Source organism: Trachemys scripta, chromosome 8, assembly GCF_013100865.1.
Source record: "Trachemys scripta elegans isolate TJP31775 chromosome 8, CAS_Tse_1.0, whole genome shotgun sequence".
Taxonomy (NCBI): Eukaryota; Metazoa; Chordata; order Testudines; family Emydidae; genus Trachemys; species Trachemys scripta.
Genome location: NC_048305.1, coordinates 1,682,876 through 1,744,350, shown reverse-complemented (window position 1 = coordinate 1,744,350; position 61,475 = coordinate 1,682,876). Strand labels below are relative to the sequence as shown.

General features: G+C 47.3%; 1 protein-coding gene across 1 annotated transcript; it reads right to left on the bottom strand.

The window, feature by feature from the left end:
- Positions 1 to 5,923: 5,923 nt before the first annotated feature.
- LOC117881504 (serine protease inhibitor Kazal-type 5-like) lies at positions 5,924 to 27,352 on the bottom strand. Its single transcript, XM_034778852.1, has 14 exons — positions 27,274 to 27,352; positions 25,971 to 25,996; positions 24,618 to 24,754; positions 23,951 to 24,017; positions 21,730 to 21,860; positions 20,239 to 20,326; positions 18,066 to 18,157; positions 16,285 to 16,384; positions 12,712 to 12,839; positions 12,299 to 12,362; positions 11,290 to 11,411; positions 9,112 to 9,160; positions 7,323 to 7,374; positions 5,924 to 6,595 (listed from the first exon to the last, which is right to left on the bottom strand). Exons 1-13 carry the CDS (start codon positions 27,329 to 27,331, stop codon positions 7,369 to 7,371), a joined length of 1,068 nt encoding a protein of 355 aa, XP_034634743.1. The 5' UTR covers positions 27,332 to 27,352; the 3' UTR covers positions 5,924 to 6,595; positions 7,323 to 7,368.
- Between the last annotated feature and the right edge of the window lie 34,123 nt (positions 27,353 to 61,475).

The following is a 61,475-nucleotide window of genomic DNA, read 5'->3' as shown; positions in this document are numbered from 1 at the left end:
CTACTGATTTCGGAAGAAAACGGAATCCCTGCCCAAAGGAACTTGCAGCCTAGAGCAAGGGAGAAGGTTTGCCAGAGATACTGCGACTGGTGTTAATCATTCAGTATTTCTTGGTTTGTTATCGCTGCTGTGTGGGTGTTTTGTTTGCTCAAGTATCTTCTATGGAAAACAGATGGTACAATAAGTTACAAAAATAATGCAACTCATTCACCTTGCATAGACTAAGGTCATTTCACCTTTCAAGCGGCTGCATATGTTCTTTGCATGTCTCTCTACCTGCAATCCCCCAGGAACCACATGGAAATAAGACACGGAATCCCTTGAATTTATTTCATCGAGCAGAATTATAATAACTACAACCACCCCATGCAAGGCACTGGTATTACATGCTGTGTTCTCTGGAACCAAGGTGCCATCATTCTTCTCAATGAACTGCAAAGAGCCCTATGAGCCCCCGGAGATTGTTCTCTCTTCCTTGGAGCTACAATCCAAGACAAGGAATTCTGCTGAATTTACTGTATTGTCAAAGCAAAGAGTCACCAAAGCAATGAAGGGCCTTTGGAGCACAAGAAAAGAGGAGAATGTGTACCTACGTGAGGATCTACACGGGAACTTCTAACAGGAAATTGCTAGTGGAAAATGAGCGCAAAGACTGGTTTTCCACACTCACTATGATAACGAGCAATTTCCTCTTGTATTGGCTTAAATACATAAATGAATCTGCTCCAGCCATACCTGCCTCCTTTTGTGTATGCATCCCAGGTGAAAGCACGAAGTAGGATAGACGCAGAGTCCTTCTGCTGGCCCTCTGAGCTTGGTGGCTTTCACCCTGCATGACCATTGGGGACAATCAAGATAGTGAATTTTTAAGTCAGAAGTGGGAGTCTTTGCTCCCTTCACAAATAGCAGGATGCAGTGCTAGCAATTACAGTGCCAGGGACCGTGGGGATAGTACAGAATTACAGTGCAGTAAATGACACGCACTTGGCCCCTACCCAGTCTCCACTCCAACCCAATGGCCCAACCCAGACTCCACTGGCATTTAGTGCAGATGTGCTAGAAGAAAGGGGCTCCTGAAACTTGATTGCTAAGGTCTGTAAAAGGCAATGGAGCAACCTAGAGGAATTGGGGTCAGACAAAATTGCGAAATTCAGTCAAGGTCTACAGCAACATCACGTGAACCTTATCAGAGGGGAGAGGTTATTTACCAAGGCACGGTTAAACTGCATCAAATGGTGTTCTGCCAGGTGTTCTGGAGATGAATTGCAATGAAGTTCTATAAACAAAGGGGGATATTAGCTTTAGGACACTGCTACCAGGGAAAGCACAGTAGGTGCGCGCCCCCTACAAACTGTCCAGGGGGCACACCGGGTGGAGATCCCAAGGTGACTGCCAGCGGGCCTGGGGCCTTTAAGACACACCAACTGAAACGAGCAGAGGCGACTGAGTCACTCTCTGACACACGGTCATATCCTAACATGATCAGGAAGGGCTATTCTGCAGTGCCAGCTGCCCCCTCCTAGAGACCCAGGATCCTAGAATCATAGTCTGTTTCCTGCCATATTCCTACCTAGGTAATTCTAAGGCAGAACATCGACTGAGGGCAGACCCTGGCCTCTAGTGTGCAAACTTCCTGGATGCAAGCCCAGGCCCCATGTAAGGTATGTACTGTAAAATGTTACATTTTCAAACAAGTTCCTCAGTGCTGTCTCCCTCTCCGGCTTGGGAGGAGCTCCCGGTAACTATCTGCCAAGCAACCTCACTATCCACCTTCAAATCCCTTGTGCAAATCTTGGCATCGGGTAGGCTGCTAGTACACAAAGACCATCGCCAATGACGCTAACCAGAACTGATTCATTGTTTCCTTGTGCTTCCCCATCAGTCAGTCTCTAGCCCCCTGGTGTTCCAGACATTCCAGGGACTGACGTTTTGTTCTCGATTTGTACAGCGCCATGCCCAACAGGGTCCTGCTCCACGAATGGGGCTCACGGTTGCAACTGCAATACAACTAATTCTAATAATACGGCTCTGTTTTCAAAGAATTCATTTGGAGACCAGGGTCTAATCCTACATCCTCAGTGACGTCTCTGCAACCTCGCTGAAGGCTGATATTTCTAAGGGCAGCCAGTCTCTAGTGTGCGTGGATAAAACAGACTGTGTTTCCCTCTGACAGCATCACTTGCACCGTGGCTTAGCTAAGGTTATATCAATTCACTACATGATTTTACAAAAATCAGACAGGAGAAAAACACCTACGGTGTCAGACCTCATTTCCCATCCCCGACCAATGCAGGATTTATCCCTATGGTGCATGAGCCTGTACTTTGTCCAGTTCAAGCTTCATTGACTCAAGCAATGGGTCTGTGACCGCCTCCCATTATTCCATGCACCCAGACTTGGCCCAACAGACAGCCTGAGTGTCCACTGGCCAGAAGTTGGAGAGCTTCTATTAATTTGCATTAAACAGATGGAATGAACTGTAGCCACCTCATCTTTAAATATGGAGGATGCAGCCTACTGAGACTACCTGTCCCCGCATGAAGAGATCCAGCCGGAGTTGAGTGGCTTGACGGCTTGTATCAAGCTATAATATTGCATGCGGGGACTTATAGTCTCTATGGGCTGCGTCTCCGTGTTAAAGGTGAGCAACCAGAGGATGAACCACTGAATTCTATAAGCAGCACTTATTTTTCAGAGGTTATTCCCCCAGCCACAGAACTACGTCCTGGGCTGAAACTTGGGTATGTGCCGTGCACTACTTTCCATCCCTACTCACGCTGTGTACGCTATCGGTGTTTGCAGCGTTGGTCTAACCATGCTGGTCCCAGGATATGAGAGGGACAAGGTCGGGTATAAAAGAAATGACCTCCCCTACCGTATCTCTTACACTATGGAGGTCATTGCTTTGACTGTTGAACATGTCTAGGGAACCCCTGTGGGCATGTTGGGGCTACAGGAGGACTCCCTATGGCTGGCTTATGTTAGACCCCTGCATACCATTGAAATGGGAGCTTGGCGCGTAGCTCCTTTGCGAGTCACAGCCCATAGACGCGAGCCACAGAGGGAGCCCCCGGAATGCCCCACCGCACTGAACTGGGACGTTTGCTTTCACAATGACAAGAGCTTGTGCGGCAGGAGATGCACAAAGGCCCGTCTCTCGAATGAGGAGAGTGCAGACTCACGCCCTGGCATTGTGCTGTGACCCCTTCTCTTGGACTTTGCTGTGACAGCCGGGTTGCACCATTTGGGGCTCCAGGCCCCAGGAACAATTTTGCGTCAAGTTTTAATAGCACTGAGGGCCTGATCCTGCTAGGGACTGAGCATTCCCTGTGCAGTACAAAGCACCCTTCGGCTTGGCAAGGAATCATGATTATTTGTTGTACCATAGCTCCTAGCAGCCCATGACATATGCCAGGACCCCATTGTGCTAGGCACATTACACCCTACACAGCTGACACCCCTGGAAAACCATCCCTTTAAAGGCACCCCTGCTCTTTTCTCCTGTTTTTCTCTCACACACCCACTTTATACTCAGAGCCATATGCATGAAAGCAGGACCAGCATGAACATGTCCCGTCACTCTACAACCCAACAGCCCACGGAAAATCACAGTAAGAAACAGCTTTCCCGATACTCGCTGGCATGGTCTGTGCACTCCCACGGGAGCACCAGCGCAGCCAGCGCTTCCACATGTCCTACTGCTGGCCTCCTGCCCCATGTGCTGAACAGCAAGGTGCAAGCTACAGCATGCGACAGGGACAAACTATGGCCCGGTCAGGTGGGGGAGGAAAGGGAAAGAAAGTGAAAGAGAACTGAGAGAAGAAGGAACAGGATGGAGAAAGGAAAGCAGGGGAGGGTGAAATGATAGAGAACCTCCCTTCTGAAGGAGAGGAATTGTGTGCATTTATCTGTGTTGCCAAAGATAAGGGAGCAAGGGCTGAGCTCTACTCGAGTTGATTGAGAAACGCCAGTTCTTTACAAAAACATATTTCCTGCACATTTTTCTCAGTTTTCAATGTAAAACCAAAGCTGAAACCCACTTCTGGGCAAATATTTTAGTTTTTAGTAAAAATGTTCAGTTCCAGATTTTTGATCTGTGCTGAAAAACTAGGAAGTTACAATGAAACTGATGTCTTTGGAAATGTTTCATTTTGCTCAAAAAGCCATTTTTCACTGAACCAAAAAAAAAAAAAAAATCCAGCCGGCTTTAATCCCTATTTTCTGGTCCCTTCCCTGGTCTTTATTCTGCAAGTTTTGCCTTCCTCTCAGCTTTGCTTTCTGTCTTTTTCTGCTTTGAGGAGCTAGAGGAGCTGGGACCCTTCACTCCCAAACCGACGCATGTTGGACTTTTCCAGCAGCCCTCTCATTGCAAAGAAAGTGGGGGGAATTATGCAGTGGAAAAATGTCTTTCAATAATCTGAGCAGTTCAGGACATTCCTACCTGACCTAGAATTAACCTTCATTCAGATAACGAAACTCTCCAGTAGTTTCTTCTCTTAGGACTAGGAACTGGGTGCCTTGGTCTTGTACAGCTCTTGCAAATGGAGCACTAAGGGAGTCAATTCCCAGCCTGGCAGCTGGAGACTTCAATGTGAATCCTGATTTCGGGCCAATGTGACAGGATCTTGGTCTCAGTGTGGTCCCTGCGGAGACATGGCCCCATCTGAAGGCCTGCGGGAATGCAATGCAATGTCAGCGTTGTGTTCAGCCAGGGCTGAGGCTAGAGTATCTGGGAGCCCCTCAGGACAGCCTTGAGGTACATGGACAGAGTGTAGAGGGAGGAGGAATGGGTTCCCTAGGGAGATGGTGGAATCTCCTTCCTTAGAGGTTTTTAGGGTCAGGTTTGACAAAGCCCTGGCTGGGATGATTTAGTTGGGAATTGGTGCTGCTTTGAGCAGGGGATTGGACTAGATACCTCCTGAGGTCCCTTCCAACCCTGATATTCTATGATTCTATGAGGGCCTCGGACTGGGGAGTCATTTACATATATTATTCCCTGTCCTGGCTGCTCCAACAAGGTTGGAGCCAGTTAAAAATGTCTCACTTTCTATCTAAAAACTGGCCAGCGGCTGGACTCCACCAACCCCACAGACCTCATCTCTTCCTGTTGTCCCATCTCCTCCCTTCATTCTAGCACCAGGCCTCTCACTGTCCTGTCACCTTGCATCCATCTTACCACTGCTGATACAGGAGCTCTCTTCCCCAACAGCTTCTGCCCTATGGAGAAGCCTGCTTGTCTCTATCCAGGTCTCTTCCAATGTCATTTCAAGGCTCCCTTTCCCTTGCCTGTACCTCTTCATTTCTCTAGTATTGGTCTTAGGACGTAGTGCTTGAAGTCCTTCCCCATGTGCGTTCGCATCACTTCTGCCCTTTACTCCTTGCACCGTCTGCTGTCCAGTAGTATCTGCCATTGTGAGTACTGCTGGGGGAGCGTTTGCCAGGAGGATGCAAAAAGGAAGCTGTATTTTCATATTCCAATCAGCTCTTAGATGATGACTCCCTAGTGAGATGGGCTCTGATTCAGCACGCATTGACCGCAGCCAGAAACGTCCGATGGTTGCAATGACCCTACCTCGTGCAACACATTTCAACCTGGCTGCCCCAGAAGAGGAGATCCAAAGGCACCCCTGGGCCACCCTGCAGCGAAGCCAGCAGCTGTCCGCTTGCTAGTGCTCTTCAGGCTTCTGAATTCCATCCAGAATCAGGGCCTCTCAACCCCATGTCTGGACGAGAATAGAAGCTCCCACAATGGCCAGAGGACAGACTGCAGGGAGGAGTGGGGGAGCCGTCTGGTTGCTACGGCAACAATAAAAGAATCATTCTCATCCTAAGATTAACACACGCTGCGTTTTATAGTGGCCAGTCCCCGGCAGACCTCAAAGTGCTTTACAGACACAAGCCAGGGAAGCCTCACAACAGCCCTGTGAGGTAGGGAAGTATTTTATTAATCTCCTTTTTGCAGACGTGGGAAACAGAGTCACAGAGGGGCGAAGTCACTTACCAAAGGCCGCGCAACGCGTTAGTGCAGAGCCCCGAGCCCCTGACTCCCAGGCCCATGCGGTAACCACTAGACCATGCTTCCTCCCTTTTGGCGTGGCATCATCACAGGTTACTTACAGTAACTGGGAGTCCCATGTGTGTATTTATTCTCCCCCGGACTCTTCATGTGACCCACCAGAGTAATATCTAGGGGCAAAGCTCGATCCAGCTACCCATCCAGAGAGAGGGCTATCCACTAACCTAATCTGCTACTTCTGTGGAGGGTACAGATCAAGTGCTGATTAAACCCGTCCCTCAAAGGAGGCCTAGTGGAGAAAAGTAACAGGTTTCTGCTGAGTTTACTTTATTGAAGCAGCACAGTGAGATATAGTGGTGTGAGGAGAGCGGAGAATGGGACTCCCCGGAGGGACCACAGAATCAGAGGAGCTAGAGCTGGGAAAAGACTGACTGGGCCATCTAATGCCATCTCCCTACACCTGAGCCAGTGCCGGACTGTCCCCTAGAGAGTGTAGGAGGAGGACGAAGGCAGGTTTTGCAGCACTGAGGATTAGAGCAACTTCCTTGATGCTTAACATCAATTCTTCCATGACTTGCCCTGGAGAGAGAGGGAGACAGAGCGCTTAGTGTCATCGTCCTGGAGGGCAAAACCTCTCTAAAGAGCGCTCGAAAAACCAAACAGTGCCCAGCTCGCTGCCCTCCTGGGGGAATCTAGCCCCACAGGCATGGCCGTGCATTACGAGGGGCCAGGGAGCAACACATGCTCTGCAAAGCAGGCAGCCTGTGCCTCCCTTCCCCAGGGGAGCTCGGCCTGAGAAGGCTTGCACTCCGGCTGCAGGCGCTGGGATGGTTCGCTCGGGGGGTTCTCCCCAGTACCCATGCACACCTGGGCGCTCTCACAGGCCCAGCCACAAGCTGCCCTGGTTACCTGTACTGGGGAGGGATTCCCTCTGTCCCCATTTAAATCCCATCACCGCCCCCAAAGAAACGACATCGCAGGGCCCCTCTCTTTGGGTGCAGAGGGGTGGGTAAGGCTCCTTGCAGAGCCTACCAGCCAAGCGCCAGAGACCGTGCAGGATTTGGGCTGCAAACCCTTGTTCTGGGGCTGTGCTCTGACCATAATGAACAAAGCAAAGATCCGGGCTTTCTGCAGAATCCCTGGGTGAAATTCAGTGTGGTTTGTGTTCTGCAGGAGGCCAGCCTAGATCATTGCCAAGGTCCCTTCTGGCTTAGAAATGTACGAGTCTATGAATCTGGACATATCTATCTAGGTGCTTGTATGGCCCCTCGTCACAGCAGCAGGAGCTGAGCATCTTTGTCTGTACCTTTGTCACGCTTCTGCTTTGATACTTGCTGGTGGTCTGAACTCCTTTACTTCTGGGAAGAGAGAGACAGAGCAAGAGGTGACCCTATCTGACTGCGTGAGCCTTGTTATGTTAAATAGGCATGTGGTCTTATGATTTATGCATTCATTTGTTGTGTGTTAACAATGTGCACTCGGTGTTGTACATTGAAACAACATTGTGGGTCACAAAAACAGGGTCAAGAAAACTGGGAACCTGCCAGCTAGAGGAAGTACCCACAACTTCAGCCTGAAGCTAACAACAATCGTTACTCACTTACGACTGGAGCACCTATTTTTTTCACTTTTTCTGTCTTCTCTTTTTTCCTACATTATCGGTCTGTCTTTGGTTGGGAAAATTGACTTGACAAAGCTAACAGCTTTGTAAGAGAGCTGAGAATGTCTGGGTGCAGCCCTGTAAACATTTCCATCATGTAAAAAAAGGGTTAAGAAAGAAAAACTGGATTTTGCAAGTTTTTTTTCTGATGGGTTGTATAAAATAGAGAATGTGAAGCACCATGAGTGTGGTTTTTAAATAGCGAACGCCTTATGACAAGAGAAAGAATCCTGGAGTTTTCAGTACTAGGAAAGAGATGCGCTGTAACAATTTATTAATCCACGTGGGATTACAGCACCATTGACTCAAAAAGCAAACTACTCATTGGTTGGCATCAGGCCCAAACCAAGAACCCAGAGAGGCGCTCATCTGGGACAAGGCAGAGCACAAAACCCAGTGTGAAGCATGTGAGAGCTAGGCACAAAGCATTCTCCATTTGGGGTATCTGACTGTGCAACAATCTTCAGAAGAGATCAGGTGAATCCAGGGTCTGGCCATTTAGAAATGTTGCAAAGCCTTACTCTCTCAGAAAGCCTTTCCACCAGAAGTGACGCTCGCAATCTGAACCCCCTTTTATTCCCAAATCCCTGCTGACCCCCTTCTCCTCAAAACACCCTACTCCAAGCAGAGTTTTGACATCGAAAAGGGAGATATTCCAGGGACTCCTTGAAGTCCACTAGGGTCTTCTACATCACTATTGATTTTACGTGGAAAGCACCCAGATACTATGGTGATGAGTGGTAGTATAAAACCCTAAAACAGTCTGAACCCCAGCCTAAATGTAATCCAGATCTAAACCCCGTTTCCTTGCTCTGTCTCTAATTCTTTCCTGTCTCTCTCCCCGTAGTTTTAGGGCCATAGCAGCAGATAGACACCACAGTTGCCAACTTTCACGTGGTAAATTAGCTCCCCGACTTTCATAATAAGCCAAAAATCAAGCTAATCCCATTTCAAAACAAGGGCAAAACAAGCCAATCCCTAAGAATCCCAACACTCTATGTGACTAGTTCCCCCAGCGTGCAGTCTGGGACTGTGGTGGGCCTGCTGTGCACCCCTGACTCTCCCCCCCCTTACCCCTGTTGCCCCTTGCCCCTGCTTGCCGGGAGCCAATAAAAAAAAAACAAGCAACAAGCTACAAGCCAAAAACTAGCTAACAAGCAACTCACAAGCCAATTAAGCCAAAACAAGCCCAATTTCTGTGTTTTTTTCGCAGGTTTGGCATGTCTGGTAGACACGTGTCTTATCATTGTTATGTTACCAATGTGAATTATTTGCACAGCGGTAGTGCCTACGGGCCCTAGTCATGCACTGGGTCGGTATCGTGCCAGGCGCTGTACAAACACAGAACAAAACGATGGCACTTGACACAGAGAACCTGCACTGGGTTCTTGCATCTGGCCTCACTTGAATTAATAAGTAAAAGAGCTGGACAAACCTGAGCGCACGCTCCTATATGCTTTATACCAATCTCAGATCTCGTTTTCCTGGGGAAATAAAAGTCAGAGGAAGAGATTAGACAAGATGAATGCTCACTTTCCTCTAGGGAGTCACAGCTCTCCAGAAGTCACCACACATTAGCTAATTTCAGACTCCAAGAGATGGGATTTATTACAATTTCCTTGGGACAATGTCTGAGTTCTCCCCAACTTGAGGAGGATTCATTCTCTCTATCTGTACGTCTCTGTATTTCCATTGGGCCCATCACCATGGCTTCTGACACCCTTTCTGATACTGGAAGGTACCATTAGCAACTTTCCCCTACATTTTCATAGCAAATGTTAAATCCCTATTTTCGCTTCCGAAGAAGGAAGGGTTCCTTACGCTGCAAGCTATGATCAATTGCAGTTGCTGTCATGCACCACTGAGACCCTGACCCAAATGGCTCCCAATTAGGAAATAAGAGAGGCCATAAGAGGGTTTCCAGGAAGTTGAGGTTATATAAAAGCGCTAGTCATGTGCCACAAAGCACAGCAAGCAGCACCAAGGTGAGCAACCAAGCACTCACTGTGCCAACTTTCCTGTGCTTGCAAGAGCTAATGTACTTTTCCCGTGGGTTCATTTGAACTCTCCTAGGTAAGTTTGTAACAAGACAAGGTCATAGGAGGCTGATCTGATTTTCAATACATGGGAGATTCCTCTATTTGGGGACATCTGTTTGCTGTGACAAGTCAGTTCAAATAAACCAAGCCAGCCACAATGCACTAGGATTCACTTAAGGGCTCTGCTCTCTTCCCTTCAGCTGCTCCTGGTCAATCTAATCTCACTTCTGGCCTCTCCTGCCCTGGAGACTCTACGCATACAACTGAGAGGAGATTTTAAGATGTCCCCCTTTTCCGTATACAGGTGTTGCGCCCTCGGCATCACATGCTCCTGGCTCTGCTGCTGAGGAAAGCTCGTCGGAACGTTCCACTTTCAAGGAATTAAAAAGAAAGGGAAGCCAGTCGTGTGATTAAAACACAAGACTGGTGCCTGGATCCTCAAAGGCATTTACGTGCCTAACTCCCATTAACATGTGGACGTGGGAGTCTGTTCCCTGCTCAGCTGCAGGCCCCTGGAATGACTGTGGCCACATTGCTGCTCTCTCTATGCAAACAGAGGAATAATTGTGCTCCCGTATTTCACAGGGCGTGTTGTGCAGTGTAACTCATTCACGTTTGGGGATCCTGTCACTGGAGGGGTGAGGGCAAAGGAGAGCCAGGGTATTTGTATTTTTAGTAAATCTGGCACAGTTGTCTAGGAGAGACGCTCTTAGACTGAGCGGCCGGGACAGTGCCTAGGTAGGGCCTGCAGCGTGACCCACCCAAGCATTCAGAGAGTGCCGTTCCCATTGGAAACGTCCCAGAATTTCTCATTCGGGGAACTGTTTCAATAGCTGCTCCGAGTCAGAGCAGAAACTAACACATCAGCATGTCCCATGGGATGAAAAACCCACTTTCCATAGGGTTCAAGACCCTACAAGTGCTAAGGTCACCAGTGGGGAAAGCGCTCAAGCCAACCAACATCCACTCTGGGCAGCTGCCACTAGATAGCATCAATCCCACACGCTTAGCTGGGGCATTACCGAATTCAGAAATAACGACTTTGGCAGAGAAGGAAAACTGAGATCACCTGCACTGAATCGATCTATGAAACAAGTCAGGAAAATTAACTCTTCTCCTGCCACCATGCAGCTTGGGGATTACCTGACTCATTAGAGCTCCCTTTCTAGAGTAGCTCTGAAGAACATTTGATGAGTCACTTATTCAACAATTTTCACACGAATTACCCAAGGAATCGTTTTTTCATTATTTACCCAGCTGGCTTCCTCTCAACTCAAATGACTTTACTAAAGTCACAAGGGAGGTACAGGTCATCCAGCTGTCCAGGAGTCAGGGGAGCAGAATTCTATTCCTGGCTCTGCCACTGATCTCCTGCGTAACCTTGAGGAAGTCATTTAGCCTCACTGTTCCTCATTTTCCCAATCTGTGAAATGGGGAGAATATCACTTTGAGATCCACCTACAAGAAGAGCTCTATATAAGAGCTAGCTAGCTAGCTATATTATAATAAAAAGGCAGGGAGAGCAGCCTTGCCCAGAGGAGTATATGCTTCAAAGAGGGTATTAGTGTACTCACAGGATTCGGTCGCACAGCATACACTCGCTGCTGTGGGTCACACCATCTGTGCCACACACCATCTGGGAGCTCCGGGTGCACAGTACTCTCCCTTTGGTTTGGGGGTACTGACTGCAGTTGGCCTGTTGATATGACACAACAGAAGACTGGGGTGAGCGGTCACCCTGGGAGAACGCCCCTGCCCTGCTCTCTTTGTGGGTTTGAGAATGGAAGGAAAGTCAGCGGGTGCCAGGTTTGGGAGATGTCCATGTAAATATTCAGCTTGAAGAAGAATATGTCTGGTTTTCTCTCTTGGGGTGGAAGATTGGGCTTGTCTACACTTACCGGGGGATCGACGCATCGGCGGAGACCCGCTAAATTGACCGCAGATCACTCTCCCATCGACTCCTGTACCCCACTGGATTGAGAAGAGTAAGGGGAGTCGACGGGAGAGCGACACCGCATAGCGTGAACCCCATGGTAAGTAGCTCTAAGCTACGTTGACTTGAGTTACGCTATTCACTTAACTCAAATTGCATAGCTTAGATCACATTTCCCCTGTAGTGTAGACCAGGCCTTAGAAAGTATAGGAAGGAGGGGTCTGCAGTCCAGTTCTAAACGTGAGTCACAACTGGGCCCTTTGTGGAGAAAACGGCCTGACGGGAATCCAGCTAGTCAAAGCCACTCTGGGCCTGTTGGACGAAGAGTCAGCAGCCACAGGACAAGTTCTGAGCTACCCAGGATGGGGCAGAGATGGAGATTATGTTTGCGGTCTCAGGTCTGCAGGGATGGCTAGGCGGGCAGCAGTGACTACCCGTTACCGTCCACATGCTGTTGTTTTATGCTACCACTCCTTTCAGGGGCAGGGACTACCCTTCGTCTTCATGTCTGTACAGCACCTCGTACAGCGGGGCCCTGATCCCTGCTGGGGCCGTGAGGCCCCACCGCAACCCGAATAATACTATCTTCTATCCGTGACAACGAGACGCATTGAGCAGTCCCTGGCGTTGTGTATGAAATGCAGCCTCACCTTTGCTGGAGCAGCGTTGGCACATTCCCCCTCAGACATTACTGTAATGCCGTTTCCAGTTCTCCTGCAGAAGGGCGAAAGGGTAGGGAATGACATGCAGTTACAGTGCCACCGCCCTCTCCCGGGAGCAGAGCCAGGGTGAGTCCTTGGCACCTTCACCGCACTGGGCTGGGGCTTCCAAGTCTACGAGGACTTTTAAAATCACATTTTGCTGGGGCAGGAGGGGCCATGGACGCTTGTTGCTTCTTAATTGACTGTCATCATTTTAATCTTCCGCTCTTGCCTCTTCTGCTCTGTTTGTTTCATGGCAAGGCACCAAGGACCACGCACTGCTAGCCATGAGAGAAAGGACTACTCCATTACACTTATAAAAGGAGAAAGGCAAGGTATTGGAAGCCGTTGCTCATACTCACCTCATCTCCGAACACAAGACGCATCTGTTGCTGTATGTTTTTCCGTCAGTGCCACAAATGGGTTCCCAGGAATTTCTGCAGAGAATTGCTTCACCCTTTATTCCATGCAGAATTCGCCTGCAGTCCACCTAAAAAGAGGGTGAAATAATATCTGATGTTTCTTTGCATCCTTATCCAGTTAGACGTTTTTTGCGATTTAACAGAACTTGAGACCTATCCTCCCAGAAGGATTAAAATCATAGCATCTTCATTTACAACTACACTCCTCAGTAGCAGAGAACCACTAGGATACAACAAACACACACACCACAGCGCCTCTGATCTTTATTGAGACCACGTTTCAGTGTGTTAGGTCTCTCTCAGGGTCCGATTCACATAAGAAGATAACAGCCTACTTCTGCTATCTGCTAACAGAGTTATTCCTTTATTAGAGTAGCAAAAGCCTGTACAATTAGTGCTGAATGTATCAGGTTTCATCTTTGCTGACATCCCATGTCAGGGGATTATTGCATATACATTTACTGTAGAAGAAACGGCTGGGTGTTTTCTATACTGACCTCTTATGATGTTTGGTGGCTGCCTACCTACAAGGGCTCGGGACTTTGATATCTGTCTCATCTGACAGACAGCACCCACCAGATGGCAAAAAGGAAAACTGATGAGAGCTTGTCAAATAACACTAAAAACGATCAAAAAATAGGTATCGTGAGTTCACATTGTTGTTACTTGTGGGGCCATATTGGCCATTGTGTGTGAGTATTCAAACCAATGCTGGTTAATTTGTAAAAACATCCAGGAATCCTGAAAGTTTCAGGGATTGTAGCCTGAATATTGACTGGTCAGGAATTCAGACCAGGAGGCTGAGAGTCATTCTTATTTAAAAAATTTCAGACATCCATTCAGAGAGCAGGAACAAGATCATGTGACCAGGCAACCAAACAAAATAAAGAATGTCAAGTGGACCAACTTGGCTTGCAAACAAGGCTGAAATTTGTTCATATCAGCTGCTTGCACCTCAAATATACGTTGGTTCAGGTTCATTTTGTGAATGATTTATGAGCATTAAGATGGACCAAGCTCATCACATAGTTTATTGAAAGAGCTCTAAAACTGGCACGACGTAAGCGGATTCCAAGCCCCAAGCGGCAATGTTGCAGGCACACGCCCACACGGTCTTTGACCCTTACCAAGCTGAGGTATGTGAACATGCACTAATAATTGTGAGCGATTAACAGGAGCAGTGACATGTGTCCCTCTTCTTTCCTTGCATCCATAAAGACAGAAGCATTTAGATAAAGTCAACCCTGCCATCAGGTTACCATGTACATGCATCATGGTGAGGAGAAACACTCATGGCAAAAAAAAAAAAAAAAAAGCCATTTCTCTAAACTCTTTCATCTCAAAGGATCCCAAAAGGTTTCAGATTCTTAGGCCCCAATCCTGCAAACACTTGCACACCTGCAAACCCTTAAGTAGACATGGCGCATTTCAGCCAGGAGAGGGCACTGGTGCTCATTGTCTCCCTCATACATACTTTATTCTGAACTAAAAAAAAGAAGAACAGGAGTACTTGTGGCACCTTAGAGACTAACAAATTTATTAGAGCATAAGCTTTCGTGGACTGCCACAAGTACTCCTGTTCTTCTTTTTGCGGATACAGACTAACACGGCTGCTACTCTGAAACCTGTTATTCTGAACTAGTTCAGGTATCCAAATAAACCAGTGGGAGAAAGCATGGAGTCTCTTCCCCTCTCCCGAGAGCTCACTTCAAAGCCAGTGCTGTGTGAAGAGGCAATCTGGCCAGGTTTGCAATGACGAGGAGAGTTACATCCGGAAGAGAGGGGATTTTTAGCCTCTAAGCCAGGGGTAGGCAACTATGGTGCGTGTACCAAAGGCGGCAGGCGAGCTGATTTTCAGTGGCACTCGCACTGCCTGGGTCCTGGCCACCGGTCCGGGGGGCTCTGCATTTTAATTTAATTTTAAATGAAGCTTCTTAAACATTTTAAAAACCTTATTTACTTTACATACAACAATAGTTTAGTTCTATATTATAGACTTCTAGAAAGAGACCTTCTAAAAACGTTAAAATGTATTCCTGGCACGTGAAACCTTAAATTAGAGTGATAAATGAAGACTTAGCACACCACTTCTGAAAGGTTGCCGACCCCTGCACTAAGCTATAATCACTGTGCATAGCTCCAAATATTTTAAATCCTCTCCAAATTGCCAGTATTAATACGGTTGCGGGGAAAGGGATTCTCATTTTCTGATTTTATCATTGACTGCTCTGGAGAACACAAAGAACGAGGGATGCTGTTCTGAAGAATGTTATTACAAGACTTCCCTGTTCAGCATCATCTGCTAATTCCATTAATGTGCCGTTTGCTCCCGCTTCCATGCAATTAATGAAGTTAAACCAGACAACTGTGACCTTTGCAGGTCCCCGCTAGCCTCCTTCCTGTACTCAACACATTGCGTAGATCATCTGCCTTATGTGACGGTGTTCATATCCAAGGCAATTTGAAATCCTATCAAAGAGGATTCTTTGGAGTTGCATATCTCCCTCTAGTGGCTGGACCTCATAAGTGCGAATTAGCCTACTACCGCTGCCCCCTAATGGAATTTGCTCCTTTTGCATGAGGCAGGGCCCATGCTTTTGGATCCGGAGTTCCTGGGTTCTAACCCTGCTGATGACCCACGAAAAACTAGGTGGTTGCTTTTACTCTCCAAACCAATTCCAGTTATTCAATAAAGTCCTGTTTTATCACAAGCCGCTCCATGTCCTTCACACTTCCATCTGGAATTCTGTTAGAAAATATAACCAAGCTGTCGCTAACATGGTTTGTTCATTATAACCCAGAGCTTCTCATAGAACATAGGAGCATAGGAACTGCCAGATTTTAACAGACGCCAGGTCCATATACTCCAGGATTCTGTCTCTGACAGTGCCTAGTACCAGATGCTTCAGAGGAAGATCTATGAATCCAACAGCAGGCAGATAGGGGCAGTCTGTCCCCCGCATTAGCCCTCATCCTAGTCCCTCGTAGCTAAAGATTAGGGTAACCATGAAGTTTTACATCTCTTCCAAAATTTTTGTTAGCATTAGTGATAGCGCTGGATATTCTTGTAATCCACATAAAGGTCCAATCTCTTTGAATCTTGCTAGATGCTTGGCCTCAATGACTTCCTGTGGCACAGTGGCAATGAATTCCACTGTCTAATTATGCATTGTGTGAAAAAGTGTTTCCTTTTTGAATTTGCCACCTTTTCATTTCAGTGAATGTGTCTTTGTTCTTGTGTGGAGGACAGGGAAAACAGAAGCTCTAATCTACCTTCTCTAAATCATTCATTAGTTTAGAGATTTTTCTCATGTCCCCTGTTCTCCATCTCCTTTTTAAGGTAACAATCCCCATCTTTTCAATCTTTCTTCATGAGTGTTTAGCCAGGCTCCTCGTCAGCCTGACAGCCCTGCTGTGATCCAGGGCTGAAGGCTCGCGACTCCAGTGCCAACTAGACACTTAGAGATTGCTCCTTTGTTCCTGGATTTTGCTAGAGAGTGAAGTTAGATTTACCGGAATGATAATGCCGTTGCCAACACCTTGGTTCGCTCTTCCGTTGCTGCCAGACTGTGTTCCACAGTCTCCACCGTACGGAGCTGTGCCTTGCTGCACGCTGGAAGGAAGGGAGAGGTAGAGCATGAGCTTCTTGTAGTGTAGCCCTGGCAGTAAAGCCTCTAACAAGGGTGACCGCACAGACATCAGCTTCCTGCCTGTTCTTATTAGATGAGATTTCCCTAATACACCTTCAGGATCCAATTTCCAGGTCACCTACCTGCTTGGGGCTAAAACGAAGCTTTCTATGGAGCTGTTCCCCTCCATTCTCATTGTGTTTTCCTCCCTCTGTCTGGTCTTTTTAAGGGGTAGGGGACTGGGCAAATGACTTTGGTCCCTCATTGGAAAAGAAAGCCTAATATGGATTATCTCCATTAAGGTTACATTGAAACAGGAGAATGGCTGCCATCAGGCAGAGGCAACTCATGGGTGGGCTGGGGGACGACATGCTGGGTCACATGCTTCCCCCCCACCCCCAGATTTGCTGCTTGGCTTGTAGTGAGCATGCTCACACAGACTGAGCATGGTCAGTAACACTGTGGAAGCTGGCTGCCCTCCCTCTGTCCCTCCCCGCCCCCACTATCAGCTGGCATGGGTCATTTCTTCCATCGGGGAATCTTTGATCCAAAGACAATCACAGACAGAGTGGAAGTCAGTGGATGTGCCCAGTATTCTTTCAGACTCGATGGAAGGAGCAATTAAACTTGTTTATGGAGTAGAGATAGGTACAAACAATGAAGGGACTGCCCAAGGCACATGGCAGGTTAGAGCTAAATCATGTGTGTGGAGGGGTTTCCCTGATTACAAATACGGTGGCTAGCAGATTGGTTGCAGGCTTTGTGTGCTGAAGGCAGAAAGCCAGGAGGAGGAGGAGGAGGAGGAGGGAGTTGTGAACATGACCCTGAAAAGAGAAGGCAGAAAGACAAAGCTTCTTGGGCACAGAGCCCCCTTGAACTGGCAGACTAGGGGATTTTGGAGAGAGGAAACAGCCTGCTATAGTATTCTCCCGTGGTCAGGGCAACAGGACAGTGGGGACATGTCTGCAAGAAACAAGACTGCACCACGAGTAAACCTGACTCTTATCATCAATGTCTCCTCCTGGTGGAAACAGCCCTGCAAGGCCTCGCGTATTGGCTAAGTGCTCAGGCCAAAGGGGCGACAATACTCTAGTCTCTGATGTCACTCACTGCAATGAGCACACCTGTCTGAACACCCAGCACCCACCCAGGTAGGAACGCAGGGACCCTGTGCTCTACATGCTGCTGTTTGATGGAGCGATCACAGAACAGCATGAGCCTGGCTCTCGGAAGGAAGAGAGACCACTGCCGGGGATAGCTGGCATCAGTGAAATTGGAGCCCAGTTCTGTCTGCCTTTCCCAATGAGCGGTGGCGACACGGCTCCTTGGCGTAGGGGTGGGCATGGTGGCGGAGAGACACAGTGCATTTAAAAGTTGCTCCAATATTCGACAGAGTGCAAACCACTGTAGCTTAGGTTAGTGTTATTCCATTATTATCTGGGGATCGTTACTGTTGGCTAACATCAAAAACATTTCTCTGGGAGGACAGACAGATCAGATATGGTGGGTCAGAAGCTGGAAATATTTCTCTCCACTAAGAGTTAGTGCCATAACTTGTAACTTAGCCTGATTTCAGGCTGTTACCATAGGTGGGGGCTAGACTGGGACAGCAGCTCGAACCATTGCTTGGGTCATTCAGAAGTAGCTATGTGTTTCCATACTCACCCTCCACACCCGCCATTTAGTCCGCTATTGCCCTGGGCAGCCTGGCCATTGGCAGAGCAGGGAGAGGTCCCACCAGACTGGCTGCAGCTGTTCTGTGAAAGGGACAGAAGCACATTGGATGTGGGGTTTCCTCTGGGCTCTTCTATAATCTTTGAGATCTTTCTGCCACTCCAACCACCCTCGCATCAGCAATGAAACTCCTGGCTGGGACTAGGAGCAGCACATCTGATATTCTGTTCCGGTCAGGCTCTGATACGCACCAGAACCTGTGGCATGACCAGAGGTAAGACTTCTGTGAGCCCTGATCCACCATTGCCTTGCTCCTTGTGTCATTGTTCCCACCAGTTCAGAGTGTGTGGGTGAGAAACACTATCCAATCTGAATGCACCCACTTTGCACTGGTGTCAATGGTGCAGGTTACTAGTGAAGTGGGCCTTACATTCAGTGCTTCCCAGTGTGACCTGCTACATTAGCATTAGCGGGAGTGGGACCCAGAGCAGCTTGCACATGGGGTTGGTTTAGAGCAGCGGTGAAGTTCCCTCTATCTGTAAACTCCCTAAGCAGGCAACTCCGTGCACAGCCAGCCTGAGCACAACGATAACAATGCACAAAGCAAATATCACCCAGCCGTGGCGCACGGTCACGGTGCAGTAATAAGCAACACAACAAAAGCTAAATGTAACCAGCCCAAACACCCGGTGTGAAAGCCCAGAACAGGAGAGGGGATTGGGGCGGAACAAACAGGGACTGCTCACTGCTCTCGGGAGCAGAGCAAATGGGCCTGCATTGTGACAACTCCTGGAATGAATAGGGACCAGGAGTGACAAAGCTGCTGTGAACTTGCTGAAGGTGAGAGCGTTATAAATACACCTGCAGAGCGAGCGGAAAGAGGAGGACACCAGATACACATATAATGCAGATGTAAGATCACTAGAGAAAAGTCTCCCATGGAAAAGCGTTGGCTACAATCAATGCAGGGACACAAAAATCCATGGAAAAGATCCAAAACCAACTGCAGGCCCCAAACATCAGAGTGCCAGGAAAATTCCTGTCCCCAGGGAACACAGGACCCTTAAACCTGTGGGACTATCAGGGGGAGGTAGATTCTATGTGCTCTGGAGCAGTCCTGGGTGTCACCATGGAGGCAGGCCCACTGGATTTACCTCCACAATTCCTCCAGGAGGAAGAATGAAGGCCAACAGTGAGACTTGTGCAACCTTCAGGCTGCACAAAACTTTCGTTGTAAAAACGCAGCAGATGGCTCACCAGCCTGGCCTGAAAAGCAGTTTGTTTCTGTTCGCTGCATTCTAAAAACCACATAACCGGAATATAAGGGAGGTGAGGAGGAAAACTGGCTGAATCCACAGACAACACTAAATTATTACAAGGATATCTCAAAAAAGAAATCCAAGCTGAAGGGCCATTTTCATGACCGAGAGTGTGTCAGCACAAGACTGCATTGAACGAGGAGTTTCTCTCATCCTGAACACAGCAACAGCCTTGTTTGTTTCCAGGCTGGGTCTCCCTCTGCTCAAACCACAGAAACCACTTTCCTCGGGGAGACAGGGCGCGGTGCCGCACCCGGTGTAGCCAGCAGGAGTTGTGCCATTGACTTCAATGGAGGCGGAATCAGGCTCAGAGTGAGTAACCGCTTTCTTTCATCTGATTAAAACTCTTTTCTCCTTGCCCTTCCCTGCCACCTCTGTGCAGCCTTCAACGGTGCAGGTCACTCCATCCTCAGGAGCCACCTCCATAGCTACGTAGGCCTGTCCGATCCCCTCCCTCCTGGCTTTGCTCCGACGGTGCCTATCATGCCATTCCCAAGATAGAAACTACGACCGGCATCAGGAAGCTACATGAACGTTACTCTCCCAAATATTGCGAAGGGCATTATGTCTTATGTCCTCCTGCTGAACCCCCAGCCTGGTGAGAACTACAGTCCTTGGCTATGACCTGCACTTTGATCTCCTACCAAAGCAGCAAGAAAATAAATAATAAAATTAAATACCAGGTCACTAGGCATTCGAAGGAGAATCTGGGTTTCCTTCCACACCGTGGTGAAGTACACAAGGACTGCGCCACTGTCCAGAGAGCATCAATGTATGTCCGTTACCTTAGTGTAAAGGGAAAGCGCTCCTGGGCAGGTAGCAGTCTGCACAAAGCTGACCCTCACCTGATTCGTGCTCTTCCCGTGAAGGCTGTTCACAGTTGGTTGTTGGGTATTTCTCCCAAAATGGATGCCTCTTTGAGCTTCTTGTTTGCTGGAAGAAAGGGACAGGGAGAGAAGGTGAGCCCAGGACTGGTTGACTCCCACTTGCAGCTGAATCCTGTTTGTTCCAAAGCTCAACTGAAGCCCGAACAAAAATTCACTAGAAAACCAGTGCAGAAAACAGCAGAACAGAGTGAAATACGCAACCAAACAAGTCAACTGAAAAACAGGAGCGGGAAGGGGGGGCGGGAAGGGGGTAAAATTTGAATGGAAACTAGATAGCCTGTATGCTGTGTACTGCCCGATTTGGGGGGGAGGAGGGGTTCCTAACCTTCATACATGACATAGGCTGCATGAACAACATGAGTGGATGATTGAATTGAATGCAGGGCCGGCTCCAGGCATCAGCTTCTCAAGCAGGTGCTTGGGGCGGCCGCTCCGGAGAGGGGCGGCACGTCCAGCTATTCGGCGCAATTCGGCGGACGGTCCCTCACTCCCAATCGGAGCGAAGGACCTCCCACCGAATTGCCGCCGCCGATCGCGATCGCGTGTGTGTGTGGGGGGGGTGTTGTTTTTTTTGTTTTTTGTTTTGGCTGCTTGGGGCGGCCAAAACCCTGGAGCCGACCCTGATTGAATGACCCTACAAAAAAACCACGGATTCTAGTTATGGCATTACAGGGATATGGTTCATATTAAGTCAAAGGAGCTTTGAGACCCCTCTGCCACATCAAAGCGCGCTGAGAATTTCCCAAATCTGCAACTTCCCTCACCCAGGAGGTTTGCCCACCCTCAGTGAGCATGGCAGGTGTGTGCTGGGGAAACACCTCTGTTGAGCTACATGTAGAAACACTACTTCGGGGCATAACAGAATTCAGATAGAGCGCCTATTACAATTTTGAACCCCCCTCCATATTCCCTGAACACCCATCAAAATGTCCATGCTACCACACACCATCGTCTCCTAATTAAACCCACAAGTTCCTGGTGGCTCTGTGCTACTCTGAATTTCTTTTCCCTGTTCCCACTGCACGCTACATCCCAATTGAGATGGGGCCTTCATATCAATGCTGCAATTGCAGATGCACCAAGGAAGCTGAGTGGGGGACATCTGGACGGCACAGGAGATGAGTGGAAGACTTCACGGGAGCTGCCAATAGCAGAGAGAACTTTCCCTCTAGCAGGGGTGGTGACTTTCAATCTTTACCCCACATCTCCTGGGCTTTACTTCTGCTCTGCTGCTTCTCACCTGGCCCCGGGGCCTTCACACCAAACAGAAGGAGGAAGAGGGGCAGGTGCTGGAGACTTACACAGTAGCACCTCATGTGGGGCCACTCGGATTCAGGGATCTCAAAAGCACAGCGTGGGTGGGGACTCTATACCCGTGAGTTGCTCCGACTTGGAGCACGTGGTTCCACCTTTTGCTTGAGTTACTTGGAGGAAAGTTTCTGTACTCACAACTTCTCTGCACACATAAGACACTTGTTGCTGTGCTGCCGGCCAGAAGAGTCACGCACAGGGTCATTCTCTTTTGTGCAGGTGAGGTCTCCATTAGCATCGATTTGTGATCGATATTCACTGCAGTCATCCTGCAGAAGGGAGTAGAACATTTCATGCAAGGTCTTTCCCGTGTTCTACTGGCTAAGTTTTTGGAAACATTGGCTCTCTCGCCAGGAAAGTATTACAGCACAACAAATGCAAGTATTCTAGCACTTCTCCCAAAACTCTTAACATACAGAGGGAGCAGTGATAATAATTTAACTTACAAACAGCTCCAAAGCAGCCCTGATTCTGCACATATCATTAAAATGGATTAAGAAGCAGTTAAATCTAAAAGCACAATGCAACACACCAAACAAAACATGTAAAAGCCCAACAGCAGAAGTGGAAGGTGGCTTGGAGGAGGGTGGGTAAATCTGGTCATTGGTCTGAAACACTATTTTGTTGACATATCCAATGAATCCTAGTAGATTAGCGAGGCATGATTTTTCCTCTACAGAAGCTATGCTGATTGGTCCTTGTCATATCACATTGATGTGTTGTATACTTCTATTTTTAATCATCATTTCAGTCATTGTAGCTGGTACTGAAGTAAGGTTCACTGGTCTGTAATTCCCAGGATCTCCTCCCCTGCCTTTTAAAAAGTTGTGTAACATTTGCTACGCTCCAACCATCTGATATATTTTTAACAGTTCAGTCATTTCATTCTTAGGTTCCTTCACAACTCTTGGATGTATTCCCATTGCTCCTGGTGACTTGCTGCTCTTTATCAATTTGTTCCTGCACCTTTATTCTATCAGCTATCATTTATAAACTTGGTTTCAAACAGGGATGTGGGCAAGACCCTCTGTCCTAACCATAAAACCCAAAATTTTTGAATAGGTTCTAAATTAGGAAAATAGTTCTCCCAACCCTCACAAGTGAACACACTGATAAAGAGCTGAAACTGCAGGTAACAAAAACATCATTACAGGCTCACATGACTGAGGGGCAGTCATTTAACCTCCTGTATCCTGTGACTTTATGAATGAAAGCACAAAGCCACTCTCTCTCTCTCTCCAGCAACTTCTGCAGAACAATCTGCTCGAACACTTTCAGTCTGGATTTTGCTCTCCTCTGGTTTATTAATGATCTCCATATATAATTCACAACACTCCAAACTGTTCACAACTTTCCAGGATCTATCAGGTACTTATCTCGCCCCCTTTATCATAACCTCTGAGTGCCTCATGATTGTTAATGTATTTATCCCCCAACACTGCTGTGAAGTAGGGAACAGACAGGGAACTCAGGCTCAGAGAGACTAAGTGACTTGCCGAAGATCACACAGGAAGCCTGTGGCAGAGCAGGGATTTGACCCTGGGTCTGCTGAGCCTCAGGCAAGCACCATTGAACCATCCTTCCTCTCTCTGGATCGCACTTGACTAAGCTCGGGGGAGTTTAGATTAGATTTCTCATGGAACAGCTTTCCCCATCTCCCTTGTGGATTTTTAAAGTAGCCTGGACACTCTAGGGTTAAAAATTTTCACCATTTATTCAGAGAAAGAGTGAAGTGGGGATGGTACCCATATGATCTGACCCCCTGACCCAAACCACTCCACTTATGGACATAAAAAAAGCAAAGGGGGAAAAGGACCAAAAGACGCACTGCCTAGCAAACCAGCCATGTGAGAAAAGGGCCAGCCGTGGAAGTCATCGAGATAAACGAGACACAATAAGGGCTGACTTGCTCCCACACCCTGCCCTAGTCAGAGCTTCCACGCAGTGTTATTGCTATTAATTGTTTCTCAAGGGCCAGCAGCATGCTTGGAGCTTTACGAACAAGGCACCATCCCTGCACTGAGAGCTTACGCTCTAGATCAGACGCAGGCTGTACATTGCAGGCTGGCATGTATCTGAGAGGGACCATGAGCAGAATTACGTATCGCTTTGAATTCTGGTTTGCCAAACGCTGCTCAGACCTGGTGTTCTGCCTGCATGGTAACAACAACAGACTTTGGCCCTCATCCTGTGGGCAAATGGGCTTTTATGGCCCTTTACTCGCAGATTAACGGAACTTGGGTTTCCCATCATAGCAGTTAAGGCCACTGGGCCAGAGACATTAATCTAACCTCTTCCTTTGGGTGCACACAGAAACCCTTCATGCTTTGGTAGCAATCAGGATAACCTTTAGCCTCACCGTTATTGTTGGGCTTCTGTTCACATTTCCTCCTTGACCCGTTAGTCCATTATTTACTTGACTTGCCCTGAAAGAAGGGGAGGCAGTGAGTGACAGGGAGTTGCACAAACCTCAGCTGGAAAACCAAAATAGCTAACGACTACGGGCCTCATCCCGCAAACCTGTCCTAACTCCCGCAATGCCAGGCAACGGGACACAACTCAGGCTCTGAGTTAGCGACACCTGCACAAATTGCTTGGCCTCTCTCCATTTGCAGCTGCTCACCATTCTCTCTCTTTTCCCCCCAGACATTTCTGCCATGCGTGTTCCATATCAAATTTCCCTTAAATGGCACATTTGCAAAACCAGAAGCTAAGAACATGCACTGATTTTTTTCTGGACATGTCCACTGTTATTTCCTGCCATTGCATTGTTGGCTTCAAAGGGTAACGGGATTCCTGGGGGGGAAGTGAAGGTTTTGGGGAGTCAGAAACTAACCTCTCTGAACTGGGGGTCAGAGGTTGCAGTATATCCCTCAGCCAAGGGGTTATGCCATACAGATGGAATTAAGTCCCACGAGAGTAGGACTGAATCTGGAGGAGGAGAGGAGACATGGAAAACAACCAGTCTAGCAGCATGAGCTGTTGCTTTAGCTACTCTGATGCAATTGTTTATTTCTCATACTCACATCATCTTTCTACACATGACGCATTTGTTGGTGTGTGTTTCGCCATCGGGGCCACGGACGGGGTTGTTATCTCTATTACAATAGAAATGCCCACTGCGTAAGAGCGGCCAAAATTCCATGCACTCATCCTGCAAAAGCTAAAAGAGAGCATTGCATGGAGCGCTTCCTCCCTTACTGTGTGTGGGGGTGGGGGGAGAGTTTAAGAACTGTTATCAGAGCTTGACATTTTTCTGAACGGAATGATTAAAATTTCAGGACCTTTGCCCTTCCGAGGCAATAACCCATTCTTGTTGTGTCTTAGCATCCAGTCCTCATTGTCCATTATCCTGTCTTTAGCGCTTTCCACAACTTATTTATATGGAGAGCCACACAGCGGGGTCCAAAGAACTGGGTTTACTAACTACATGCAACATGCATAGCCTAACTACATACATACACTGCTGCTCCGGCAGGGCTGTGCTGGCTTCTGAAACATAATGAGGGCCACTAGAAGGCTGTCTCACCAACTATTTAAAGGCATACGACCCAGTTCCTCTATGCTACAACCTTGGAGAGAAGAGTGTACATGGTTATAACCCAAACGACTCACCCTCCTGGAAATTCTCATGCCTGGCAATGGAATGAGCTAAAAGCAGCCAGTGGAGAGGAGGGAACGCAACCCTAAAAGGGGCCGCTCAGTGCAGACGTGGTGATTCTAGCCGAGCAGAGCGACCAGCATGTGATTCAGTTATGAGAGATGAACGTCAACAAAGCATGAAGCTCTCAGCAAGCCGGATATTACGCTCTCTACCAGAACCTCAGCCAACGCCCTCGCAGGCGGACGGCTGAAAATGTAAACTGCGCAGAATTAATGTTCCAGCTAGTTACTGGTTTGGATTGCTCCTTATGGACGTGGGCTTTACTGGGCACAAGCAAACGGGTCTGCATAAAATAAGAACTGAGATGATTCAGCTCAAATATTGAATCAAATCTTTTTTTGGAGATTCAAAAAAGTGGGTTTAAATTGCATGGGTTTTAATTGTCACCGGTGTGGGGTGCCAGTTGGATCAGAAACAAAAGCTGTAAAATACCAAGAGAAAAGTATCTCTCACACTATCTCTCACCTGCATCTCATGAGATCTCTGGGCCAAATATATTCAGATAAGCATCCCAAAGCCTGGCTGTGAGCTACACCCATTATCAATGATGGAAGTTACGTCTCTGAGAGATTTACAGTCTCAGTTCTACACCCGGGGCGAGAGGGGGGGGAGAATTCTGATCTTCTTTTAAAGTCTACCAGCCCTCTCATGTTATTTTTATGTGCTTTAACAAGCTAGCTTTGGAAACGTATCTAGCAGAAAGAGGTGGACTAACCTTATTTATATCTTTGCTGGCAACACCTGCGACAAAAACACAAACACAGACACAAACCATGAAATGTTATGAAGCCTGAGGAAAATGTAAGATAAAAGTATTCCTTTCATAAACTCAAATAATGGAAAAGATTGGATGAAAGCTAATCTAATGCACTCATGGGCCCAACGGATGTAACTTGTTAGCTAGTAATAGATCAGATTTTTCATGGCATGTAGAATTTGCCATTCCAGACCCACACTTCTGTACATTCCCCGTTTTCTCTCTCTCCTTTGCTGTGTTATTTTTCATGTTGTTAAAACCAAAAACTTGAAGACACTTCAGTTACTGCTTCTCCGCGCTAGACTCTAAATGCTTCACTCCACCGCCTTGCCAGGGGCGCCAACCTCTATCAGATTTGGCTGTTTCTCCCACAAACCTCTTTGTCTTTTCTTCCACACCTCCACTTACACCTGGAACACCTGAGCTAACCCACACTACTTCTCCCTCTAAATTCCTCCTCAAGCCCCACTTTGACTGCAATGCCTGAAAGAAATTAGTCAACTAATAATGGCTCAGCAGAGGGGCAATTCGGGAGAGCTGATATAAGTATCCCCCTGCTAAATCATTACAAGCTGTAGATAGTTTTATCTTTCTCCCTGGTGTCACAGTGAACCCATAAGGAACTCGCCAGTACATCCCTTTCACAATGAATGGGTGCATGGTAGAAAAGGTAACCCCACAGCATCGGCCTTTTACTTAACATTCCAGTGTAGGTTACTGGGAAAATACATTCAGTGCTAACAGAGCTGGTGAAAAATTCCCATTTTCAGGAATTCAGAAAACCAGTTTACATTTTTGGTTCTGGCCTTGACTTCCATGTGCAAAAATTCAATTACCGTTTTTTGTTTTTCTTTTTTGTAATCTGGACAGCAAATTGTCCAATCTCCACAAACAAAATATTTTGACGGCAGAATTATATTTTTTCCCATCACAATGAGTGAAAGTGGATGCTCTCACACTGCTGATGGAATTCCATCCTTTTCATTTACCGGAGAAAAGGCCAGTCACCAATGGCAAAGTTATGCATAGTGCCAATTTCACAAATACTCATCAAAAAGCCAGTTTTGTTACAAATGCTAAGAACGCAAAAACGATGGAGCTTTTTCCTAATACTGCTCTGGTTCTCTTTAGAACAAGCCACTTCTCCAGCTGGATGACATTTTAATCCCCTTAAGGACGCACCCTATCCTTCGTCAAAGCTTCCTACGATTTGAAGTGTCATTTATACGATCCTGAGCAGATTACAGCAAAAGTTACTCACCTGAGAAGCAGCAGAAAGATGCCAGAGCAAGGAACACAAAGGTACCTGCTGTCTTCATAGTAAGGACGGTGGCTGTTGGCCTGTGTCTAGTTTGTATTGCGTGGTAAAATCCCAGTGAGAGAGTTTGGATCATATATTTATAGGTGGCCAGATACTCCACCTTGATTGTAACTTTCCCAAGAACCATCATTAGTTGTGAAACCAGTTTGCTGAGGGGAGTTTCAGATTCTAATGATTCCATCAACACCATTAATTTCCACAGGGATGGAACATGTTTGAGTCATGCCCTGGATCTTGTCAAAGTAAGGAATTTACAAACGGATCAGGTCAATTTCGAACACAACCAGAGGAGTCTCACCATGGGACACTCTGCAGGGTGACTAGTGAAATCAAAGGGCTTATCTAGGTGCCTCATATTTTACATCCTATATTTGCAGGCAATAGCTGCTAGGGGTTCTGTTTTAACGGCCTGGTTCCAGTGATGTCAACAGGAGCTGGGGGGTTCTCAGAGCCTCTGAAAATCAGATTTTGGGGCCTAGGAATGAATGTAAATGCCCAGCTAGCTCTAGGCATCCAAGTTTGAAAATGCTGGACTTGGTGCCCAGTTGAACACAGCCAAGCCCTTTCAGACAGCTCCTAGAGTTCGCACAACAGCAACACTACGGAAAATGCTCTGCAGCGCACAGGGTTCCAGGATCCTTATCTCCTTCCAGCCGCTCCACGGCTTTGGACATGCTTCAAAAGACAGGACACTAGCACTGCTCATGTCACTCGTTAGATCCCACACGGGCACTGCTCCTCAGAAAGAAGAGTAGCGTCTTTGTAAGGGTGATGTTGTCATTGTATAAGGCAGGAGAGGCGAAATCTCATGAGGCTCCTAAGGACCCTTATGTGCCAAGCTGGGGCCTGTCTAGCAGAAAGAAGGTCCTAGAGAGGGCACAGAAAATGGCACGAAAGACAAGGCCTACGCTCAAGAATGTGAGTCCTGCAGAAAGGAACAGGGAGCTGGTCTTGTTCTCAGTGGAAGAGAAGAATTTGTGGTGACAATGCCATTTCCCCAAATCAGGAAGAGATGGCTAAAACTAAGAAACAAATAGACCACAGTAATTAAAGGCTCAACGGTTGAAGGGCAGAGAAGTCCTGAGTGCCAGGAGGAGAAGCAGGTTTGGTGACCTTGACCTGTTCCAAGCAAAGAAGAGGAATCGCCTTCTCTGGAAGGGTCCCACTTTGTGCGTGGCAGGGAAGAGGGCAAGGGGACAGCCAGTTATTTCTGGCCTGGAGACCCTCTGGATGAAATGCCTCTTACAGGTAAGGAATTATCTGTGACCTGTGTCCAGGCACAACTAGCCACTACAGCTGAATTTCAATATGAATATTTAAAATAAATTGCTCTGGAACAATCTGCAGACTGAAGACCTAATCGCCAGAAACATTATTAATATTAATATTCTTTCTGGCTGGAGCCAAAGCCCCATTGAAAGACTTCCCTGGGCTTTGAGTCAGGTCCCTCTAGCACTTTTCATGTGTAGCCCCGAAAGTGAAGGTGAGTAACATAGATTCATAGATTCATAGATTCTAGGACTGGAAGGGACCTCGAGAGGTCATCGAGTCCAGTCCCCTGCCCGCATCTCCCATCCATTTTGCAGGTGGAGAATTTGAGACACAGAGAAGCAAAGTGACTTTCCCAAGGTCACACCGAAGTTTATTGGCAGAGCTGGAGAACCAGTCCCCGCTTCCCATTCCAGGATCCTATCCACTACACCAGTCTGCTTCCGAATCACTTCAAGCAACATATAAATGTGAGACAATCATATGCGGTTGATGGACATTTTGTTAATAGAAATAAAGGGATCTGTAATGCCAAGTTTCAGAAAAGGAAAGAAAAGTGACCTCAGCAATCATCATCCCATAATTCTAACTGCCAAATAAAATCATGGAAGAGAAGAAAAATCCTAAACAACGATTTGGGGTAAAGGTCTGGCCCCCTTCACCACTAATTCCAATGGGAGCAAGGTCAGCCCCTAGGAGACCAATGAGGAATAGGTAGCATGAGTTTATACAATGTACATATTGCCCGAAACACTTGGTTGCTTTTATAGACCGCTTTACCAGATTCAATCAGAGTCCTGCAATGAGATGCAATGTAGCCACATTGACTTCAATGGGGCTCTGCCAATTAGAGCTGATTGCAGGAGCAGAGCCCGAGGGCACCAGGGGTACACTGGATTTTAGTAACGGATTTGGCAGTATCTTGTGAAATATGTATTAAATGATGTCACATAGATGTGTGAGCTGAACACCGGCATGAGGATTAAAAACTGGCTAAAAGACTATGAAAGCAAAGGACGAGGATAAACGGCTATGTATCAACTCGGGGGAGGTGTCGAATGGGAACTACAAGGAGTGGTGTTAGAAATACCAGTCGTATTCAACATCGCCATTCATGGCCTGGAAGACAAAGTAAACAGCACACGACTGATGCTGAAGAGGGTGGAGCCGCACACCCCAATGAGGCCTGGTGCCAAGAGAACTCGAGGCATTAGAAAAGGAGGTTGAAACCAATAAGCGAGAATCAGGATGGAGGCATGCAGGCTCCTACTTGCGTGGGAAGTAATCTGAAATGCACACGTGCTGGGTGGGAAGCAGTAATGCTGAGAGAGACCTCGGTGAGGCAAGGCGATGTAGCTGTTGATAAAAACATCAGTGTACATTTGGGCTGTATATGAAAAGCATCAAGTCTCAAAGCCAGAAGCGAACAGTGTCTGTGTCTTGCTCTGACTGGTGCACCCACTCCTGGAAGAATACTCTTTCATCTGGACACCGCATTGCCAGAGAGATAGTATCAACCTGAGGGAAGTTCAGAGAACAATAAAACGGACAGTGACCAAACTAGCTATAAACTCTCAACAACGCCATCATCCTCTCAGTCCTTCCATCACCTCATCTCCACCTTGCCCCCCACTACTCTCTTTCATCCTTTCACAGATTTTAAGGCCAGAACGGTCCACCGTGATAATCTAGGCTGACCTCCTGTGTAACACAGACCAGAGAATTTCTACCAACAATTCTTGCCCCCATTGTTGCCTCGTTGTTTCCTTGCTCCTCACATCTGTCTCTGTCCACCAGTTGTCTCTGGGGGCAGGAATCATGTTTGGTTCTCGGTTTGTACAGAGCCAACCACAAGGGGGTCCTGGTCCATGACTGGGGCTCTTAGGGGCTCTGGTACTCCAAATAAATTATAATAATGGTAACAACAATGATCAGTCTCTTGTGCCTGAACTAGAGCATGGACCTTATTTTCATACCTGTCTCCTTTGTAATACATGCCCTTTCCGTCAGGCACTGGGGCAGATTGCGCTCTGAACAGGGCTTTCCACAGGGTTGATTTGTGATAGGGGAATTTCGCAAGGCTGGGTTCAGATTCATTTGGGATGATAATAGTAATAAAGCTTCATGCGTCCCATCTTCAAAGCACTAATAAATCCCTGCAAATCCCTTAAGTATTGTTATCCGCATTTGGCAGATGGATCAGCTAGCCAAAGCTGGGTTACACCTATCCTGACCTATTCATCCAGTTTGTTATGTTGGCGTCCATCACCATGGTGTCCGAGATCCTCCCAAGCGTCAAACCAGCAACGCTCGGTCTCCCTTCAAGTTGGGTGGCTCTTTCTAGAAGAGATTATCTAGATCAGCCAGAAGCTACAGGGTTGATGCAGGAATCACTGGCTGGAATTCTATGGCCTGTGCTCTGCAGGAGATCAGACTGCACCTCCCCAGTGCTCCCTACTGGCCTTAAAAATCGATGAATCTCCCTGACTCCAGGCTTGAATACAAAGTCCGAGGAGGAGGGTAGTAATGCGGGCAAAGGTGAGTTGCATTTAGCTGTGGAGGCAGACTGGTTAGGGGTCGTTCCCATTCCACCAAGCACATAGTCTTGGACCTGCTCATACTCCCAGTCATGAGTGTCCCCTGTTGGGCAAGAACTTTTGCTCCAGAAGAATGTAGCCGGTGTAGGAGGCTGTGGTTAGAGAGAGTGAGAGACACTCACGAAGCTGCAACCAAAGTCCTGTGGGGCTTTGAAAATCAGAACACTGCCCTTGACCTGGACAAAGGGGAGCCAGCGTAGAGCACGGGGTACCAGAGCAACAGTGTTCCCCATGAGTTCTGTGGGAAATTTCACACTGCTCTAACGGCCACACCTGCACAGACATGATCTGCTCCCTTACAAACTGTCACACTGGAGCAAGGGGCTTGGGTTTGCACATGTCCCTGCAGGAAAAGTGATCATATGGGGCAAAATCAACACAGCCTCTCGCTGAACCTCAGGACTCTCTGACCCAGGAGGCGACCAAGTCCAATGCTCTGACTGTGTTTGCAAGAGCTGGTTTGCCGGTTGGAGAGGAGTCATCAAAATCTCATAATTCAGGGCATAAACTGATCACCTGCAAGGCTTAGAAAGGAACGTTATTTTCTTGTGCAGCGTTACACAACCAGACAGGTGCATTGGGGTATTTTATGCCTTCCACCGAGCATCAGGCATAGGCCTCTGCTGGAAGCTAAATATTGCATGCTAGTGCACCTGAAGCTGTATGCAAACCCTGTGTCCCAACGTAAAATCCCATTTTGACTGGTTCAGGACAAAGCAGAAAGTTTCTCATTGTATCTTTGAATTTCCCATGGGAATAAAAGGCGTTCTCTTCCCCACCCCAGGGAGAAAACTTTTTCTGTGCTGCCAATATGGCCGATTTCCATCCACCCAGAGGGAGGATATTGCTTGGAAACATTTGCATTGGCCAACGAGAACAGTGACATTTCACTCTGGATCCAATCTGCAGTGGCGTGCAAGTAAATCTGTTTTCATGCCCAAACGTTTGTTGTGGAGCAGAAATTGGTCAGTTTAAACTGGGCAGCTTTTTTTGCCCCAAAATTCAAGCCCTAACTCGGAAACTTGACTGGCAGTCGGCCCCCAGAGTAAGAAGTGGCCTGTTCTCCCCAGACATTCCAAACCTAAGTGATGCCAGATGGGACCCCTCCAGCCCTGCAGGATGAAGGGAAATTACCTGCACTAGCAGGAGGAGGCCAAGAGATGCAGAGTCTGGCTGTCCATGGCTCTTGGCGTTTAGTATCACCGTGCCTGGCCTGTGGGATTGCTTAATTGCACTGTCAGAGCTTTAGAATATCCCACTGCAAACTAGAGAGCAATCACCTTTCAAGTGTGCGCCAGATGCAACCGCCACCGTCGGTGGCCATTCATCTTGGGGAAGAGACTCACCATCTGGACCCAGCCAGTAGCTATAAAATCCCTCTTAGTAGCTGTTCTCTAATTGCTTTCCCTGGAAAGGGTTAAAGAGTCTCACTGTGATGCATAGGTAAAAGGAAGTGAGTGGGCACCTGGCCAAAAGAGCCAATGGGAAGGCTAGAACTTTTTAAAATTGAAACAATTTTGTCTGGCTGTTATTGTTCTCTGGGGAGAGGCGGACAGGGCAGAGCTATGCTGTAAGAAGCTTGGGGCCAGGTATGAAAAATCATCAGTATCATACCTAGAAACTACTCATTTGAAACCCCAGGTATGTAAGTAGATCAGGAAATGTCTAGGAAGATGCGATTAGGAAGATGCCCTTTTATTTCTTTATGGCTTGTGGACTCCTCTGTGCTAAACCCAGGTGCTTTTGTTTTGCTTGTAACCTTTAAGCTGGATCTCAAGAAGCTATTCTTGATGCTTAATCCTTGGAGTTTTTTTTTTTAATCTAGCAAAGGCCTAAATTCCCAGATGTATTTTCTTCTTTTTTTTTATTTATAAAATTTACCTTTTTTAAGAACAGGATTGGATTTTTGTGTCAAGAGGTTTCTGCACATGTTGTTTAATTAGCTGGTGGCAACAGCTGATTTCCCTTTTTTCCCCTTTCTCAGCTCTTCCCCGGGGGGGGATGGGGGTGAAAGGGCTTGAGGGGACCCACAGGAAGGAATTCCCAAGTGCTCCTTCCTGGGCTGTCAAAGGGGTTCTGCACTTGGGTGGTGGCAGCATCTGCCAATCCAAGGTGAGAGAAAAGCTGTAACCTTGGGAGTTTAATACAAGCCTGGAGTGGCTAGTACTAATTTTTAGAGTCCTTGAGGCCCCCGCCTTCTGCACTCGAAGTGCCAGAGTGGGGAAATAGCCCTGACACTATCCAATGGGGGCAAGGGAGGCTGGGGGATTTCTGTGCAGAAGGGGTGAAGAGCTGGAGGAAAGAGGAGGATATGGGAATTATGGGAAGGGAAGTGTGCACTTGAAAGTAGCTTTTCTAGAACTGGTCAGAAATGGGTGGTTTTGTTTCCATGGAAAATTTCGGTATCTGAAAAAAAAAAAAAAAAAGAATACTGCAACTTTTTGGTTTTCGGCAACTGAAAAACAAAAATTTCAAGCCAAAAACTGCTGCAAATTGAAAACTCCAGTTTTCCAACAAGAACCTGAACATTTTCAAGGCAAGCAGGTACGTTCCACAGAACTGTTCATTTAGTAGAAAGCCCAATTTGGCCTTAATAAAGGTTTTGATGGACATTTTCAACCAGCCCTAATCTTTACATTTAACCCGCTGTGCTCCTGAAAGCCTCCCTGTGCTAGCCTTCCCACAACGTAATGCTTACATCTTGTTGTCCCCGGCGTGGCAGGGTTATAGTGGTGTGACATGGACACCTGAGACATTGAAGACATTAAACTTCTGTTAGAAGGGGAATGGAAAATCTGATGGATTAAGTATCATTCTAATCCCTATTAACCACTGTCAGCTCAGTTATTGGGTCTAGGAAACTAAGATTCGCCTCACCAGATCTGTCCATTGGTGCTGCACTTTCCTGACACTCGATGAAACCTGTCTCAATGCATGTAGCCAGTCGTGCAAAGGGAAAGTCCGTCTTGACTCTTGCAAAAGATCATCTTGTGCCCTGGAGAAGGAGGTTGGGTTATCCAGCAGAACGTGCTCAAAGGGTTTATCCAGCGCAGGTGGATGAAGGTGGGGCATTGATAGGCAATGTCTGTTTCCACAGTGATTTCCCGGAAGTGGTGAATCTCCCCATGCCCTGGGTCCCGTAATGATCAGACTAGTAGTTAGCACAGATCCACTGCCCATGAGGTTCTGTCCCAGTGTCTGAGTCATTGAGGGTATGCCTAAAGTGCAGTTAGACTCCCTCGGCTGTCCCGTGCCAGCTGACCCGGCTCATGGGGCTTGGGCAAAGGGGCTGTTTAATTGCGGTGTAGACATTCGGGCTTGGGCTGGAGCCCGGGCTCTGGTACACTCCCACATCAGGGTCCCCAAACCCCTGATGTGTACACCACAATTAAACAGCCCCTCAGCCTGAGCCCCGCCAGCTGGAGTCAGCTGGCATGGGCCACGCGCGGGTTTTTAATTGTCGTGCAGACATACTCTGGAATGCAATACTCCAGATGGAATCCAAAAAGTCAGCTCCAAGTTTGCATTTGTCGATGTTCCTCTCTCTCTCTCTGCCTGCGAGCAGGCCTGGGATTCACCGCTCTGACAACCCGAGTCCTCCATACCCACCACACAGGCACAGCTCCGGGATGGGGAAGGAGTCTCCATGGCCCACCCTGGCACTTGCCTCTTTGTCAGGTTTGCCAAGGAGGGGGCCAGTTGCGATTGTCATTATGGTGATGTGGACATTTGTGTAACCTTCTCTCCCCCCTTCCGCTGCCCCTGCTTGGATCCGCCGGCTTTGCCTGGAGTGCCGGCCGGTGCGGACCCCCCACCCCCAGCCCCGCAGCACAGGCCGGCCCCCATTTGCCCCAGCCCCATCCTGGGGCCCCAGCCATGGAGGGAAGATCCCCCCGCAGCACAGCGCCCGGAAGCAGGAAGGGGGCTGGGGGCGGAGCGTGGGCAGGGCTACGCCTTCCCCGGCCTTCGATACCCGCCGCCCATGCAGACAGGCCCCCACCCTGGAAGGGCCGTTCCCCGGAGTCTGGCTGCAGATTCGGTCAGGGCTGGAGTTAGTGTTGGGGCTAAGCAGATGCAGTTGCTGTGTTCCAGTGCCCCCTTGGCATCTCACGCCCTGGCGTGCCTGCTCCTCGGGCTATTTGCCTTTCGTGCTGGCTTTAGGGACCAAGCTTTGCCATACTAATAGCCTTGGCTGGTGACATCATGGCATCTGCTTTCGGAGATGCAGGGCAGACGTACGCTTATGATGTGGTAGCATTAATTAGTACTGATTAAATATGAATCAGGGACATTTAATTGGACTGTCAAACCCGCAGCTGGATTCAGACCCCCAATTCATTTCATATAGGCTACAGGGTGGGGTAACATTAAGGCCCTTCCATCCCTTGAAAGAGATCCACTGATGATTTGGAAGGGTAAGTCCCAATTGCCCCTCACTACTTATGCAACAGTCTCTCTCCACACATCCCCTGCATTCCTACTCTGCTAGAGACCCTGCCACCCGCTGTTCTCACCACAGCTCCGGGCTGTTTTCCACACCTACCCATGGAACACCCTTCCTGAGCGCCTCAGCAAGGCCATTATTACGCATTCCGGTCCCACCCTGGGAACCTGTCTCTGCCAGCGCACTTGCCAAAGGAGGGACTTGAATGTACTGACTTATTTTTAGTATGTGTCATTTAAAAAACCCTTTGCTGCACTATGATGTGCACTAGGTCTTACTGAGTAAGCAGCCACCCCACCTTATAGTTGTGTGATCCCTAAATCGCGTTATCAGACTGCACATTCCTCGGGGCCAGGACCACACCTACAAGGTGCCTTGTATGCTTTTGGATTTGGAAATTTAACAAACAATATTCATAAACCTGAGATATTGGCTGAAAGGCCTGGGAAGCGTTCTGCTTCCTTAATTCCACTATCTGAAATAGGAAAAGCATTCTGCACTGATTGTCACCTGGTTTGCATGACTGCTGCTGCTGTGACATGAATTCTCCTGCCTCCTAAAGCCTGGCTGAATCCACTCCAAGATGAAGAAGATTTGCTGAAGGAATAGAAAGTGTTCACGCAGTTTCACTGGGGAAGTTTATAGACCCCAAAGAATCAACAGCCCTGTGAAAAGAGCCAAACTCTCATGAAAACAAGATAAATGAGGCCAGGATATCTACACTGGAACAAGCCAACACCCAAATGGATTAAGTGTCCAGCCAAGTCACTCAAACAATTTGCAGTGACAACTTTTAAACAAACACATTGTATGCCAAAGGACCCTAATAACATTACAGAGAAATACAATGGATCCTTTGTTCCTTATCAGTGGCGCATCTGTGGGGAATCATTTTCCAACCTTTACTGGGATAGCTGCTTCCTTTGAATCATTAGCTAATGGGACGGTAAGTGTCTCACCGCATTTTACAGCCCGGACTCAGGTTGGCATCCCTATTCAGAATGAGTGCTTAAGTGTTTACCTGACTAGGGATGGATTTAGGCATGTATTTATGTACATTCCTGAACTGGGTCCAATATGAGTAATGGGTGTGGATTAAGTTCTCTCAGAGGCTAATTGCTGAGATGCTTAATAATTTATTAGACTATCCCTTGGATTTTCTAGGGTATTTTTATTATGTCACTGAATGATGTTTTAATCTGCGTAATACCTGCACAAATGTTAACAAGCGTCTGTATGAGTATAAAGAACAGGAGTACTTGTGGCACCTTAGAGACTAACAAATTTATTAGAGCATAAGCTTTCGTGGGCTACAGCCCACTTCTTCGGATGCATATAGAGTGGAATAAATATTGAGGAGATATATATACACACATAGAGAGAGCATGAACAGGTGGGAGTTGTCTTACCAACTCTGAAAGGCCAATTAAGTAAGAGAGAAAAAAAAAAAACGTTTGAAGTGATATGTCTCACAATGCCCGAAACCAACCACTCTGGTCAAAATTGTGAATTCCAGTGCCTGGGGTCAGAGACCGGACGCCTCCCCCCGACACCAACCTGTTAAAGCATTGCAGATTTTTTTTTCTCTTACTTAATTGTAAGTCCACGAAAGCTTATGCTCTAATAAATTTGTTAGTCTCTAAGGTGCCACAAGTACTCCTGTTCTTTTTGTGGATACAGACTAACACGGCTGCTACTCTGAAACCTGTATGAGTATAGTGGGTTACTGGTACCTCTAAAATTAGCACCTCTACTGTCTAGAGTTTTTGAATTGAAAACTTCATTACAGACTTTCGTTTCTCAGTTGTGTTTGTTGCAGGGACTAGTCACTTTTGAGTATCTATGTCTGTGGTGTCATTTGATTGTGTTGTATAACCAGATCCTGTCTGAGGTACGATACTTTCTATTTTTTGTGAACTTTAAAAAAATACTTACACATCAAAAGGAAAAAAGATTAAAGTGTGTTGCATATACAGAGCAGCGCTGAAAAATAAACATTCTAGTGTATAATTTACCGGAGGCTGAAAATGAAACAGGAGACTCAGAACTTAAGTTAAGAGTGATGCTTGATAAAGCACTGGGGTGGTATTCAGGAGATTTGGGCTTAATTCCCAGCTTTGCCATAGACTTCCCATGTGACCTTGGCCAGTTTCTCATCTGTAAACGGGGTACGATGCTTCTCTTTCTGCCACCATCATCTTGTCAATATAGACTGGCAGGGAACGTCTCTTGCTTTGTGTTTGTACCGCACCTAGTACAGCAGAGCTAGGGTCTCTAGGCATTATTGGATGCAACTACTGAATACTAGCAGACACAAGAGATATTAGGGTTACACAGGGCACAGTAAAGAGGTACAATGGTTTAAAATGAAACTATGGTGTGGCTTTAATTTAGGAACCTGCACTTCTCCTACAAAGACGCCTTCAACTTAAAAAGAGGTTTTTCAGTTTCACTTGATAATAAATTTAGAGACATTAACATTTTGCAAAACCTTCTCCAACACGGACACAACTGATGCGGGGCGCAGATGGGTGGAATGCAATTATAGTCAGCCAACTAAAAAGGAAAGAATTCGTTATTAGTAACTATGAATAATGTGACTTAATGGGGTGAACTGGAATATGTCAAGCCGATTTTGCAAGTCAGTAGGGTCTGGGAATGGGTGACAGGTACATTAAATGGTTTGAACAGGAACATGAAAGCGGAACCTTTTCTTACGTCATTTCAGATTGACGTCAGACAGAAGGCACATGGTAACAGCGCCAATGGGCGTATGGTACTAAAGTTCATCCCATGGAGAGATTGTCATGTATAGGTGCAAAGCAAAGCAGAGACAGGGGCTTTGTGGGGGGAATTGTTGGAGGTGGGCTGAGGAGAATACGGTCTGGTTTACATTTGTATTTGAAGCTGCATTAGAGCCAATGTTTGGGGGTGAGTTTGGATTTCAAGCCATGGATATCTCATGAGCTGTTCTCACAAGATGTCAGCCCAAGGAGATCAATCTGGTTTTACAAGATTTGGGCCAGATCAGGAGTAGAGCTAGACACAGGCCAGGGTTTCAATATGGGGGCATGGCCGAGAAGCAACATTGCGAGCATGCCTCTGGATTCAATTATTTGAATCTGACCCCCTGCGTTCAAAGGTCCAAGTCCTGAGTTAGTCTGGTCTCTAGTTTGCCTGGTATCAGGGGGTAGCCGTGTTAGTCTGTATCTACAAAAACAACAAAGAGTCTGGTGGCACCTTAAAGACTAACAGATGTTAGTCTTTAAGGTGCCACCAGACTCTTTGTTGTTTTAGTTTGACTGGGTTTGCTGCTGGGTTTTAGGAGCTTTTCAAAATAGGAGCAAGATGGAACATGGGAGGAATTAGTAGCATGAATGACCCCTGAGATTATCTGCCCATTAAGGGAAACAGAAGAACGTCTTTCATTGGATGTCACGACTTATGCACCGGGCAGCATTTCCCCTTCTAGCCCCTTAACAATTCTAACCACAACAAAAGCCATAAGCATCTCCTGGCTCCAGATGTTGTGAAACTCATTCGTTTCGGGGATGCAAACCAATGAGGAGGCTTTGGTAGCTGTCAGGTGGCCAGGACAGGACACTCCTGCCCTATTCTCTGCAACAACAAGCATGGGGTGGAATGGTACGTGGAAGAACTTGTGCATTCTAATGACAATGATTGCTCCACATAAACCACTTTAACAGGCCTCACTCAATCCCTTTGAACTCCACACCACGTAGCACCAGCCCTGCCCTCTGGCAGCATGGCAGTGAACCTTCAGTGGAAACAGAAGCCTCCTCTCTGGAATGAACGTCTCCCGCAGGAGGTGTTGGAGGTGCCCTGCCCATTTACCCAGGTGGATTCCTAGAAATATCAGTTTCTATTGATTTTCTCACTCGCTGTCCTGCTGGTATAAAGCTCCTGGTTGTGCATCCATGAGACGGGGGAGCTCTTTATGCCCTAGAACAGACAGTGAAAGGTTTTCTCCTTCCTCCCTAAATCCCATGTCAATGTTCCTGCAGGATCCGCAGTCATGACACAGGCTGCAGGGCAAGTTGCACTTCCAATCATAGTTCTCTTTGCTAAGCCTGCCAACAGAGGTGTTCAAGTCAGGGCTGAAGGCGCTGGGGGTTGTTCTGAGTGATAAGAAAACTCCCATCCCTGGAACTTGGCTGGGAACTGCCTTCCAGACTCCCAGAGTTTGCAGTCGATAGACTCATACTTTGGAGTCCAATTGGAACCCGTGATCCCGAGATGAAAGGCTCCTTCTCCCGCTCCGTCTCCAGAGCCAGGCAGTGCCACACAGCTATCCGCATTCTGGATCTTTTCAGCAGAGCCTCACTCGGACCATGTGCCACCCCCTGCAGCTCTGTGCCAGATGACAGAGGCAGATAATCAAATCCTGATTTGGAATCCTGACAAATAGCTCCTGGCCAGGTCCTTGGCAAGGCGGAGACTATTGTTGGGTTTGTCTAATCCATCCAGAAGCTGCTGCTCCCTCCTCCCGGAGGGATCCTGTTCTCCCTCCATATCCGCCTGTCTTATAAACTGACACAGAAACGAGAGGCCCAAACGGACCCTGAGCAGTGGCTAATGCAAACACACCACACAAGGAAGCCAATGCTGACTGAGAACGTGGATTCTTCTCTCTGCCTGGCAGCCCTGCAGTTACGGCTGGGTAACCGCACCAGTCGGAAAGCCTTAGCCAAACCATAAATAATAGGAATAGGGTTAATCTGAAACAGCCTGAGCAGCAAGGGTGGGGAATGAGCTGCTACAGAAGGGGGAGGGGAGAATAAAGCAAGCAAAAGTGTTTGGGGAACTTCACCAGCAGCTTTTTGGGTTGTTGGTTAATTTTGGTCAGCGAGGGACGAAGTGGAATTTGACCAAAGAGGCTGGGAGGCCTGATTCTTCTCACCGGTGCTGGGCAGGGGAAGTGGAGAGATCAGTGAAGGTTGCTTTAAAAAGCGTCACATCACAGAGTAACAGATTTTTTTTAAAAAATCACTAGAAGATGAGTCAAAAGTCCCCAGGCCCAACCCTTTTCCCTACAGGTTTTTCCATGCCCTGCACTGAAAGGCAGCTGGCAGGATCCATCCTCCTTGCCTGTCACTCTGGCCACGTCACTCCCTCTATGAATCCTTCTACTGGCTCCCTTTTCCGCCTCCTCAAACTCAAGTGTCTTGTCCTCGCCGCCAAGACCCCTGCACAGCTCTGCCCTTCCTGACTCATCTGCTCTCCTCTCTCATCACGCCGCCACCTCCAGCCCCACCCTCTCCGCTCCAACAGTCCTGCCAGTCTGGGACACCCGTTTTGCCCACAAACATCTCTGTAAAAAGAACAGGAGACTAAGGTGCCACAAGTACTCCTGTTCTTTTTGCGGATACAGACTAACACGGCTGCTACTCTGAAACATCTCTGTGCTTCCCTTGATGCATCAAGACCCGTCTCTGAACTAACCTGACAGGCCTCTGCCCTCCTTCCCTTCAGATCCTGCATTAAAACCCACCTCTGAGTGATGCCTGCCAGACCCAGAAGCAAACACAATCACTGATAACGTTTGCTGATGGCACCAGAATTGGGGGAGTGGTAAATAACGAAGAGGACGGGTCACTGAAACAGAGCGAGCTGGGTGGCTGGGAAACTGGGTGCAAGGAAACTATATGCATTTTGATATGACTAAATTTCTCCCTCCGTCTCCACCCCCGCTCTGAGAAACGGTCTCGCTTTGGGCCTACCTGTCCTGGTAGCCAAAAAGGGCCTGGTTTGGCTCCCTGCCACACTACAGTGCAGGCCTGAAGAGTGACTCCTTGTGGCCCGTCCCCAAACGGCGTCAGGCACCATTTCCAAGGCATAGCTGGCCTCAAAACCAAAGACCAGTCCTGCCTGGGCCTCCATCTTGGATCTCTCGAGTGGGGCTGCTTTGCCAAGCTGGGCCCAGAACAGACATTTTTCTCTCGTCCAGGAGCCTTTCAAAGAGCTCGCCAGGAAGAGACACTGGTGAGCAGAGACACAAGGTGGGTGAGGTAATATCTTTTACTGGACCAACTGCTGTTGGTCGGAGAGACAAGCTTTCGAGCGTCACAGAGCTCTGCTTCAGGTCTGGTGAGCAGGGCAGAGGGGACAGGATGGAGGTGTGTGGGTTACACTGTCACATTGGGACAGGACAATCCCTAATTTCAAGCAACTCGATTTTGCTCCTTTGCCCAAACTTCACCTAACTGACATTCAGGACAGGAGGACTTCCAGACAAAGCCTTAATATGACCATTAGCCTTAACTCTCTCAGTACTCTATGCATCCCACAGCATTTATATAGCGGTAGAGCTGAGAGCCCATGTGATTGCATGGCACTGGGTTTTTGTACCACAGCTTTCACAGCCGGGGCTACCCAAGGGGTTAACGTGGCTGGTTTGGGGAGGATTGTCCAAGAGCAAAACGATGTTCTGCTGAAAGGGGGGAAGACGTGAGTTATTTCCTGTGTGATGACTGAGCAGATGCGGGCTCGTTCTGAGTCGAGCAAGGCCTGGGCCGCGACGGGCATCCATTCTGCAATGGGCGCACGTTCTGTGCCTGCTAGTCTCTCTCTCTGAGACCAGAAGAAAGTTCTTTGCTGTTTGCCTAAGGTCCCGCCTCCTCCCCTTTGAGATGCTCACACACATCACAGAGGAGTTCTGGTAAGTGAGCGAAACGTGCAAGGTTGGCCAAAGAAGCCTTTGCAGAGGTTGCCTCCTGAAAGGAAGCGTGGGAGTAAGATGGTAACAGAGCCTCACCCAAAGATCCCTGGAGTCAAAGGGTGTCCACTGACCCCAGTGGGGTCTTGGATCACAGCTTTGGAGCTGACGTCTCTGTAGACGTGAGACACTAGTGCCCCAGGAGGTCATGGAGCTCTGTGCACGGACCTGGAACCTAAGCACTTGGGACAGTCAGAGGTGACCACTCCGATGGTGGTTGGGATTCACAATAATGAGTCAGTTTGACCCTCCTAAAAGTACTTCCCAGGGGTTGTTCCCCCCCCCCAACATTCTGCAGTTGTGATCCAGGGATGGGCAGAGGGAGGATGTTTGCTCGCAGGGAGAGAGGGATGGAGTGGGTGGCTGGTCCCATCCACTTGTGCAGGGCAGCCACCCCAGGAAAACAATGAGTAGCACATAAAAATAAACAGTGCCTTGGACTGCCTGCAAACAAAGACAGCCAGTACTGCCCCTGTCAGGGGAAAGGCGGCTGGCTGAAGACAGCAGGCTCCACGCTGGCAGCTGGCATTGCCCTGTCCAGGGCTAGCTTTTGGGGCTTTTCAGACACGTGTTTACAGGAGCAAATGAAAGTGAAAGACTTGAGAACCTTCCTCCTCCAGACTCTTCCTCTCTGCCTCGCCTTTCCCCCTCCAGAGAGAGACACCTCCTCCTCCTGCCAGAGCCCCAGGGTGGATGCTCGTCTTCCACCCACTCACAGCTCCTTTGATCTTCTTGCCAAATGAAACAACCCAGCCCACTCCAGCAGGCAGCTGGGTGGCAACGTTCATCTGTGTCCAGGGGGCTGCTGCTTGTTGCTGCACTCAACTCATGGCTGCAGCTGGGCATCTTGCCTTCATCTTCCCTGGCTCCCTTCCTCCCATCAGAACCCTCTCTCTTTGCTGGGGCCAGCACGGCGTTCCTTGTGCAGGAGAGCAGGACCCCAGCAGGCTGGGGCCGCGGAAGCACATGCAGACGGGAATTGCAGTGAATCTGCTGCAGCGTCCGAGTCTGGGTCCGGTGGCAACTCTGAGCACTGCGCTTCTGCCATCGCTGGCTATCGACGTGGAACAGCTGGGCACAAGTGTTTACAGCACACACGCCCAACAGAGCGTGTTCACCCCTGCCGAAGCACGTGTCGCTCCCATTGGCTCCAGGGGACATTGTGTCTGTTTGCTTCATGTCTGAATGTTGCTTCACACTCTCTGGTGCACACACGGACCTACTGCCCACTGCTATATTATCTCCTTCCTTCCACCCTGGGCTGGGTCCCCCCCACAAAGGCTCTCAAGCAAAGTGAGCCATCACGGGATAAGAGGGAAGGTCCTTTCATGGGTTAGAAACTGGCTAAAAGACAGGAAACAAAAGGTAAGAATAAATGGTCAGTTTTCAGAATGGAGAAAGGTAAATAACGGTGTCCCCCAAGAATCTGTACTGGGACCAGTGCTGTTCAACATAGTCATAAAGGATCTGAAAAAGGGGTAAACAGGGCCGTGGCGAAGTTTGCAGAGGATACAAAATTACTCAAGACAGTTACGTTTAAAGCAGACTGAGAAGAGTTACAATGGGACCTCACAAAACTGGGCAACAGAATGGCAGATGAAATTCAGTGTTGATAAATGCAAAGTAATGCACATTGGAAAACATAATCCCAACTATACATGCAAAATGATGAGGTCTAAATTAGCGGTTACCACAGAACGTTGGGAATCATTAGGAAAGGGATGTAGTAGGAAGAGTGCCTAAAACATAAGCCCATTTATTAAAGGCATGTTTTAAGGCAGGACCTGCTCACAGAGTCTGGCAAGAACAAGACTAATATTGCAAAAATACACATTCCTAAGAAGTGCTAAGTACAAAGTACTTACGCAAACACATACCAAAACATCTCAATATTAAAAATGGTACAAAAACTTTCCCCAAAAATAACAAAAACACACTAACCCCTCCTAAAAGATAAGGTCAGGAGGACAGTATGTAACTTGTTTATATCAGGGTATAAAAATGTATCTGAGAGGGAGTGTCTTTGGACAGCCTCGGGGGAAGTAAAAAGTCCCATCACTGACTAAACTGAGTCCATTGTCATGGGCATACATATCTTAGTATCCTCGTAAAGTCTGCCAGGTGCTATTACCATGCTTCGTCAACAATAAACCTGGCTGAGTGCCTTCGTACCTTAACAAATCTTGTGGTCATTGAGCAGCTCGCTCAAGGTCTGCTGTGCCAACTGTCCGTGCAAAGCTGGAACAGCACGCAGGAAAAACACACACACACAGCTTAACATCTAACCACAAGGGATAGATAAGAAGATAGAAAATAACATAATGCTACTATAGAAAACCCACCAGCTGCTCTTACTGGAACCCTACCCAAGCGGACTATGGGCTACTCTGCAGTCTAGAATTGTTAGAGTGCAGAGTTCTCTGGCCACTCCTCTAGCCACTGCCCTTGGGCCAGGGACTGCAAGGAGGGCGGTGGCATGGAGGTGCATGCTGGTCCTACAGAGCCCTTGCATTGGAGGGAATTCCCACAAGGGCTGGAGATGCAAAAAGGGGCTATGGGGATGAGAAACAGACGCTGACCTCTGTCTCCACACTTGCACCGTCTTGTGGCGGTGTCCTGAGATTTGTCCTGTGGCCTGATTCTGGAGGTGCTGGGTGCTATCTCTTCTCATTGACTTCAGCTAGTGTTGAAAGCACAAAAACCTTAAAAAGCCCTGATACTGAGAGGGGCCAGACAGTATGAACTGCAGTGCATCCATAGCCCCATGTACCAATACCGGGGCTGTGTATTTGTGTGTTCTTGGAATCACTAGGGAGTGATTCATGAAAAAATCCCAGCGCTGGTTTTGTACTTAGCCAGCCTTTGAAGCTTGGCCTCTGGGGACCAGTGGGAGGGATGGGTCGGCCTACCCGTCTCCTCTGGTGGGTGATGGGCAGTTCATGGTCTTTCTGTGACACTTTGCCCTTAACACTAAAGGGCCTTTGCTTTGGGAGAGCTGGGGGTGGGGAGTCGCTGGTGAAACCACTGTCCTTTGTCCTCAGAGAGAAAGCGAAGTGCAGCTGTAGGCAGTTAGGCAGTTAGACCCGCTGGGAAGCGGAAGGCAGCGAGCTGGGCAGCCTTAAAAACCCCAGTCGGGTGCGGGAGTCTCCTCCACCCACGAGATGACGTCCGGGAGCCAGAAACTTTCAGTGGGTGCCCTGGAAGGGTCACAGAGTGGGGATACAGGTGCAGTCCCTGTGACGCTCTGACAGCCCCCTCTTACCATAAAGCAGTACAGCCCACCCCACAATTCCCTGCAGCTGCAAGCCCTCCAGAGACCAGCCCTGGTCTGCTGGTGGGTGCACGGCTGTTCTGACAGCCTGGGATACATTGTTTTCTGCTTCAGTTTGTTGAGCAACCTCAAGTGGGTGGACACACACCTGCCAAACTACAGCCCTGGCTCTCACCACCCCCGGCTGCAATGGCTCAACCTGAGCCCAAAACACACTTGTTCTGGGCGCCCTGGTTCTCACACTCCTCCCGAGAGAGGTTCCCTCGTTGCGTAACGCCACACTGCGTCTGCTTCTGAAATGGCCGTTTAATGCCCTTTCTCCTGAACCCGAACCCGGGACTGAATTTCCTTAACCTCACAACGTGCCCTCCCCACTTCTCCACAGAGACTCGGGGTTCTGTGCTGAGACTGCGATTCTGAGACCCGGGTCCGTCTGCCAAGTCACCTCCTGTCGGTTGCTGAACAGACCCCGTTCTGGAATGGGACTGGTCCAGCCAGGCGAAAGGTTCCGTTCGCCCAGTCTCTGCTTGCTGGGCCACCAGTCCCCCACATTTTAGCAACCCTTGAATACAAGTCGGCCAGTGAAGCAGCTGTTTTGTGACTGCCAGAAGAAATAGGGCTTACAAGGCATTCTCAGTGTGGGCTTTACCTTCCCATGTCACACCACCCACCTGTCATAAGTACTAATGATGAGGCTTAGCATTTCTAGGGCGCTTTTAATCTTCAAAGCAATTTACAAACATAATCCTCTCAATATCCTCGGTTGGTAGGTGAGGGTTGTTATTTCCAGCTCACTCCTGGAGAAACAAACAGAGAGAGGTTAAGTGACTTCCCGAGGCCACAAAGTGAGTCAGTGGCAGAGGCAGTAGATTCTGACACCCAGCCCTGTGCGCAATCCACTAGGCTAAGCTGGCTCTTACAGGGGACTCCACCAGCATTTCTAGCACCAGTGGTTCGGCTGACTGAGTTTCAGCCCAAGGTGCGGAACTTGTTCTGCTGCGACTTGCATCCACCTCAGCTCCTCCATCCCGTCTGTTAGGCTCCGATACTGCTCCCATTGAAATCAATGTCAAAGCTCCCCCAGACTGAAATGGTGCAATCAGACCCTTAAAACAGCCCCAAAACATATGCTTTCAGGTATATTTTTGTCTTATTTCCTGTTGCCCCCTGTGATGATGTTACTGCACATGCTCCGAAAAATACATTTATTCTTTTATTTTCATTGCATTTTGAACCATTTCATTCAGCCTCCTTTGTCTCCTCCCTGGCGTCCCAGCTTCTCAGTTTCTCTCTAGCAAGGACTCTCATCAGCCCTTTCTATTTTTGCTGGGTCTTCCTCTGGGCCCATTCAGTATTGCGCATGCTATTCTGGGTCAGGGCACCCACTGGTTTCTGTAAGAGCTTTAGAATGCTTTCCGGTTTAGTCACCAGCTCATCCTAACCTTTCAAGTTCTGCTGCACAGTGAACAGAGGTTGTCATTCACCTGAATCCTTTTCCTGAGCGGTTACAGCCATCTCCGGATACAGCAACATGTACAAGTGGTTCAGAGGACTCCTTCCAATGTGCATTATCCTTGCATTTGTCAGCACTGAATCTCATCTGCCATCATGCTGCCCATTCACCAGACTTGGCTAGCTTCCTCTGAACTTCCTCGGAGTCATCTCTTAACTAACCTCAATCATTTCGAGTCCTCTGCTCGTTTTGCTCTCTCGGCTCGCTCCCTTTCCCAGATCACTGAAATCCATGACAGCGCTATGCCTCTGACCCCATGACTTGCTTCAGCGTCATGAGCCTCGAGTGGGACTTTAGAACAACTTTCAGAAAGTCTTTGACAAATGAGGTCAGCCATGTCTCCTTTGTCCACTATTGCCTATCCTCTTCAGAGACGCTTTTTGCACTATTTTGTGCAGCTTGACCCAGTTCAAAAGACAAACATGCTCTTCAGAATTGTAATTCTGAGCCTTGGGGATAGTTCATCTCTCTCGGCGATGGGGTAGCGGTATCCAGAGAGAGGACGAATTCCAATGGAAGCAGGGAACTCGCCCAATTTTGATGGCAAATTTTAACACGGGTGTCCTGCGAACCCCTTTCCAGCACACGAGTGAAAGTATCTCTGTTTGTGCAATATTGACAGAGACCTGGGATGAGACTGAAATTCCTTCTCCTCTCCCAGCTGTTCTGATATACGGGTGGGCACGCAGGAAAGCTCCCGTTTGCTAGTTTCTCATAGGATCAACTCCTAATTACTGACAATTATTCAGTGTCATTCATCCAATGATCCCAAACTGCTCAGTAAAAGTCACAAAGCAATAGGGATCACTTCACCCATCTCTGAAATGCAGGTGGCCGCCTTTAAACGGCGAAGAGCAACACGACACAGCAGGTCAGGACAGAAAGGAGCTGTAAAAGAATCCCAAAAGCAGGAGAATTTCAGGCAAATTGTCCAGCTGGAATTTTCCAGGATAATGGGGGTAAAATCTATTCAATGAATTTCCTGTGCAGGTCTGAGTTCCATATTTGCCCCTCTAACAGCTAAGATTTGCACCCACGATCAGGGAGCTGTTGCCAAGTCTCACGTTGTCACATTTGCACCAGCAATGCAGTTGCAAGTCCAGTATTGTTGGTGCAAACTTTGCGAGTGCCAGCTGGCCCCATGGAAGGGGGCTGCTCTTTAATGATCATAAGTGATCAGGACTTCAGTTTTATGCCTCATCTGCAAGACTGCAGCACAACCTCTTGTAACACCGCCCTGGGGAACGAGCTTAATACTGACTCAGGGCAAACACTGCCACCTGCTGAATTACCAGGATCACATTCTCTGGCGTTTTCCTGAATTCTCCAAAGGGACCCCACAGCCCAAATCAGCCGCTAATGCAGAATTCAAACAAAATGCCTTGAAAAGCCACTAGATTGCATATATTACCTGATGTTAGGAACCCTGAGTCACTTTCATCCCCTGTAAAAAGAACAGGAGTACTTGTGGCACCTTAGAGACTAACAAATTTATTAGAGCATAAGCTTTCGTGGACTACAGCCCACTTCTTCGGATGCATATAGAATGGAACTTATATTGAGGAGATATATATACACACATACAGAGAGCATGAACAGGTGGGAGTTGTCTTACCAACTCTGAGAGGCCAATTAAGTAAGAGAAAAAAAACGTTTGAAGTGATAATCAAGCTAGCCCAGTACAGACAGGTTGATAAGAAGTGTGAGAATACTTACAAGGGGAGATAGATTCAATGTTTGTAATGGCTCAGCCATTCCCAGTCCTTATTTAATCCTGAGTTGATTGAATAAACTATGCAAACTAGACACAAACTCTTAAGAACAGAGGCTATTTTTAAAAAAAATAAAATCTCCCCTTGAACATCATGGGATGAAAAGGCTCAAGAGTCATTGAGTCTGACCAAAGGTAACCTATGGTATTTTCTGTCAAGGACAGGCTTGGAAGTATAGGGGTATTATGAGACCTGGCTCATGGGCTTCATTGAAGGACTGGAACTTTCATAGATTTGAAAGTTTGGTAAAAATGTAGATCAGTGTCCAAACATTTTCTTCTGTTTGTGGGTGTTCAGCTCTTCTGAAAATCAGGCCACTTACTTAAATCCATATTTAGACACTGTAATGCCTGATTTTAAAGTACCTACATTTTTTTAAAAATAGCCTACATATATAATGCGGTTTCACCTATAATGTGGTAAGATTTTTTGGCTCCCGAGGACAGCGTTATATCGGGGTAGAGGTGTACTTTAACTAGCCACTTCATTGTTCTCTAGTTTCAGAAAAAATGATGTTTAGTCACTATTAATCTCAGGCATTATTAATCAGAATTGGCATTACAGTTGTCCCTGCAGGCCCCATCCAAGATCAGGGACCCACTTTGCTAGGCTATGCAGAGTCACGCACCTGGGAAGAGACAGACCCTGACCTCCCTGGGGCGCTGAGGGTATAGACACAGACAAGAGAGACATAGGGCAGGAGAAAGGAAGTACTATTATTACCCCATTTTACAAATGAGAGACAGAGATTAAGTGACTTGCCAAAGGCCGTATTATAAATGTTAATATTGAATAGATTGTTTTGTACAGCACCCAGTATGGTATCTGAATAGCTCTCACTATGATGGATGTGCGCATCAGGGCTCATTTCTCACTCTCTACTCACTAGTCAGCAGGGACTAGGTTTTAATTTTAGATCTTCCCCCAGAGTATGCCTACACTGCAGCTAGTGCAGGTAGACAGGATTGCACGAGATCGGCAGCCTGCCCCACTTCCTGGGCCCAGACTTGGGTGGCTAGCCCGGGCCAGCGCCTGTGGGGCAGTGTAGACATACTCTGACAAAGGAAGGTGAAAGCCCTCAGTGAGGATCACTCCCAGAAGCAATGCAGTGGTAGCTAGTGGTAGGCCTGGCTCCCATGTAAACAGACCCCATTTCCCCAACCTGTCAAAGCCCAAGCTTCTGATTCAGGCCTTTAGGTCCTTCAGCAGGGTCACCTGGTGACGCTCCTCAACGAGGCTGAAGTTCTACCTCAGCATCATCTCAGCTTCCTAATGCAGCATTCTTGAAGTCTGTTGTTTTAGACAATAAATAGCAAGAGAACACTAGATCTCTGTGGGAAGGAGATAGCAGGGTCCAGAATGAAGTCCCTCTAACAGCTGAGGAGGATGCATAGGCCCTTTCATAGAATCACAGAATATCAGGGTTGGAAGGACCTCAGGAGGTCATCTAGTCCAACCCCCTGCTCAAAGCAGGACCAACCCCAACTAAATCATCCCAGCCAGGGCTTTGTCAAGCCGGGCCTTAAAAACCTCTAAGGAAGGAGATTCCACCACCTCCCTAGGTAACCCATTCCCGTGCTTCAACACCCTCCTAGTGAAAAGGTTTTTCCTAATATCCAACCTGGACCTCCCACACTGCAACTTGAGACCATTGCTCCTTGTTCTGTCATCTGCCACCACTGAGAACAGCCAAGCTCCATCCTCTTTGAAACCCCCGTTCAGGTAGTTGAAAGCAGCTATCAAATCCCCCCTCATTCTTCTCTTCTGCAGACTAAACAATCCCAGTTCCCTCAGCCTCTCCTCATAAGTCATGTGCTCCAGCCCCCTAGTCATTTTTGTTGCCCTCCGCTGGACTCTTTCCAATTTTTCCACATCCTTCTTGTAGTGTGGGGCCCAAAACTGGACACACTACTTCAGATGAGGCCTCACCAATGTCAAATAGAGGGGAATGATCACATCCCTTTGCTGTCCCCTGGCATGCTGCAGCCAACCCAGAGACTGTAGCTGCATGCTGCAGTGTGTATGTGTGTGACTGAGTAGATCAAATGAGCTGAATTCAAATCACTGATGCTGGGAAGGGTAATGCAGAAAGAATAAAATCACTGATTTCTAGTGACCCAAAGAAGAGCTCTGTGTAAGGTCAAAAGTTTGTCTCTCACCCCAATAGCAGTTGGTCCAATAAAAGATATTACCTCACCCACCTTGTCTTTCTAATAACCCTGACATTCACGCTGGAACCAGAGCTTCCTCTGAGTCTCCTGGCTGACTAAGTTGTTGAAAATAATGGGCATGTGCGTTAATACCAGCACAGGAGACATCGTCTGAGAACTCACACACTTCACCACCACAGCTGGACACGCCTGCCTGGGAGCACTGGGGCACGCAGTACCTTTGAGATGTAACTTGCTCCTTTCACCTCTCTGAAAGTACTCTTGGTGGGAGACGCTTCGTGTCCCCCATAACCTTTTCTGCACCAAAACTAAGGTTTTTAAATTAAAAATGTTACTGCAGAGACAGGAAATGGGAACCAAGTGCAAAGACTGCAACCAGGGAAGAAGTAAGACTATAATGGACACGGATTGACATTTGGATGAACATTGAGATAGGGCAGAAGAATCTTGTGAGCTGGGATCTCCTTCAGACTTGTATGTACACTTAATACCCCTATCTTTGTTATACTTGGATCATTACCAGGAACATGTTACGATGCAAATGTCAGTGTGTGATGTGCACGAAAGTCCCACTGGAAATTATCCTGCCATGTCCCTGAGAACAACCTTTCTATGCTGTACTACCAAGGAGCCTTCTAGTTACAGTCTCTTGGCTATTTCACACACTAACCTACTCAGACACCAGCCTCTCAATAGGAACCACCCCAAACACACTGGCTCCCAGCCCTCTATTTATAAGGTCTGTCTGGGTCACATGACACAGATCAGCTGACCTTTCCCATAAAAGGCAGCTTTCCAGCCACTCCAACCCCTCCCTCTCAAAGCAGAATATCTCAGAGTGTAGGTGAAACAAATGCACTTAACAACAAAGGGTCTTTTTCTGGTCTGCAGTGAAGTTTGTGACCTGGGGCTAGAGAAGTGATTCTGATGTAAAAAACAGCTGAAGTCTTCTTAAAAAATGATAAACTGAAAAAACCAGTTCTTCTTCCTCAAACTTCCTCCTCTCTGAAAAGTGAGCCACAGGTGGAGACTGTGCGTTCAGCTTCACAGCAAGCAAACTCACCCATCCCTCTGACCAGCCACACCTCTCCCAAGGCAGAGGCTTGCAATGAAACCCTCAACTCCTTCCAGCTCCAACCACAGGCTTTCTCTTTCTTGCTTTGATGCCCCTCTTATGGACACAAGAGAAGGGCAGAAAGGGTTGAGATGTCCTCTGGGCCAGCCCCCTGCTCTGAAGCAGGACCAAGTCAACCTACACCATCCCTGACAGGGGTTTGTCTAACCTGTGCTTAAAAACCTCCAATAAAAGGGATTTCACAACCTCTCTAAGAAGCCTTTCCAGGTGCCTAACTATCCTTAGCATTAGAAAGTTTTTCATATCTAAAATGACCTAAATCTCCCTGACTGCAGATTAAACCCATTGCTTCCGGTCCTACCTTCAGTGGACATGGAGAACATTGATCACTGAGCTCTTTAGAACAGCCCTAGACATATTTGAAGACAGTTCTCACACTTCAGTCTTCTTTTCTCAAGACTAAACATACCTCGTTTTTTAACCTTTTGAACCTTTCCTCATAGGTCAGGTTTTCTAAACCTTTGATCATTTTTGTTGCTGTCCTCTGCTGTCCTCCAATTTGTCCACATCTTTCCTAAAGCCTGGTGCCCACAACTGGACACAGGACTCCAGCGGAGGCCTCACCAGTGCTAAGTAGAGCAGGACAATTACCTACCGTGTCTTACATACCACACTCCTGTTAATACAGCCCGGAATGATATTAGCCCTTTTCACAACTGCATCAGACTGATGACTCGTGTTCAATATGGGTTCTGCTATAACCCCCAGATCCTCTTCTGCAGTACCACTGCCTCGCCAGTTATTCCCCATTTTGTAGCTGTGCATTTGGTTTTTGATGCCTGTGTGTTGTACTTTGCACTTGTCTTTACTGAATTTCAGTTTGTTGCTTTCAGACCAATTCTCCAATTTGTCAAGGTGGTTTTGAATTCTAATCCTGTCCTCCAAGGTGCTAACCTCTCTCAGCTTGGTGTCTTCCTCAAATTTAATAAGCAGCCTCTCCACTCCGTTATCCAAGTCATTAATGAAAATACTGAACAGGACTGGACCCAGGACAGGCCCCTATGGGGCCCCACCTGATACAGCCTCCTAGTTTCACAGTGAACCATTGATAACTACTCCTTGAGTATGGTCTTTAATCCAGTTGAGCACCCACCTTATAGTAACTTCATCTAGACCGCATTTCCCAAGTTTGCTTATGAGAATGTCATGTGGGACTGTATCAAAAAACATAGTAATATCAAGATATATAACATCTACTGCTCCCCCCACCCCCCGCCATTCCACTAAGCCAGTAACCTTGTCAAAGAAGGAAATGAGGTTGGTTTGAGCATGATTTGTTCATGACAAATCCAAGTTGGTTATCCATTATAGAGCCTTAGTGTCCTCTACATGCTTATAAACTAACTGTTTATACCAGTATCTTTCCAGATATCAAAGTGAGGCTGACTGTTCCCCTTTTTTAAAGATAGGTGCTACGTGTTCCTTCTCCAGTCCCCTGGGACCTCGGCTGTGCTTCAGGAGTTCTCAGAGATAATTGCTAATGGTTCTGAGATTGCTTCAGCTGATTCCTTAAATACTCTAGGGTGAATTTTGTCAGGCCCTGCTGTCTTGAATACATCTAACATATCTAAATATTTCGTCGCCTGTTCCTTCTCTGTTTTCATTTGCTTTCCTTCCCCCTGGACGGTAATATTAATAGTGTTAAATATCTGGTCACAATTAACCTTTTCAACACCTCCGCCTTCTTGATGTCATCCATTATTAGCTCTCCTTCCCTCCCAAGTAGAAGACCTACATTTTTCTTCACTTTTATCTTGCTTCTAATGTACTTATAGAACCTTTCCTTATTGCTTTTATTTCTGTCCCTTGGTGTAACTCATTTTGTGCCTCAGCCTTTCTGACTTCATCCCTACAGGCTTGGGCTATTCCTTTGTACTCCTCCTTAGCAATTCGGCCATGTTTCCACTTTTTGTAGGATTCCTTTCTGATTTTCAGATCATTAAAGAGCTCCTGATGGAGCCATATTGGCCTCCTACCGTTCTTTCTTTCCTTTGCATTGGTATAGTTTGCTGTTGTGCCTTTAATATTGTCTCATTAAGAAACTGCCAGCTCTCCTGAACTCCTTTTTCCATTAGATTTTCTTTGGTGGGACCTTTACCTACCAGTTCTCTGAGTTTGGACTTTTCCACATTTGCTATATTTATTGTATCTAAACCCAGTTGGAAACACTAGACTTCTATGACACAATGCTGTCTGTGGCCCATGAAAACCATGGCAAGTTGTGTTTAGTATCTTATCAGATAGTGGTGATCAAAACAGAGTCCTAGAGAAAATTATCATGCCAAGGAGCCGTCTAATGGTGGAATTTTCATTGTGTATCATAACTGGCAGTAGGTTACGGACTGGAAAATCCAGATTTATGGCACCAAAGGTTCTGAACCAAAGCCCATTGAAGTCCTTGGGAGTCTTTCACTGGCTTCACTGGGCTATGGATCAGGAAAAAGAGAAGATCTGAGACTATTTCACGAGTGGCACCAGAAAGCAGCCAGTCAAACAGCAAACCAAATGGTCCCTTCTGGCTTTAAAATCTATGCATCTACGACCCCAAGAGGTGTCTGGGGATCAAGACCACCCTCCCTTTCCCAGGCTGTTACATGGGAAGTAAATACTGCCTGGATCCCAGCTAGACAGGAGTCCCAGTAGAGGACAATGTGGTTGCTACAGGAGGATGGCTGTAGGGTTTTTCCCTGCGCATGCTGTCACATATGAACCTCTGTGCCCTAGGAAGCCAGGGTGTGGTAGCTAAACAAACAGGTGTTATATCAGTAACCTCTCTGCCACTTATTGATAAGAATCCAGGTTCTCTATTACCATGTACTATATCAATAAAATATCCTGTTGGCCTGCCTTTCTTGTTGATATTGGGCCTCTCTGCAGCAGATAACTATAAAGTGATACCTTTTTTACACATGAAAAACAGACACTTGACAAAACGGGATTAAAGGCTCACCAAAGGCTCTTACGTAAATTAAGCTGTCATGGGATAAAAGGGAAGGTCCTTTCATGGATTGAGAACTGGTTAAAAGACAGGGAACAAAGGGTAGGAATAAATGGTAAATTTTCAGAATGGAGAGGGGTAACTAGTGGTGTTCCCCAAGGGTCAGTCCTCGGACCGATCCTATTCAACTTATTCATAAATGATCTGGAGAAAGGGGTAAACAGTGAGGTGGCAAAGTTTGCAGATGATACTAAACTGCTCAAGATAGTTAAGACCAAAGCAGACTGTGACGAACTTCAAAAAGATCTCACAAAACTAAGTGATTGGGCAACAAAATGGCAAACGAAATTTAATGTGGATAAATGTAAAGTAATGCACATTGGAAAAAATAACCCCAACTATACATACAATATGATGGGGGCTAATTTAGCTACAAGAAGTCAGGAAAAAGATCTTGGAGTCATCGTGGATAGTTCTCTGAAGATGTCTACTCAGTGTGCAGAGGCGGTCAAAAAAGCAAACAGGATGTTAGGAATCATTAAAAAGAGGATAGAGAAGAAGACTGAGAATATATTATTGCCCTTATATAAATTGATGGTATGCCAACATCTCGAATACTGCGTACAGATGTGGTCTCCTCATCTCAAAAAAGAAATATTGGCACTAGAAAAGGTTCAGAAAAGGGCAACCAAAATGATTAGGGGTTTGGAACGGTCCCATATGAGGAGAGATTAAAGAGGCTAGGACTCTTCAGCTTGGAAAAGAGGAGACTAAGGGGGGATATGATAGAGGTATATAAAATCATGAGTGATGTGGAGAAAGTGGATAAGGAAAAGTTATTTACTTATTCCCATAATACAAGAACTAGGGGTCACCAAATGAAATTAATAGGCAGCAGGTTTAAAACAAATACAAGGAAGTTCTTCTTCACGCAGCGCACAGTCAACTTGTGGAACTCCTTGCCTGAGGAGGTTGTGAAGGCTAGGACTATAACAGCGTTTAAAAGAGAATTGGATAAATTCATGGTGGTTAAGTCCATTAATGGCTATTAGCCATGATGGGTAAGGAATGGTGTCCCTAGCCTCTGTTTGTCAGAGGATGGAGATGGATGGCAGGAGAGAGATCACTTGATGATTACCTGTTCTGTTCATTCCCTCTGGGGCACCTGGCATTGGCCACTGTCGGTAGACAGGATACTGGGCTAGATGGACCTTTGGTCTGACCCGGTACGGCCGTTCTTATGTTCTTATGTAAAATCAAATCAGTACCTGACACCAAGTGTCAGGAATGAGACCTGTATTAGAACAGGGACGAACCAGCTGATTGTGGGAAAACATCTCTGGTTCCCCAGACTGAGCTCTAGTGCCCTTCAGCCTCAGATAGACGCCCCATATTCCCACCCCAATATCCATCCTCTTTGTCAGCTTCCAAGCTAGCCGGGAATTGCTCTTTCCCAATTATTCCCTGTTTACCTGCATTACTGCACATTCTGTGCTACAGCCTGAGACCCATCAGAGAAGATGGGAGACAAGCTTGTCCCCGCAGATATACAAAGTTGGGTGCTGGAGGGATGCATCAGTGAGATGCGGAAGAGGAGGGTCATAGATCAAACTGGAACAGCAGGTATGAACTGAAAAAAGCTGGAGAATTTGACTGGGCCCAGTGAGGACAGAGAGAATTATGGAATGAATGAGGCTACAGGGGTAAGACTAGATAGAAGGAGGAGGAACGTATCAAGACAGACATGACCCCTCCAGTAGATTCTGGGTCAGTTTGTAACCCTGAGTGACATTTTTGGAACAATGTTTTTAGTTGCAAAATTGCCTTTTTTTATCATGTGAAATTTTTCATGAACTATTGTACAGTTTTTCTAAATTTTTCATTTTCACTGGATTTTTGGTGACATTTTTCCTGGTAAATGCGACAGACAGCATTATCAAAATCGCTGTCGAAAATTATTTCATATCTGGGAAGCCAGGGTTTTTGGTCAATGACTATTTTGATAAAAACGTTAAAAGATTTTGATTGCTTGCTGTGTTGTGGAAGCCATGTTGGTCTCGCTCTATTACAGTGACAAGGTGGGGGAGGTAATATCTTTTATTGGACCAACTTCTGTTGGTGAAAGAGACAAGCCGAGCTTTGAACTACACTGAGCATCTTTGGAGCTCAGGCTAGCTTGAAAGCTTGTCTCTTTCAGCAATGGAAACTGGTCCAATAAAAGATATTCCCTCACCCACCTTGCTTCACTAAAAGATTAGGGGGCAAATTCCCCAAAAATGAAAATAGTCCATTTTGAACCCTGTGAAGCAAAATCAACATCAGTATTTGGAAATGTTCTATGCAGTTGTTTCCCCAGGTTTCAGCTAGCTCTGCAAGCAGTTTGAGGAATGGACAGACGTTCAGATCAGTTCTTGTTTTCAGCAATCTGCTTTGCAGTGGTGGTTGAATGCTTTTTGCGCAGACTGTTTTCTCTTGAGGCTGCCTCCTACTGACTTGCTCTGCCATCTGCTGGTTGTAACCGCACTAGAGATACTTCCCTAATTGTAAATTAGTAATAAAATGAATTCCTTTTTCTGCTGCGCCATCTGCAGTCCCATTCAGAACTATTTGCATTGTGCTTAGTGAAACAGAATGGGGTAGCAGTTGGGCCCAAGACATTTGGGACCTTCAGATACAATTTATTTCCACTACTTGAGCTGTCTCTACACCGCTGGCTACTTCCCTCTTGATTGTTTCTTGCCTCTTAAATTCACTATGGTTATTTCATAGAGTCAGAGATTTTAAAACCATAATGGACCATTGTGATCATCTAGTCTAGTGGTTTTTAAACTTTTTTTCATTTGCAGACCCCTACAAAATTTCGAATGGAGGTGCGGACTCCTTTAGAAATCTTAGACATAGTCTGCAAACCCCCAGAAGTCCGTGGACCAGAGATTGAAAATCATTTCTATGGAAACGAAAATCTTTTGTGGACCCCTTAGACATAGTCTGCAGACCCCCAGGGATCCACGGACCACAGGTTTAAAACCACTGATCTAGTCTGACCTCCTGCATAATAAAGGCCATACGTTCTGACAAGGGTGGGAATGAGTGTATTGCGCTGGTACCTGCTGTGACTAGACCCAGCCAGAACGTAGAAATCTCTTCCCGCAGAAATTCATGTCTTTTAAATCATTTTCATCCTAAATTGGAACAGAATTTTTGGCTGGCCGGATGCCCACCTACAAGGCTCTGGTCAATTTCACTTTCAGTGATAAAAATGTCCTGTAATAAAAGACTACAACAGAGTGTATTGTCTAGAGCATCCTACAGCCGAACGGTTTACCGAGAGACTATTGCCAACGGCCCTGCTAGAGAAGTTCAGGGGAAGTCACAAATTGCTCGCATTGAGCACATTGCCATCCCGGTTGAACTGGGTGGTGCTCTGCAGAGGGGAGTTCTTTTGAACAAGAAAAGAAGGTCCCATTGTAGTCTCAGCACGTCCCAATGGACGGTTGGAGTCACTCTGACGAAGCTGACTGACTTGCTTTGTGCTGTCGACGTGGCCATCCGCGAAATCGGCCCCGGAGATAGCGCTGTGACTTCCAGTGAACTCGAGGGTTGATTTAAAGATTCTGCTGTAGACCTTGCTGGTGGAATTAACCAGGGGCTCGAAGAGAGCAGTAGGTTGGTAATGTCAGTCTCTGAGGTTTGAATGCAGAGTTTTCTCCAGCTCACAGTGAAGTCTTCACATCAAGGCTGGATGCTTTCCTGGAAGATAGGGTTCAATCAATACAGAGGGGAACTGGGCTAAATTCTCTGGCCTGTGTAATACAGGTAACCTGACTCATAGATTCATCATAGTTTCTAGGCCAGAAGGGACTATTATATCATCTAGTCTGAGTCACTGGCAAAACTTTCGATGACTTTGATGGCCCAGGATCCAGCCCTGACTCCGCAAGATGCCAATGGGGGAACAGTTTCTTTTAAAATCATCGTGGCTATAGAAATAAATGAAGTTCTCCAATGACTCGGAAACGTGGGTGAGCAAAGGGGCAGTTTGCAGTTTCAGGTGCGGTCAATGTACCTCTCGGCCTGACTGCAATCCTAACAGGGAAGAGAGTTAATCTGTATGGGGACAGGTTTCAGAGTGGTAGCCGTGTTAGTCTGTGTTAACCCTAACCCTAAATTATAACCAGTCGGAGAACACTTCAGCCTCCCTGGTCACTCAATTACAGACCTCAAAGTTGCAATACTCCAACAAAAAAACTTCAAAAACAAACTCCAAGGAGAAACTGCAGAATTGGAATTAATTTGCAAACTGGACACGGTTAAATTAGGCTTGACTAAAGACTGGGAGTGGATGGGTCATTACACAAAGTAAAACCTATTTCCTCATGCTAATTTTAACCCCTACTGTTACTCACACCTTCTTGTCATCAACTATTGGAAATGGGCCGTCCTGATTATCACTACAAAAGTTTTTTTTTCTCCTGCTGATAATAGCCCACCTTAATTGATTACTCTTGTTAGAGTTGGTATGGCAACACCCATTTTTTCATGTCCTCTGTGTATATATATCTTCCTACTGTATTTTCCACTGCATTCATCCAGTGAAGTGGGTTTTAGCCCACGAAAGGTTATGCTCAAATAAATTTGCTAATCTCTAAGGTGCCACAAGTACTCCTTGTTTTTTTTAATCAGTATGGGATTATTTGTGTAGTACGGTGCTGCCCAGAGGAGCAGGGGTGACAAGGTCGCACCCTAAATTAGCAGAGGGAAGGTGAACGGCAGCACGTGCCAATGACTGTTCACATTAGGGGCGAAAGCCTGGCCCAGGGAAGTGCAGGGGAGTTTTACCATTGATTTCTAATGGAGCTAGGGGGTTTCACCCTCCATGTCTAGTCCTCAAATTTCCATTAATAGGAACGGGAAAGAATTTTGGGCCTGACAAATGGAGCCTGGAAAGCATCCTGCCTTTCCTTGGGATGGTCCTTATTGGGTCACTCATTTTCCTTTCCTCAGCTGAGAGACTTTTAACAGAGGGCTTGTAAGGGTTCATGGTGGCTCCTCCCCGTCCGTCTTGGTGGGGGGCCATGCCCCCTCACTGCAGGGTTCTAATCATCTCCAAACACTCTTAACAACTGGCGAATATGCCCCCGTCTAGCACAAGTACACAGTATCCTGAGCAAGGTACCCGCTCCCCTTCGCCATCCCATGCAGCCGGGTTTTCTTGACAGCTGCTCGTGTGGCATAGCAAGATGGCAAATGCCTGAGGAAGAGTCTCGTGGCCAACTCTGCTGCCAAGTCTAACAGAATCTGTGACCCTTTGTCGCACGTGTCGACAGTCTGGAGGGAAGAGGGGGAAGGTGCAGTTTCAACTGGAGCCTGTGTGATGTTTAAGTCAGACCGTGTGGCTTTCTGTCACATTTGGCATGAATATGTGCTGCAGGGGCTGTTGCAGCTGGACGAATGCTCAGTGTTTATGTTCTAAAATGCAACTGAGAACAATAATAGCTGATTGGGGGACAATTCTCTCCCTTTTAGAATAATGAGGCTTAAAGTCCGTGACCTGGGAAGTGCGGACGTCTTGACCTATCCTTCAACCAGCTCAAGTGATAGACAAGGGGAGATGCTTCAGATCTTAGCGCTATCCCTTACACTGCTTGGCCAATAAATTAAATACTGGGGTGCACTGTGACTTCATTATCCGTATTTATTAATAACAACAGGGCCCGTACCTAAGCTTTTTCCTAGGAGTTGTAATCAGTCGTTGGACTTTGGTTTTTAATTCACTGTCCATACAAGGGAGCAGTACGCTGAGTGAAAGCAATGGATATGCGAGGTAGCTTCCAGAGCCCTGAATACAGTAGGAAAGCTCGCTGCTAGCCAATGAGCTCCTATGGCTAAACACCAGGGCATGAATATCGATGGAGCAGAAAAGGAGATCGCTGACTGCGGGCCAGATACTACTGTAACTGGTGGTAGCTCTGTGGAACCCAGTGGACCTCTGCTGATTCCCCAGCTGAAGATCTGCCCTGTGTCTAACCGGCAGGAGGCCGACTGGCTCTGAGGAGGAGAGTGCAGAAGAATTGAAACCATCAGCGCCATGGTGGTCACCAACGTCTGGAGATGAACAGAGGGTCTTGTGCAGAGCCTTGAGCGCAGGGGTCAGGCACACACTTCCCTGCCCTGCTTAGAACATTGGTAGGGGTTCGGTGCACAAGCTAAAGGCCCCTCTGCCGTCCTGGGCCAACAGCAGTCACCTTCCTATTTAGCATTTCAGCTTTTTAGGGTGGGAGGGACCCCTGGCAAGT

What these genes read in the sequence shown, in the direction of transcription:
- LOC117881504 (XM_034778852.1), bottom strand. Translation starts at nt 27,331, where the DNA reads ATGAAGACAGCAGGTACCTTTGTGTTCCTTGCTCTGGCATCTTTCTGC. An exon ending in CTTATGTGTGCAGAGAAGTT is followed by an intron (nt 20,327 to 21,729) that starts GTGAGTACAGAA and finishes CCTTTCTTCCAG; the next exon opens with CAAACAAGAAGCTCAAAGAG. An exon ending in GTCTTGTGTTCGGAGATGAG is followed by an intron (nt 12,363 to 12,711) that starts GTGAGTATGAGC and finishes GCCCTTCTGCAG; the next exon opens with GAGAACTGGAAACGGCATTA.